Source organism: Macaca mulatta, chromosome 2 (genome assembly GCF_049350105.2).
Source record: "Macaca mulatta isolate MMU2019108-1 chromosome 2, T2T-MMU8v2.0, whole genome shotgun sequence".
NCBI classification, from domain to species: domain Eukaryota; kingdom Metazoa; phylum Chordata; class Mammalia; order Primates; family Cercopithecidae; genus Macaca; species Macaca mulatta.
In genome coordinates this window covers 106418794-106490882 of record NC_133407.1, presented here as the reverse complement: position 1 = coordinate 106490882, position 72089 = coordinate 106418794, and the positions used below count along the sequence as shown (strand labels likewise).

The 72089-nt window shown below is 43.5% G+C and overlaps 1 protein-coding gene across 5 annotated transcripts; it reads left to right on the top strand.

Moving 5' to 3' along the window:
• The first annotated feature begins 44405 nt into the window (after positions 1-44405).
• Positions 44406-71579, top strand: POMGNT2 (protein O-linked mannose N-acetylglucosaminyltransferase 2 (beta 1,4-)). 5 transcript variants are annotated; one of them, XM_077992266.1, is made up of 4 exons: positions 44406-44637; positions 45858-45971; positions 47099-47269; positions 69256-71579. In XM_077992266.1, the coding sequence occupies exon 4, from the start codon at positions 69361-69363 to the stop codon at positions 71101-71103; it is 1743 nt and encodes a 580-aa protein (XP_077848392.1). In that variant the 5' UTR covers positions 44406-44637; positions 45858-45971; positions 47099-47269; positions 69256-69360; the 3' UTR covers positions 71104-71579. The 5 variants fall into 5 exon arrangements, with proteins under 5 accessions (XP_077848392.1, XP_028699840.1, XP_014986699.1 ...); XM_028844007.2 differs by having other exon boundaries at positions 45773-45971; XM_015131213.3 differs by lacking the exon at positions 47099-47269.
• Positions 71580-72089: the final 510 nt, after the last annotated feature.

The window sequence follows — 72089 nt, the reverse complement described above, 5'->3', positions numbered from 1 at the left end:
CTAACCCCACCATTAGATGACAGCCTCCCTCTTGACCCTTGAATCTGATGGCTGACATTGTTCCTACTTGCTCTGGGGCCAGCCCATGTGGACAGTGCTCCATCTTATTTATACCTGTGCTTGGCAGAACACTTTTGGTTGTAAGTGGCAGGCATTCAACTTCAAAAGCTTAGGGGTTTTTGTTGTTGTTGTTGTTGTTTGTTTTTTGTTTTTTGAAACTATTTGGGAAGGATCTAGGACATTTCATGTACACATGGGAAAGGCAAAGGTGCTAATGGTTCTCAGAGATGCCTGAAACTAAAGACTGTTAGGCTCTCCTCTCTCTCTCTCTCTCTCTCTCATTTCTGTTTCTCTCTGAGTGTCAGCTTAATTCTTGCCTAGTACAGGCTGGCCTGCTACACATGGCTAGAAACAGCTGCCCCACTTTTCTCAGAACCAGCTAGAGAAATTCACAAAGGACTGTTTTGACCTTGCTTGCACCAGCTGTCCATCCTCAACCAATCTCAAGGCTGTCCCCAGAGAAGGTAGAGCCACCGTGAGCCAGGAAGCAGCTCTAACTGGAGTGTGTGAAGCCCCTTCCAGCCAACATGGATTCAGATGCTAGGGCTCCATCTTAAGAACCTCATAGCCCTTGAAACAGGGCTAAGCACATAGTATATGCTCAGTGAACATTGTGGCAGACTGGATTTCCTAAGATGTGTGCAGCAATATCTCTCAACCTACATTATCTTCTAAGTGATTTCTCTCAATGACACTGTTCTCATTGAGACATTGTGTTCATTCCATATTCCTTCCCCTCAATTTGGGGAGAACTTCTGACAGTAGTAAAAATGACACTTGGTTATTTCTGGGTCATAAAAGTCAATATAGCTTCTGCCTATATTGGGATGCTTAGTCCTGGAACCCAGCTACCATGCTATAAGGAGATCTAAGCAACCATATGGAAAGGACCCATGTAGATGCCATAGCTGGCAGCCCCAGCTTGGGATCCAGTCAGCAGCCAGCATCAACCAGCAGACATGTGAGTAAATGAGCCTTCAGTGGTTCCAAACCCCAGCTGTTGGGTCACTCCCAGCTTTCAAACCTTCCTTCCCAGCTGAGACTCCAGATATCATAAGGGCAGAGACAAGCTGTTTCTATTGTGTAATGATATGGCTAGGCTTTGTGTCCCCACCCAAATCCCCCCATGTTGAGAGAGAGCAGATGGAGGTTCTGCAGTCTGGGAAGTCCAACCTCGAGGCACCAGCACATTCAGTGTCTGGTGAGGGCCAATTCCTTGTAGTTGGCACCTTATATCTATGTGTCCTCACATGGCTGAAAGGGTGAACAAGCTCCCCTGGGTCTTTTTTATAAGGGCACTAATCCCATTCATGAGAGTTTTGCTCTCCTGAGCTAATAATCATCTCCTAAAGCCCCTACCTCTTAATACTATTGCACTGATGATTAAGTTTCAGCATATGAATTTTGGGGGACACAACTATTTAGACCATTAGCAGAAAGTGGTCTCAACAAAGCATGGTAAGAGAAGGGGAAAGAGAGTCCAAGAAGGGAGGAAAACCAATAGAGAATATAATGATGATCAGATTGACTGTGGGTACGGGTGCTGTAACTGGGATACAGTCCTACTGGGAACCCACTAAGCAACTGTGCAGATCACATCTCAGACGTGTCTTATCAAGGGGTCAGAAGCTGAGGTATTTATTCACCAACTCTTTCCCCTTATTAATTGAAGATTGCTTCTGGTCATGGACTCCCTGGAATTTCTGCCCAGCCTCTCATACATCAAGCACAGTTCTACAACCAGAGAACACCCTGGGCAGTAAGTCACAGGTACTGTGGTAAGAAACTGGCAGTCTGGAAGTCCTAGCCAGAGCAATCCGACAAGAGAAACAAATAAAAGACACCCATATTGGAAAAGAGTAAGTCATATTATCTCTGCCAATGATATGATCTTATACCTAGACAGCCCGAAAGACTCTTCAAAAAGACTCCTAGATCTGATAAATGAATTCAGTAAAGTCTCAGGTTACAAAATCAATGCACACAAATTAGTAGCACTGCCATACACCAACAATGACCAAACTGAGAATCAAATAAAAAACCCAATCCCTTTTACAATAGCTACAAAAAAAACTTCCACATATAATTAACCAAGAAGATCAAAGATCTGTACAAAGAGAACTACAAAACACTGCTGAAGGAAGTCAAAGATGGCACAAACAAATTGAAAATACATCCCATGCTGACGGATGGAAGAATTAATATTGTGAAAACAACAGTGATACCCAAAGCAATCTACAGATTCAGTGCAATTACTATCAAAAGACCAACATCATTTTTCACAGAATTAGTAAAAAGAATCCTAAAATTCATATGGAACTGAAAAAGAGCCCAAATAGCTGAAGCAATCTAAATGAAAAAGAACAAATCTGGAGGCATCACATTACCTGACTTCAAAGAATACTACGAGGCTATGGTAACCAAGACAACATGGCACTGGTATAAAATAGATACAGAGACCAATGGAATGGAATAGATAACCCATAGATAAAGTCAAATACTTACAACCAACTGATCTTCAACAAAGCATACAAGAACATACAGTGGGGAAAGGACACTCTATTCAATAAACGGTGCTGGAAAGTTGGATAACCACATGTAGAAGAATGAAACTGGATCCCTACCTCTTATCATATACGAAAATTAACTCAAGATGGATTAAAGACTTAAAGATAAAACCTGAAACCATAAAATTCTAGACGAAAACCTAGGAAAAACTCTTCTGGACATTGGCCCAGGCAAATAATTTACGATGAAAATCCCAAAAGCAAATGCAACAAGAACAAAAATAAATAAATGGGACCTGATTAAACTGAAAAGCTTCAGCACAGCAAAATAAATAATCATCAGAGTAAGCAGACCACCTACAGAATGGGAAGAAATATTTGCAGTTTATGCATCTGACTAAGGACTAATACCCAGCATCTACAAGGAACTGAAACAAATCAGCAAGAAAAAACAAATAATCCCATTAAAAAGTGGGCATATGATATGCATAGACATTATACTGCTCAACATTACTAGTCATCAAGGAAATGCAGATTAAAACCCCAATGAGATACCCCCTACCCTAGCCAGAATGTCCATTATTAAAAAGTTGAAAAACAATAGATGTCATAAGTCTACTTTTGTGGGCTTTGTTTCCAATGACAATTTAATTTTCAGAGCCTTTGCTGTGCAGTTTGGCCTGCGGGTGTGTCTAGTGCTACTGGGGCTCCCACTGATCCCTGGATGCTGCCTATCAGGCAGAAGGAGGTTTCCCAGATCTCAACCACCTGGTGCCTCTAGTGGGAGAAAGGAAGTCTCTGGCTCACACAAACAAAGATGGCTTTCTGGGCTGGGCACTTGTAGTGGGATACACCTGCCAGGGCCACCCAGTCACCAGGAGGAGGAAGGGAGTCTCCAGCCCACGGGGAAGAAGAGGCTTCTGGGGCTGGGCCACCTCTTGCAATGAGATCACTCTTGCCTGAGATGCCTGGCTGCCCAAGTGTCCTTGGAAGGGGAGGCTTAGGAAGTCTTAGGCCCAGTGGGGAAGGAGAGCGCTATTCTTGGCTGCTTATTGTTACCAGGGATCCTCATCCGTGGCGTGAGGGACTTAAGCTGCTCTGCTTCCATGTTGTTCCTTCAGTGGTGGGGTCCCCAACCCATTGGCTTCCCTCTTTCCACTGTCTAGAATTCTCCTTTGGTTGGCCATTTCAGAGTTTATCATTGAGGCATTTCCAGAGTTTATAGTTGTACTAACTGGGGAGAAGCAGGGAGAAATGACTGTACACCATCTCATCTCTGTCTTGTTTTGTTGGCACAAGACCCCAAAATAGCCATGTGGCAGTTCCAACTTCCAACTTAATGGGCCCACTGTTGAGTGCCCTGGTATAGGTCTTCTTCTCTCAAGGAATAAAACCTAGACCAACAGAGCCCAACCTTGTGAAGAGTAGAATAAAAAATTCTGCATGTGTGTTTTCAGGTACACGAATGAGAGGGACCACTGCCACTGCCACCCCTTGACTCCTGAATCTGTTCACTGTGGCTCTGGGAGGTGTGGTATACATAACAGTTGCCGGTTTCAAGCATATATCACACCCCAGAGGGCAGTGCCCCAGCTGCTCGTGGTCTCCCAGCTGGTGCCATGATGGAGTCTTCAGGAGGTCATGCTACTCTTCTCCCAGGGCAGGTGCTTCTGGGTGGTGGGGTACATGGCAAGGCAATGAAGTCCATGGTTATGAGCCCATTGCTGTGCTTCTCTTACTCTCAAACAAATTCCTTTGTTGGAAGAAATGAGAGATACCATGATGGTGATAAGGTATTTTACAAGTCCATAAATGGGGCAGTTGGCAGAAGCACCATGAGCAGGGAATGCAAATTCATGTGCAGGACTTATATCTCTTCTAATGAGGACAAATATCTGCCTCCTCTATGATGAAAGGGATCCAATGGACTCTACCCGCCACGAGGGAGCTAATTAATTCCTCAGGGAATGGTGGATACTGAAGAATGAGCATTGGCCTCTGCTGTTGGCAGGCACTTAGTGGTACCAGTAACCACAGCACCCACAGTGGAGAAGTCCAATTACTAAGTCTAGGTGAATCCTCTGTATCTGCCACCATGTTTTCTTCCTTCCATCTCTCCTCTAATCTCCTCCTCTTTCCTCATTATTTCCTTTTTCCTCTTTTTTGTTTTCTTCTTTCTCTTGACTAAATGTGATTGTTTTCCTTATATAATAACTAAAATGAATTGCTATCTCATGTCTCTGTACCACTTAATGATCTAGATCTTCGTTTTTGCTTAATTAAGGTTAACATGAGTTGATTCAGGTTTTTTTCCATTCAATTCATAATTTTTTTCTCCATTCAGCACTTTAAGTATCTCCCTTTACTTTCTGGCTGGTATCCACTTGGGGAGTTATGAAGCATAGAGGCATTGTGATTCAGCGAATCTGGCAATGGGTCCTTCCTACGCTGACTTTGCTGAACTTGCATTATCCCATCACCCATAGATGTCTTTATCTCCTCACACTGGGACCCTTTGAATCTTCTGCATTCCCATCTAGTTTTCTGTTAGGGTCTGCACACAGAGCTCTGCTATTACTTCTCCTTGAGGTACTTTTCAAAGCATCTTCAAGGCCACTAATATTTTCTGTTTGCTAGCATTTTCATGTCTCCTCCTTGGGGACATAGGAAATATCTGGCTGTGCTGCCTCACCTTCTGCGGACTTTGGGAAACTTCGTGAAACCATCAGAGCTCCCTGGCCACACTGTCATCCCTGGTCACTTCTGCTCCACTATGCGTGGCTTGATTTTCCAGCTCTCTCATTTTCCTTTCAGCTTTGTCCCTTCTTCTACGTAGTCCAGAGAGTGAATTTTTTCATTTTGGCAGAGAACACATTTTTCTCCATTTTCATTTTGTTTTTTGGCTTTAAGAACAAAACCTTGCAGATAGAACCACATCATCTGTGCCTTCCTCGCTGGTCTTCTTTCCCACTCCCTCTCCAAAGGGAAGCATTATCCTCTAGTTGATTTATATTTTTCCTTATGGAAATTTTTATACTTTTAAGACATTTATTTATCTACAATAAATTCTATCTACTGTGTTGCCTGTTCTAAATCCTTTTATTTGTGATATTGCATCACAATGCACATAGGATTTTTCTATCAGCTTTATTCATTTAACATTATGGTTTTAAGATTATATTTATACATGTAGCTCTAATTCATTAACTTTACCTACTGCTCTGTATGAATACTTTACAATTTGTCAATTCTTTCATTGATATGGACATTTACACTGTGTCCAATTTTTTCTTTTTGCAAGCATAAACTCTCCTTGTGCATGACTCCTTATGCACAGGTGTGAGTTTTTCAAGGCATATGCCTTTAACTAGAATTGCAGGAATTCTAGGACACAGGCTATCAACACCTTCAACTCTATGAAATATTGAAAGATTGCTTCGCAAAGTGTTGTAGCAATTTACATTTTCACCAGCAATGATTAAAAACCACCAAGCTCCAGGATCCTTGTCAATATTAATACTGTCATGTTGTTTTGTTTTGTTTTACATATTTGTCAATCCAAGGAATGGTATCTCATTTTTGTTTAAATTTGCGTTTCCCTGGTTAATAAGAAAGTTGAAAACTTGCCATATGTTTATTGGCTATTTGAGTATCTTTTGGAAACTGCCTTTTTATATCATTTGCTTACTTTTCGCTTGGGTTTTGGATCTTTTTGTTATTTGTGCAAGTACTACCTGAAATTTTGGGTAGTAATTCTTAATAACAATGTACAAATATCTTCTAACAGTCAGTAGCCTTATTTTTTCTACTTTATTTGTGATGTTGTTTGTTATACAGGTGGGCTGATAATTAAGCTCTCATCTCTCGGCTTCAAACTCACTTCACCAGCAACAGGAGATTTCACATTTAACATAACAAAAATGCCATTATTTTCCTGTGAGGCTTATATTTCTGTGACTTGTTTTTTAACATTTCCTATCCCAGTGTCATATTTTCTTACATTTTCTTTAAAAACTTTAAAGTTTTGTCCTTCACATTTAGTCTTTTTTTGAGCTCACCTAGAAATTATTTTTTGATATGGCATTAGGTAAGGATCTATTTTTTTCCCACATGCATTCTCTATATCTTCAGCATTATTTATTGGATAACCCGCCTTTCCTTTATTGATGTGTAATATCATCCCTGCCATGTTTCCTTTCCATGTATGTATAGTCTATTTCCGGGGCTCTCTGTTTTGTCCCTTTGGTTATTCTTTGTGTCATTAGACAAATATTATAGCATCTTATTACTGTAGCTTTATAATGGACTTTGACATATGGTAGGGTAAGTCCCCCCTCCTTAGTCTTCTTCAGAATTATCTTGAGCCTCCTTAGCCCTTTACTTTTCCATATTAATTTTAAGATCAGCTTATCTCAAATTAAAACATAAAAAGAAATGCTTTGAGAGTTTAATTAAATTTACGCTGCATTTATATTTCTCAGGGGACAAATGACATCGTTACAATATTATATTTTTCTATGCATGATCACAGTACATTTTCCCATTTTTTTCAATCTTTTCCTCCTATGTCTTTCAATAATATTTTGAATTTTGTTTATTAAAAATCTTGTTCATCTTTTTTGTTTTACTTCTAAATAGTTTTGTTGTTGTTGTTTTTCCAACTCAATTAGTATCTTTTAAAAATTATATTTTGTAATTTTTTGTTGCTGTATGTATAGAAGAAGCACTGCTGGGTTTTTTGTTTTTGTTTTTGTTTTTTGGTTTTTTTTTTTAGCTTATCTCCCGCAATCTGAGAAAAAGCATCAGTCTTCCCTGTTTACCTAAAGATTTCTTAGGTTTTCCAGGTGGACTGTGACTCTTCTGCTTTGAAAGCCCTTCAGCAGCTCCCCATTTCACCCAGAGAGAAAGCCAACATCCCTGCCATGGCCTGTGGTCTTTCCCTTCCCCGATCTCTCTGACCCTCTCTCTTGCTTCCCTGCCCCTCCCTTTCTGCACTTTAGCCACACTATTTACTATTCTTTGAAACACACCATGCTTGTGCCTGCCTAAGGCCTTTGTACTGACTGCTTCCTGTGCCTGAAATGCTCTTCCCCAGATTCCCACGTGGCCAATTCCCTCAGCCCCTTCAAATTTTCAATTAAACATCACTTTCTCAATAAGGTCTAATCTTGGCCACCGTATTTAAAATTTTAATCCCACCCTACTCTACCCTGGACACTGTTTATCCCTTTATTCTCTTCTACCCATAGCTTTATCATCATCTAAGACATGACATCATTTATCCATTTATTATGTTTCCTGTCTCCCCCACAACTTCATTAGAATACAGACTCTACAAGGTGAGAGAATTTTATCTGTTTGGCTCACTGACATATCCCAAGTACCCAAAAGAGGACCTAGCACATGTTATGGGCTAAATAAATTTTAAATAAATGGATAGATATAGCATATTAAAAGAACCAAGATGCTTTGCAGTAAAGAAACCTGTTTGTTTTTGTTTAACTCAGCATTTCATGGACTTATTTAACTATAGAACACTTTTTATTTTTTGCCTGACACCCACTATCATCCCATGGACATTTTAAATATGATGCTATAACATCTTCAGTCCAGTGGACCATCATTTTATGGGGCCTAATATTTGGAGTAAAACAAGGGCTTTGTGGCATTCCTGGAACACCCAGAGCTGAAAGATTCAACCTGCTCAGTGAGGTCACACAGTGAACCCAGACATTAGTTTCCTCATCTGTGAAATGGGATCTTAAGAATCAAATGCTCTTGATTAGAGTCTAATGACATGGGGTGTTCTAGGTAAATCAGAGTAGGTGGATCTCATACAACTTTCAGAAAGTTAGATAGTAGACTCAACTGTAGAGCCACACTGACCACAAGGAAACATGCTTTAATAACTTAGAAAGTACAATGGGATCTCACAGTGCCTCATAATGTGGTGACTGGTGCTTAGATGTCACTGGGATACCTGAGAAGGCCAACGCTTGGCTCACATGAAAGCTGGATGTCAGGAGATGTCAGTAAAACCAAAGGTGTCCTTCGCAGAGCCTCAGATGTCATTCAGGATGCAGTTATTCCTAGTTCATTGGCTAAACCCACTTGCGGCAGGTTGAGATTCCAGGAGACTCTGAAACTCTGAAATTTGTATGCTGGTGGTATATTGAGGTGTCTCATGGGAGCAACATCTGTGAAGGGTGAGGGAAGTAGAATTGGGCAGAGGGAGAACTTGAACTGCAATGTTGTTGCAAACTCAGCTGGTCTCACAGGGAACTTGCAACTGTGATGATCCTGTAGAGATATCTAACATTGAGGAAGAGGGCCGAGCCTTTGTATCCCCATATTAATAAGGAGCTGGGGGAATAAAACCACTGGCCTCACTCTCTTCCCATCCCCTGATCTCCTACTAGTGCTTCTCATTGGCCAAATTTCTTGCTAAGCTGCCACTTTCCCAGTCCTCTGATTAGAGAGAAGCCTTTGTGGGTACTTTTTCCCTCCGTTGGTATTTCTGTGTTGTTAGCTTCGTCAGTTCCAAGTCTTAGATATATAAGGCAAAAAGGAAGCCCAGAGAACTCACTGCCATGTTGTTCCTTAAGTCCTGAGGTCCCTATTTGGTCTGCATTCTTCTCTCTACTTTTCAGAGCATTTTCATGTTCATTTTATATGTAATATCCAGGGAATTTAGTTGTACTTAGCAGGAGGAATGGGGAGAAGTACATTTACTTCTACTTCATACTCCTGGAAATCCCTGATCACTTTTTTTGTTTTGTTTTGTTTTGTTTTTTGTTTTTTTTCGAGAGAGAGTCTTGCTTTGTTGCCCAGGTTGGAGTGCAGCGGCATGATCTTGGCTCATTGCAACCTCGCCTCCTGGGTTCCAGCAATTCTCCTGCCTCAGCCTCCCAGGTAACTGGGATTATAGGCACACACCACTGCACCTGGCTAATTTTTGTATCTTTAGTAGAGATGGGGTTTTACGATGTTGACCAGGTGGTCTCAAACTCTTAACCTCAAGTGATCTGCCTGCCGTGTACTCAGCTTTTTTTTTTTTTTTTACAGTCTCCTTCTGTCACCCAGGCTTGATCTTGGCCCACTGCAACCTCCGCCTCCCAGGTTCAAGTGCTTCTCCTGCATCAGCCTCCTGAGTAGCTGGGATTACAGGTGTGCGCCATCACACCCAGCCAATTTTTGTATTTTGAGTAGAGACAGCGTTTTGCCATATTGGCCAGGCTGGTCTCAGGTGATCTGCCCTGGCCTAGCCTCAGGTGTTCTGCCTGCCTCGGTCTTCCAAAGTGCTGGGATTACAGGCATAAGCCACTGCACCCAGCCCACGTTTTAAAATTAATATAAAAGAAGTATTTTTAGGAAGATGATATGGCTTATTACAGTGGTTTGTAATTGATAAAATGGATGCTGGCCTTCTCTACGGAAAAGTTCTGAGCTTATGTGACTTGATACTTTAAAGACTTGGCTTTCCCACAGATCTCTTGACTCTCTTGCAGAATAGGTGCATATAACTTCTGATTCCTTACTATAAGGTGGCCCATTAATTACGGATATCAGTTACCAATAATTCAGTAAGCCTCCAATGAGAACAGCTATAAAATTCAAAGTGGTCTCTTTTTATATGTTTTTAAACTCAAGCACATTTTCATCCACAGGCCAGGCCTAAGTCTATAATAAAATGCAAACAAGTTTAGTTAGAAAAAATAATTTGTCAACCTAAAAAAGAGGCTTAGAGAGACAGACAGGATCTCTAGAACAAAAGATTTTAATTGCAAATTGCAAAGGGTTGCAACTGGGGATATATGTGCTATGAAAATTATAGGCCCACACAAGGAAATTCAGGACAAAAGGAAGTTTTTAAAGACAAAGAGAAGCCCATGCAAACTGCTTTGAAAGAAAGCTCATTGGTTACAGGCACTCATTGCGGGAGCTGCTGTTTAGTCCATCAGGGAAGAAAGCCATTGCTGTGCAACTGTCCTGGTCCAAGGGCACTATCTGAAATACTGTAGGCCAGAGGAAATTCCTGTGATGAGCTCTGCTTGCTCTGTTTACAAGGTAGAGCAAGCAGGGCAGGCATTTCAGGAAATCACGTCTGACAGCTTCTTCTTCATGACCCTCTCTGACTTCATTTTGGTTAGGGTTTTCATTTAAATGACTCTATTTTATTACTGTTAACTTCCACATGTTGTAGGAGTGACATCAATGAAAATGGTGGAATAAGGACATCTAAAACTCTCTCATCTATAAATACCATGAGAAGGCCAGGAACAGTGGCTTACGCCTGTAATCCCAGCACTTTGGGAGGCCAAGGCAGGTGGATCACAAGGTCAGGAGATCAAGACCATCCTGGCTAACAGAGTGAAACCCCATCTCTACTAAAAATACAAAAAATTAGCCGGGTGTGGTGGCACGTGCCTGTAGCCCCAGCTACTTGGGAGCCTGAGGCAGAAGTATCACTTGAACTTGGGAGGCAGAGGTTGCAGTGAGCTGAGATTATACCACTACCCTCCAGTCTGGGTGACAGAGCGAGACTCTGTCTCAAAAAAAGAGAGAGAGGGAGAGAGAAACTGGCAAAAAATATTAGAATAAACTTTGTCAGAACTCTGGAAATTAACAAAAGACTTGTGGCAATACAGAAAGCATTTACTTAAGAAAAACGGCTGAATCTGCAAGAACAGTGAATTTGGTGATATTTAATTTGCTCCACATTAGTCCCCCCTTATCCTCACAGGACATGTTCCAAGACCCCCAGTGAATGCCTGAAGCTCAGATAGTCTCCAATCCTATATATACAATGTATTTTCCCTACATATATGTGCCTATGATAAAGTTTAACTTATAAATTAGGCACAGTAAGAGATTAACCATAACTAATAATAAAATAGAACACATGACAATATACTGTAACAAATGTTATGCAAATGTGCTCTCTGTCTTTATCTCTTCTCTGTCTTTCTCTGTGTCTCTCAAAAGATCTTATTGTATTGTACTTACCTATTTTCAGACTATAGTTGACCTTGGAAAGTGAAACCGTGGGTAAGCAGGGGACTCCTCCCATATCTAGGGGTTCAGTAGTCTTAAAAACTAGCATCCTACAATCATGGTAAAAAACACTAGGAGCTAGGCAGCCACTGAAGGGAACAGAACAGAACAAAACAGGGTTAGAGCTCCTTCAGAGTTTAGTATCAGAGTATTGTCGTTATTTGGTTTTTCTTTTTGTTCCCTGGAAGACATCACTTGCCAAGCTCTTTTTATTTCACCTGATTCAGAAGTCATTCAGTGGAATCCCCTTTTCTTCAGGGGCATTGATGGAAAAGATGAGAAGCAACTGTTAAACTCTGCAGCTGCCTAATGGATAACAGTAGGGCAAACAACAGGTTAACCAAAAACATAAAAGGAAAATTGAGGAAAGAGATGTCCACATAGAGGATTTGAAAAGCTCTGACCTATTCCCGGAAATCTAGAGGCTGTGCTCTAAAGCTGCGTGCATGGCCAGGGCTGTGCACATGTTAGAGGAAGACCTGTGAAAGCCCTAAGCTCTCACCTCTGTCTGACCTTGAGGCTCTGCATGAAGAAAGTGAAAGGTAAGGGAAAATTGTCAATTGTCAGTCTGAGTGTTGAAGAGGTACTCCACCCTTGGCAAAGTCTGGGAGACTATCAGTTCCACGCATTTGAGGAAATATCTTTCCAACCCATACCTAACAATTAAACTAACAGAGCAGGGACACCAGTGGCCACACACAACAAAGAATTTAGACTAATGCAGATTCGTTGAAAAAAGTCATAAACAACCAACAACAACAATGACAAATAGCAACAATAAAAGAAAAAACCTGGGAGGGGAAATCTGATTTTCAGAGTTGCCAAATTGTATTATCTAAAATGTCCACATTTCAACAAAACATTGTAAGAAACAAAAAGTATGACTTATACACTGGAAAAATGGGCAATAGGTAGAAACTGTCCCTAAGGAAGCCCAGGCATTGTACTTACTAGAAAATACTTTAAATCAGTTATTTAAAATATGTTCTAAGAACTAGTTTGAGACAAGCCTGGGCAATATAATGTGACTTTGTCTCTACCAAAAAATGTTAAAAATTAGCTGGCATGGTGGCACATGTCAGTAGTCCTAGCTACTTGGGAGGCTGAGGCAGGAGGATCCCTTGAGCCTGGGAGGCAGGGGGTTACAGTGAGATGAGATTGCACCACTGCACTCCAGTCTGGATGACAGAGTGAGATCTCTCTCAAAAATAAATAAATAAATAAATTATATTCTAAGAACTAAAGGAAACCAGGCCTATAGAAATAAAGTGTGAGAATAATGTTTCAATAAAGAGAAAATATAAAGAAAAAGGTAGAAATTACAAAAACAAACCAAATAGAAATTCTGGATTTGAAAAGTACCATCACTGAACTGAAAAATTCATAAGAGGTTCCCAACAGCAGATTTGAACTGGCAGAAGTACATAAGCAACAAACTCAGAGACAGGCCCATTGATATTATTCAATCTGAGGAACAGAAAAAGGAACTAAGAAAAATGAACAGAGTCTCAGAGACATGTGTGACACTGTTATGAACTGAATGTTTGTCCCCCTCAAATTTTTATGTTGAAACCCTGCAATGCCCAAGTGGTGGTGTTAGGAGGTAGGGCCTTTAGGAGGTAATTAGGATTAGATGAAGTCATAAGGGTGGAGCTGTCGTATTGCCCTTACAAGAGTTATGAGAGAGCCTTCTCTCTCTCTCTGCCCTTCTGCCATGTGAGCATATAATGAGTACATGGTTGTCTATAAGCCAGGAAGTAGGCCCTCACCAGACATCATATTTACTGGCAGCTTGATCTTGGACTTCCCAGACTCCAGAACTTTGAGAAAGAAATGTTTGCTGTTCAAGCCACCCAGTCTATGGTTTTTTTGTTATAGTAGCTCAAACGGACTAAGACAGACACACCATCAGGTGTATCAACATACATATAATGGGAGTCACAGCCACAGAGAAGGAAAAAAAGGGGCATAAGAATCTTTGAAGGAATGATAGCTGAAAACTTCCCAAATTTGATTAAAAACTACACATCCAAGAAGCGCAACAAATTCCAAGTAAGGTAAACTCAAAAACATCCACACCTATATACATCATACTCAAACTATCAAAGCCAAAGATAAAGACAGAATAACTACCCAGAAAGTGAAAAAACGACCCACAGAATGAAAGTTTTTGCAAATTGTGTGTCTGATAAGGGTCGTGTATCCAGAATATTTAAAGAATTCTTACAACTGAATGATAAAAAGACAAAGAATCCAATTAAAAATGGCGAAGGAGTTGTATACATATCTAAAGAAGATATGCATATAGCCAATAGGCACACAAAAAGGTGCTTGACATCATTAGTCATTGGGGAAATGCAAATCAAACCATGAGATACCACTTCATACCTACTTGCATGACTATAATAAAAAGGATAGAAAATAACAAGTTTTGGAGAGGATGTGGAGAAATTATATTTTATATATTATATGCATTAGAATATTATATATTATATGTATCATCATATATATTTTAATTACATATTATATATCACACATTATATCTTCATTTTATATGTCAACAAAAAATGAAAAAAAAAGGCCAGACACAGTGGCTCACACCTGTAATCCCAACACTTTGGGAGGCTGAGGTGGGCGGATCACGAGGTCAGGAGGTTGAGACCATCCTGGCCAACATGGTGAAACCCCATCTCTACTAAAAATACAAAAATTAGCTGGGCGTTGTGGCATGTGACTATAATCCCAGCTACTTGGGAGACTGAGGCAGGAGAATTGCATGAACCCGGGAGGCGGAGGCTGCAATGAGCCAAGATCGTGCCACTGCACTCCAGCCTGGCGACACAGCTAGACTCAATCTCAAAAAAAAAAAAAAAGAAAGAAAAAAAATGCTGTAGTTGCCAATAGAACGATAAACATACCTGCGATATAAACTTAAGCAAAAGGAGAAAGGCCTAAATCTGCAAGTTCACTGTGAATATTGCGGTGTATGTGGTGATTAAAACACAGCAATAGTTTTATGCTGGAGAAATTAAAGATTTTTCTGAGGTATTACTTTTTAAATAGGTGAAAATTGAAAAAGGAAATATAAGCACTGCTCTAATTAGTTATTTTGACTTTCCTTGAATATTGCCACATCATGGCATAGATGCATGATAGTCTTGTATGTATCTAATATTCAGTGGGATTAATAGCCGACATAACCTAATTATTGGCTAAGTTTGGATATCCAATATTAACTTATCATATTGTCAGAAAACAAAAACAAAATTGTGAAGTAAATCACTTGAAAATGGTGTATTTTAAAACTTTTGATTACCCAGCACATCAGACATTTTCTTTCATATTGGACATCAGTCTTGTAATGAGCCTGAGCTACAACGGATACACACACACTGAGAAAACAGAAGGAGAAAAGAAAGAGATGGAAAAAGAGTGTAAGTGGGAAGGCGGGAATAACTAAGAAAAGCTTGAGACAATGTGCAGGAGCTACTTACGTGCTTGATGAGAGTTAAATTCTGAGTAAGGGCTGTGATGAGAACCTGCCAATGGCTCTCTGTGGGTTGGGCTAGAGTTTTGATGCCAGGATGATGGACAGCTCTCAAATCCTACATAAAATGCAACTGCTTTTCATTCATTTTGGAGCAAAAATAATTTGCTTCCTCCCTTCTAGAACTGTGTAGCCCAGATTTCCTTTGATTATAAAAATTTTCAAATATTCTTAAAAGCACAATAATACAATAGGCCTCTATCTACCCAATTTCAGTTAACAACATGTTGTCAGTCTCATTTCATCTACCCATTCTTTTGTATATTTGTTTTACGCTGGGGCGATTTAGTGCAAATCCTAACATCATGGTGTTTCCCCCCAGATTACTTCAGTATGCATTTCTAGCTGATATAGACATTAAAAAATATGACCACCACGCCATTATCGCACCTAAAAAAATTAATAAAAAATTCTTCATATAAATGTTCAATAAGAGTGTAGTCAGTATTTTGGCCAAGAATGCCTCAGAGTTGGTGCTTTACACTTTACATTGCATCACATGGGTAGGCACATAATGCTTGGTTATTCCACTTTTAGTAGTGCCGAGATGGAACAGTGGATCCAGGTGTTATCACCCTGATTTATTCTTATAAAGTTCTCCACCAACATTTCACCCAGTGGTTTCAGCATCCATTGAGGATTTTTGCCTAAAATTACTCTAAAATATTTACTAATTGTATCCTTCCATCTGCCTTTATTAGTTGGAATTGTCTACACAGAAAACTTGCATCACCTATTTGGTTACACTGAAGAGCAGTTCATGCAGGAGGGACAGGACAAATGCTTGAATCTTTCCCTTTCTTTGTCAGGATCCCTGGTAACATTGAAGATTGACCAGTAAATGTCTATTTTTTAAAAGTATCATTATAAACATGGATTTTGATTCAGTCGATGGCAATTTCAGTCTACTGTGTTAATTTTTTATGCTTAAATTGTTTCATTTTTAGCCAGTGGGAGACCCTTCAAGTTGACCCCTGGGTGCCTTTGATATGACCCACTAAAATGGACAGTTACCTCCTTTTGTGGCACAGCCAGGACCATCTTGTACATTTCCTGCCCTGGGTGTGAAATCAGCCATTCCTCAGGGAACTCTGATTTCTTTTAGTGGGAAATGATATTTAGAGACCACAATTCAGGCATAAAGGTCATTGCTCCTAGGTCCTTTCAGCAAACAGATCTAAGATACACACATGTCTTTTTAGAAACAAAGAAATAACGAGGTATTGATATGTCCTATTTATTCATGAGATTACAGGGTTTTCCCATTATTTCTTTGGTTGTACAGTATCTTTTTTTCTTATAGCCTGCCAGCTTTTTCTGCCTTCCTGAATTTGGTTGGATAGGCTCAAGACCTAACCCCACAGTGGCTTCAGATCCACCCTTTAGTCCCCTCCCCACTTTTCCATCCGAGCACCTCCCAGCTCTGAAATGTAATGAAATGTCTGATAGTTTCCTCATTAGAACTAACGTAGTGGAAATGAAATGAACTTGAGGGCATGCGCTGAAAATCTTCCTATTCCAGGCCAGCCCAAGGTCGTGTGAGCCATTGGATCCCGTAACACTAACATTTCCATACAAATACCTCACAGCTTTCCCAGGAAATTACTCCTGGCAGAAATGCCTCCCCAGCGAAATCACAAGCAAAAGTAATTAAATGAGCTTGGTAGTCAAGAGCATATCGCCAGAGAGCCCATCTCCGATAGTCCTCTGAGACAAAGCTGAGTGTTTTTCCATTCTTTCTTTCTTAAAAAAATTGGAGTCAGGTTGAATTATGTTCCATAGCAACTTCTGCCAATGAAGTTGTCATGGTTACAGGTGAACTGGAAAGTGAGCAGTGACAAGCTGGGCTTGGAGTCCCTGAGCTACATGTCTTAAAGATATATCCATTTGTCTTCTGGTCCTGGCCAGAAAAGTAATGAGAATTAATAGCATTTCCCAGCAAGGTGTAACCTGTGGACAGATGCAGACCAGGGGAAGACAGAGCCATGGGCCACTTCAAATAAACATTCTCCTCCAGAACCCAGGGTCACGTTATTCCCCCATGCCTTCATCTGCCCACACACGGGGGATGCGGCTGAATCAGTGTGTGATTGCAGCTTCCCAAATGCAGAAACGGTGAGCCACACCCAGGAATTCTCCTTAGATTAAAAATGGAGAAATAATATCTCCCTCTCATCTATGGTAGTGCTCTCCAATAGAAATAGAATGCCAACCACAAATGCAAACCATGTATGTGATTTTACATTTTCTTTTCTTTTTTTTTTTTTTTTGAGACAGAGTCTCGCTCTGTCGCCCAGGCTGGAGTGCAGTGGTGCGATATCGGCTCACTGCAAGCTCCGCCTCCCGGGTTCACGCCATTCTCCTGCCTCAGCCTGCCGAGTAGCTGGGACTACAGGCGCCCGCCACCATGACTGGCTAATTTTTTTTTTTTTTTTTTTTTTTTGTATTTTAGTAGAGACGGGGTTTCACCCTGTTAGCCAGGATGGTCTCGATCTCCTGACCTCGTGATCCGCCTGTCTTGGTCTCCCAAAGTGCTGGGATTACAGGTGTGAGCCAGTGATTTTACATTTTCTAATAGCCGCATTTTAAAAAGTTAAAAGAAACAGGTGAATTTTAATAATTTATGTTTAACCCAATATATCCAAAATGCCATTTCAATATGTAATTAATATTAAAATGAGAAATTTTACATTCTTTTTTCATACAAAATTTTTGAACTTTGGTGTACACTTTTCACTTACGGCACTTCTCAATTCATTATAAACTCTCTTTGGAAATACTTGACCTATACTGAGATCTCATAAATCTTACAGTTGAAAAAGTTGATTCACATACTCAAATTAATCCAAACATACTTAAGGGTTTTAAAATAACAAACTGAGTATGCTCTAAATATTAAATTTAAATGAATTAAACTGAAATAAAATTTAAAATCTAACTCCTCCATCTCACTAGCCACATTTCAAGGGCAAAACAGCCACATGTGGCTGATGACTACTATATTGGACAGCATGAGTCTAAGGCTTTGCTACTCAAAGTGTGGTCCCAGATCAGCAGCATCAGTATCATGTGGGAGCTTATTGGAAATGTGTTCTTGGGCTCTACCTCTGACCTGCTGATTTAGAATCTGCATTTTAACATGATCCCCAGATGATCCTCATGCACATTACAGTTTAAGAAGCTCTGCTTTAAGGGAAAAAAATCTGAAACTCTTAATGTGGCTTTTAAGGCCCTTGATGAGCTGACCACTGCCCCAATTTCCACTCTAATCTCTCATACTCCAAATCCATTTTCTATCTCTTTCTTCCACAGTTCAGTATCTCTGTTCCTGCTGTTCTCCACTTACATGGAAGGCTCTGTTTCGACCTTCCTTCCAGACCCATTCAGATGTCACTTTCTCTGAAACCTTTTCTGATCCTTGCATTCTGGCAGTGTTAAACATCATTTCTCTGCATTTCGTATCACTCTGTACCTTTGCTACAGAGTCCTGTTTTCGCAGCCTGGCTTTAGCACCTATTTACTGTGAAGTCTTGGGAAAGTTACTCAACATCTCTGAGTTTCACTTTTTCATTTGGGGAAATGGAAATTATAATACTTCCTTCATGCACTTGCAGGGACTATAGATGCAATAATATTTCCATGTAAAGGTATCAGTAGTTTCTAAGTCATGGGGCATCTTTGGCCACCTACCACTTATGCAACATCTTGGACAGTCACTTAAGCCTCTCAGGCCTCAGTTTCCTCATCTGCAAATAAAGGAATGTGACTAAGAATTAGGATTTGAATGTCTGTTCCTCCAAAACTCATGTTGAAATTTAATTGCTACTATGGCAGTATTGGTGAGTGGGACTTTTTGTTTTGGTTTTTGAGACAGAGTCTCACTCTGTCGCCAGGCCGGACAGAGTGGCACAATCTCAGCTCACTGCAACCTCCGCTTCCTGGGTTCAAGTGATTCTCCTGCCTCAGCCTCCCGAGTAGCAGAGATTACAGGTGCCCACCACCATACCCAGCTGATTTTCATATTTTTAGTAGAGACAGGGTTTCACCATGTTGGCCAGGCTGGTCTAGAACTCCTGACCTTGTGATCCGCCTGCCTCGGCCTCCCAAAGTGCTGGGATTACAGGAGTGAGCCACCGCACCTGGCTCAGTAAGTGGGACTTTTAAGAGGTGTTTAGGTCATGGTATTAATTAATGTCATTATTGCAGGAGAGGGTTCACCTGCTCTTGCTCTTGTTCTCTCTCTCTTTGCTCTTCTGTCATTTGATGCCTTCTGCCATGGTATAGCACAGCAAGAAAACCCTCACTGGATGCCAGCACCTTGATCTTGGAAGTCCCAACCACCAGAGCTGTGAGCCATACCTTTCCTGTTCTTTATAAATTACCCAGTCTGTGGCATTCTGTTATAGCTGCACAAAATAGACTAAGACACTGGAGCTCTAATATTACGTTTCTGAATTACATTGTTCAGTGTGAAATTTCCTTAAAGACATTAAATGATGCTGAAATTTTTGTTCCTTTCAGCTCACAGTCTTTAATTTCCCAGAGTTTGCTTTTCACCCATCTCTTTGGCTCCTCTCTAAGCCCTTCACCTGGTTTTAATTGGTTGGATCTGCTTGTGGTTTGATTGACCGGTTAGAACATTAGTCTGTAACACCTATCCCCAAGAGCATAGTTGGGATGAGCAATCTTGGTGAGAAGCCATACTCTATGCATTTTACATAGTCTGAAACCATTCTTATTCATTCTTAGTGCATATTTGACATGTCCAATCCAATGGATATTGAAGAAGAAACATCCAAAACACAAACTAACACACCTAAATTATGATTGAAAACATATGCACGTCCATCTGCTAGAGCAGAAGAATGCAGGGATCTATGCATGTATGATGGCATCAAGTGCTCAAATTAGGCCAAGAGGTGGTTTGCTGTGATTTTTCATGAGGCCCATGGGCTAGTGAGGTCCTTTGGTGGATTCCATCACCACCGCCTTCTTCGGGGGTTTCTCCCTCCAGCCCCAACTGTCATGCGCATGTTGTTGCCCAGCAGCTGCCATTTTTTGATATGATCCTGACCCTGCCTACTTGAAGCAGTTGCTTGCTCCTGGAGAGGCACTTAATCTCTTCCTTGGGACTTTTTAGGAATTGGGAAATAGAGTAAGCTCCTCTTTGTTGTCCTGGCATTTCCAATATAAATGTTAAGAATTATGGTTTCTCCCATATGGTAGAAGCTGATCTATGGTGAAGGGAAGAAAATGAAGCCAATATGTAGACTGAAGCTGAGACAAAAGATGGAGCACACCCATATGGCCTCACTCCTGCTCTTTCAGGATTTCATGAGCAAATAAATTCCATTTCGATCTATGGTATTTCCAATTGGATTTCATTTACTTACAACCCATAAACTCTGAATTCTTTTTCACTTGAGGTCCTAGTGGGGTTGGCTGGTTAGCCTTCTGCCAGTGCCACAGATATTGGGAGTGCTGACCAGGCAGTCCGGGGAGGATGCTCTAGACCTAGATCATGACCTGGCATCCCAATGGCAGCAGCATCCCTATCATGCAGGTGTTACTTCAAATCATTAGAACACAAAGCTCGTAAGCATCCAGGTCACAAAAGTAGCTCACCTTGTTCCAACTCATTCTAAGGCTGACTATGTGGGGAGAGAACATCAAGCCAGGGGACACTAGTGTCCAGGCCCCCAGTTTCTACATTTCTCCATGTGAATTGAAATTCAGATTCATGGCTTGTGGATATCAGCCTTCTGTGAGGATAATCAGTTTGAATCAATTCTCTCCAATTGATCATTTCTGGGGCAAGTGCACGACAGTTTCTGGACTGTAAGTTTTTGTGGCACACTGAGTACTGACAGCTTCCCAGTACAGCAGCACCCTGAGGCCTTTTGCTATTGCTCAGCCTTCTTCTCCTGGCACCCACAGCCCCCCCACATGTCTGACTTCAAAGTTCCTGCAAGCTCCTGAGCCTTGTTTGTTTATTGTTTTTAGAAGTTCATACAGTTTTGGGGTTTTTTTTTTTTTTTTTTTTTTGAGGTAGGGTCTGGCTCTGTCATCAAGGCTGGAATGCAGTGGTGCGATCTCAGCTCACTGCAACCTCTGCCTCCTGGGCTCAAGCAATCCTCCAACCTCAGCCTCACAAGTAGCTGAGACTACAGGCACGTGCCACCATGCCTGGGATTTTGTTTTTTTGTTTTGTTTGTAGAGACAGGGTTTCACCATGTTGTCCAGGATGCCTTGAACTCCTGAGCTCAAGCAATTCACCTGCCTACGCTTTCCAAAATGCTGGGATTACAGGCATGAGCCGCTGCACCCAGCAGAAAAGCTCTTATAGTTTTCATATATCAAAAAGTAGGACTTCATGAAAGAATCTGATAATATTAACATTTTTAAACACAGAAAGAAAAATGTTTAGGTGAAGAGGTTATTTCCGAGTCACAAACCTACATTATGTGTTAGGGCAACTCAAAATACTACAGCTCTGGAACGATTGGGCAGACAATGCAAGATTCTAGGGGGTAATTTGATAAAATATACAATGGAATTTTGTTTTGTTTTTTTAACTTCTCATCTCCTCCAAAATTCTTTTAGGTTGACCCCAGACAAGTAGAGGATCTGAAGGTGAGGTTTAGAGGCTCTCTTGCTATTAGGAAGAAAGCAATGCAAGGGAAGGGTGTGGAAAATGGATGAGAATTGTTAACAGGCAAACGTTTCCCAGTATCTGTACTGTCCATGTGAATTAATTATAAACAAGAGCAGGGCGATAGCCTGTCTCTAAAATGGCCCCTATAGTCTCCCTGGCCTGGTAATTCACACTTTTGTGTAATCTCCTTCCATTGAGTGCATTCTGGACCTAGTGAATCGCTTCTAACATGTAGAATATAGCAGAAGTTATAAGATATCACTTCCAAAATTAGATTGCAAAACGACTGTGACTCTGTCTTCCTGGCCCTCTCTCACTGTCTCTCAAAGCCTTTGCCCTGGAAAGCCAGCTGCCATCTTGTAAGCTGCTCTATGGAGAGGCCCATGAGGCAAGGAACTGATGTCTTTGGACAACAGCTGGAGGATCCGAGGCCTCCCATCAGCCACATGAGCGAGCATGGAAGCGAATCCTCACTGAGTCGAGCCTTCACATGTAATCAGTGGACCTTGGTCCAAACACCTTGATTACAGCCTTGTAGACACCCTGAGTCAGAGAAGCTGCATCCAGAGTACTGACCTATAGAAATTGTGAGATAATGAATGTTTGTTGTTTTAAGCTGATAAGTTTTGAGGTACTCTGTTATAATACAGATTACTAATACAAATGACAATGTGAGAGCCAAGAGAGACCCCGCCTACTTCTCCAGCCTTATTGTTCACCACTTTTATCCTGTGCTCCAACCGTAACAATTTAATTTTTTTTGTTGTTGTTTACCATTTCCTAACACTCTATTTGCTCTGGCTCATTGGTAGGTTTCTGCATACTCCATTCCTACTTCCTAATATACTAATCTTTACCACCATCCCCCCAACTTCTTTGTCTGTCTAATTCCTACTTCTTTTTCAACTCTTAGCTTAAATATCATTTCCTTTGGGAACCCCTCCCTGAACCTCCAGGTCTGGGTTAGTGCCCGTGATAGTGCCCCCATCACATCCTGTGTTGTATTAATGTTTACTCAAAAAATGGGCTGTCCACCAACCCTAATAGGCAGTGATTGCCACCATGGCAGAGATTGTGTCTGTCTTGCTTATCACTGCCTTGTGTCTCCTGAAGCAGGCACAGAGCCTGGCATATAATAAACAATCAATAAATATTTGTTGAACATTGTTGAGAACTAGGAAAAGAGGATTGTAAGGAAGGAGGATGGACTGCAAGCTAGAGTAATTAGCCCCCACAAAAGTAATCAAAGCAACAACAAAGGAGACCCAAGCTTGGGATATTTCTGAAAGTAGAGCTCATGGGATAGGAGTTAGGTGGCTTAGCTGTGTGTAGGGCAGTTGAAACTGTTCTCTGAGGTTCATGTGTAAAAGCGGGGTGCTTTCCACGCATGCCCAGAAGTGAATTTAGGTGGGGTGTTGTGATCAAATCTAGGGGTGGGAAAGGAGGGAGGCTGTATGGAAGAACATGTCGGGGGCGGGGGACTTTAATTGGATGTTCACACCGGAAGTACCTGTCTTGTCACAATGTTAAAACACTTTCAAATCTTCTGGTTATGATACTCTCACAAGGCAGAGGCATTTGGAAAATGTGCAAAGCATTTCTGGGATCTTAAAATGTGTCATTTGTCAGCTTTACCATCCAAGTCCAGTTCCATCATCTATCTTGGACCTCAATTTTCTGGCCCATAAAATAAGAGGTTCATCTAAATCATTGCTAAAGTCCCTTTAACCTTTGTAAAATAAATAATTCCTCTATGATCTGAAAGAGTGAGCAATTGGCTCATGTTACTGGTATAAGTCGATTCTCCTCAATGGAATAAAATATAATAATCACAAACAAAGTAAAAACATGCACTATAGCAACAAAGAAAATTAAGGGCTTATTAAAAATAGAAAATGATAATTTTACAACATCTGCGTTCATCTCTAAGGCACTTAAAGGAAAGTGGTTTGGGCGAAGGCAGATGAGTCAGTTCCCTCATTCCAATCTATTTGTGATTCCCATGAGAATTGCTGTCACTTCTTAAAGACTCCTTTTGCAAGACACTTGTGATCTATGGGTAAATGAAAAAGGCAGGTTACAAAACAAAGCATACAGTATGACTTCTCTTGGCATGTTGATGTACTCACACAAAGAAAGCCTTTTAGGAGGTGGTATACCAAAAGGCTAACTGCAGTGCTCTCTGGATGGTTAAATTAAGGGTAATTTTAAATTATGTTGTTTTAGCTTCTGTGGCTTTTGCTTTTGCCCATTAGAAACATATTATTACGTCTTCAATAAGTCAAGCACAAAAGCTTTGTCAAAACTCCTTTTATGTCCAAACTTGCACATCTGGAGTAGTATAAGCCTTGCAGAGAGAAGACTGTTGCCACAGACATCATTTTATCAACAGAGCTCCAGCAATCTGCAATGTGAGCAGGCTGGGCTGCCCGGGGCCTGCGTCCAGTCCTCTCTACACCTACAAGCACGTCTCTGATGTGCCCTTTGGAAAACAGAGGGATTATTTCCTCATGTTTTCAGAATTTTGTGTAGTAGAAACTTTGATTAGGAAAATGAGGCCTCTTCCAGCTTTTAATTATTATGGCATCCATAATTCTTTTTAAATAACATTTTCCAAGATTCAAATAAAATGCACTATAAGTTGATTGTAGACACTTTGGAGAATATAAAAAAGTAAAAGTAAAATAAAAATCACCTATAATCTTACCACTCACAGAAACATGTTTCATCCATTGAAACATGTTGGAATATGTTCTATTTTTTTTTCTTTGCTCCCTCCCAAGCTTACATATGTGAATGTCTTGATGTGAACCAGTCATGTCCTATTTTTTCCATATAAAATTATATCTGAAGCATTCTTCCATACAGTTGCTTTTCAAAAGCATGGGTTTAAGTGGATTCATGAGATGCTCTCATATAGATGTGTCGTAAGATACTTACTGTCCTATTGTTGGACAGTTGGGTTGAAGTCTTGCTTTCTTTCTTTTTTGGCTACTGTGAAAATACAGTTATTATATTTTCCTGGATTGATATTTTTGTCATGACAAAATGTACCTCTTTCTCCCAGCAATATACTCCTTGGCCCTTTAACTCACTTTATCTTCAGTTTCTATTTGGTTAATGCTTGCAGTGTTTGTAGTGTTTTCAATCCTTGTGCTTTCTAGTAAGCAGCATATAATTGAATTTTATTTTCCTTGATCTAGTCCAACCTTGTTTGTCTTTTGATAGAATATTTAGTTCATTTATATATAAATGTGGTTGCTGATATCTTAGGGTTTAAATCTACAATATTATTATTTTCTTTACCTCTGCTGTGTTCCCTTTTTCTCTTTCCCTGTCTCTAATTTAATCATCTTTGTTGTTATTTCATTTTCTCTCCTGTTAAGGTTTGTTAGTTATCTATCTTTTCAGTGGTTACCCAAGGGATTTCAACATGTGTCCTTGACTTTTGAGAGCCCAATATAAATTAGTACTCTTACCATTCTTCTTCAATTTTGTAAGGTTCTTAGATCATGTAACTCAACTTACTCCTCTTTTTTGTATAATTGTTGTCATATATTTTAATTCCATATGTACTTTAAACCCCACAAGACACTATCATTAAAATGGTGTTCTACAGTCAATAATCCTTTATATTTATTCACATATTTACCTCTACATTTTTTCTTCATTCTTTTGTGAGTTTCCATACTTCCATCTGGGATCATATCCTTCTGCCTGAAAAACAGCTTCACTATTGCTTTTATTACAGATCTGATAGTGGTAAATTATCTCAGTTATTGTTTGTCTGAAAATGTCTTTATTATCCCTCTAGTTTTGAAGGCTATTTTTGCTTAGGATAGAATTCTATATTTGTAGTTATTTTCTTTCAGCATTTAAAAAAACACTTAAATTTTTAAATTAACATTTAATTTAATCTGAATTTTATTTTTTATTTTTTATTTTTTTAAGAGACAGGGTCTCCTTCTGTCACCCAGGCTGGAGTGCAGTGGTGTGGTCACAGCTCTCTGCAGCCTCAAACCCCTGGGCTCAAGTGATTCTCTTGCCTCAGACTTCCAAGTAGCTAGGACTACAGGTGTGCACCACTATGCCTGGCCAATTTTTTACATTTTTTGTAGAGAAGAGGTCTCATTTTGTTGCCCAGACCACTTAAAATTTTAACAACATTTAAAAAGTTTTTTTATTTTAAAAATGTTTAAATGTTTAAAGATGCCTTTTTATTTCCATTATTTGTTTTAAGAAGTCAATTGTCATCCTTACTATGACTTTTTAAAATGCAATGTGTCTCTCTTTTTTTCTGCCTTTTAAGATTTTTTTTCTTTAGTTTTGTTTTATAGCAGTTTTACTATGATTTGCCTAAGTATGATTTTCTTTTTTTTTTTTAATTATTTTTTATTATTATACTTTAAGTTCTAGGGTACATGTGCATAACGTGCAGGTTTGTTACATATGTATACTTGTGCCATGTTGCTGTGCTGCACCCATCAACTCGTCAGCACCCATCAACTCGTCATTTACATCAGGTATAACTCCCAATGCAATCCCTCCCCCCTCCCCCCTCCCTATGATAGGCCCCGGTGTGTGATGTTCCCCTTCCCGAGTCCAAGTGACCTCATTGTTCAGTTCCCACCTATGAGTGAGAGCATGCGGTGTTTGGTTTTCTGTTCTTGTGATAGTTTGCTAAGAATGATGGTTTCCAGCTGCATCCATGTCCCTACAAAGGACACAAACTCATCCTTTTTTATGGCTGCATAGTATTCCATGGTGTATATGTGCCACATTTTCTTAATCCAGTCTGTCACTGATGGACGTTTGGGTTGATTCCAAGTCTTTGCTATTGTGAATAGTGCCACAATAAACATACGTGTGCATGTGTCTTTATAGCAGCATGATTTATAATCCTTTGGGTATATACCCAGTAATGGGATGGCTGGGTCATATGGTACATCTAGTTCTAGATCCTTGAGGAATTGCCATACTGTTTTCCATAATGGTTGAACTAGTTTACAATCCCACCAACAGTGTAAAAGTGTTCCTATTTCTCCACATCCTCTCCAGCACCTGTTGTTTCCTGACTTTTTAATGATTGCCATTCTAACTGGTGTGAGATGGTATCTCATTGTGGTTTTGATTTGCATTTCTCTGATGGCCAGTGATGATGAGCATTTTTTCATGTGTCTGTTGGCTGTATGAATGTCTTCTTTTGAGAAATGTCTGTTCATATCCTTTGCCCACTTTTTGATGGGGTTGTTTGTTTTTTTCTTGTAAATTTGTTTGAGTTCTTTGTAGGTTCTGGATATTAGCCCTTTGTCAGATGAGTAGATTGCAAAAATTTTCTCCCATTCTGTAGGTTGCCTGTTCACTCTGTTGGTAGTTTCTTTTGCTGTGCAGAAGCTCTTTAGTTTAATGAGATCCCATTTGTCAATTTTGGCTTTTGCTGCCGTTGCTTTTGGTGTTTTAGACATGAAGTCTTTGCCCATGCCTATGTCCTGAATGTTACTACCTAGGTTTTCCTCTAGGGTTTTTATGGTATTAGGTCTAACATTTAAGTCTCTAATCCATCTTGAATTAATTTTCGTATAAAGAGTAAGGAAAGGATCCAGTTTCAGCTTTCTACTTATGGCTAGCCAATTTTCCCAGCACCATTGATTAAATAGGGAATCCTTTCCCCATTTCTTGTTTCTCTCAGGTTTGTCAAAGATCAGATGGCTGTAGATGTGTGGTATTATTTCTGAGGACTCTGTTCTGTTCCATTGGTCTATATCTCTGTTTTGGTACCAGTACCATGCTGTTTTGGTTACTGTAGCCTTGTAGTATAGTTTGAAGTCAGGTAGCGTGATGCCTCCAGCTTTGTTCTTTTGACTTAGGATTGTCTTGGAGATGCGGGCTCTTTTGTGGTTCCATATGAACTTTAAAGCAGTTTTTTCCAATTCTGTGAAGAAACTCGTTGGTAGCTTGATGGGGATGGCATTGAATCTATAAATAACCTTGGGCAGTATGGCCATTTTCACAATATTGATTCTTCCTATCCATGAGCATGGTACGTTCTTCCATTTGTTTGTGTCCTCTTTTATTTCACTGAGCAGTGGTTTGTAGTTCTCCTTGAAGAGGTCCTTTACATCCCTTGTAAGTTGGATTCCTAGGTATTTTATTCTCTTTGAAGCAATTGTGAATGGAAGTTCATTCATGATTTGGCTCTCTGTTTGTCTGTTACTGGTGTATATGAATGCTTGTGATTTTTGCACATTAATTTTGTATCCTGAGACTTTGCTGAAGTTGCTTATCAGCTTAAGGAGATTTGGGGCTGAGACAATGGGATTTTCTAAATATACAATCAAGTCATCTGCAAAGAGGGACAATTTGACTTCTTCTTTTCCTAACTGAATACCCTTGATTTCTTTCTCTTGCCTAATTGCCCTAGCCAGAACTTCCAACACTATGTTGAATAGGAGTGGTGAGAGAGGGCATCCCTGTCTTGTACCAGTTTTCAAAGGGAATTTTTCCAGTTTTTGCCCATTCAGTATGATATTGGCTGTGGGTTTGTCATAAATAGCTCTTATTATTTTGAGGTACGTTCCATCAATACCGAATTTATTGAGTGTTTTTAGCATGAAGGGCTGTTGAATTTTGTCAAAAGCCTTTTCTGCATCTATTGAGATAATCATGTGGTTCTTGTCTTTGGTTCTGTTTATATGCTGGATTATGTTTATTGATTTGCGAATGTTGAACCAGCCTTGCATCCCAGGGATGAAGCCCACTTGATCATGGTGGATAAGCTTTTTGATGTGCTAAGTATGATTTTCTTTGTAGTTACCTTACTTGGATTTCACTGTGTTTCCTAATATCTTTAATCAAGTTTTATGTCTTTCATCAGTTTGGGAAAATATTTTGCTATTTTCTCTTCAAATATTACTTCTGTACCATTTCCTCTTTCCTTTACAGAGTTCTAATTATATGCTTATTAGATTTTATTTTTACTATCTCCCATTTGTCTCTTAAATCTTTTCTATATTTTTTTTCTTTTTTCTCTTCATGTGTCATATGGATACTTTCTATTAACTTAACTTCCATATTACTAATTCTCTCTTTAGATACATCATCTAATCAGCTATTAAACCTATCTAATGTGTTCTTAATTTTGTTTACTATATTTTCCAATTCTTGGATTTTCTTTAAATATGTTTAAAAATATATTCCAATTCTCTGGCAAAATTTTTCATTTTGTCATCTGCTTTCTTAAGCATATTAATAATAATTATTTGAAAGACTATGTTTAATAATTCTAATATCTGGATCAACTCTGGTTCTGTTTTTATTGTCTGATTTTTTTCTTTCTGCTGTCTCTTGATATCCTGGGAATTTTAGTTGAACGTGAAATATCATGTATTAAGTATTGTAGAAACCCTAAATGAGTTTTTAGCTTATGGCAGGCAGTTAGAGTTAGGACAGATCATGTTAATCCAATTGCAGATTGAGGGTGAGTATCAGTTTTTTTGAGGTCTAATTTATTTTTAGCTAAACTTTACTCCCAGGGTGTAGGTCTCCAGGGGTTCCATCTGAAAGCCTGAGTTATTTACCAGAGTCTCTCTTTTTTAGTGGGACTTCAAAACCAATTTTTATCCCCCATCTCTCTGAGGCTGCAAAATCTGTTAATCTCTTCAACCTCTTAGCTGACACTATCTGCTCAGTTTCTCGAAGCCTACACTATTAGTGATTTTGTGATTCTGTATCACATAAAAGTCTCTTTTTGTTGCTTAGCATCTCTGGCTACACCACTCATGAATCCACAGATCTTTTGTTTGTTTTTGTTTTTTGAGGCAGAGTCTTGCTATATCACCCAGACTGGAGTGCAGCGGCACAGTCTTGGCTCACTGCAACCTCTGCCTCCTAGGTTCAAGCGATTCTTCTGCCTCTGCCTACCAAGTAGCTAGGACTACAGGCACGTGCCACCACGCCTGGCTATTTTTTGTATTTTTGTAGAGATGGGGTTTTGCCATCTCTACAAGACTAGCCTGGGTTGGCCAGGCTGCTCTCAAACTCCTGACGTCAGGTGATCCACCCACCTCAGCCTCCCAAAGTGCTGGGATTACAGGCATGAGCCACCATGCCCAGGCTGATCCACAAATCTTTTGAGGGGAAAACAGCACAGAATGTCAGGTCACCTTATTTGATTTCCCGTGTATCCTGAATCTTGGATCCTCAAGTTATGGCTGTCTTGGTAACTTTCCAATCCCTAAACAGATTTGCTTGAGTCTGAGCTTTCTAGCAGTTTTCAGTATGAGGTTTTTTCCTGCAACAAGCTAATCTAGCATTATCCTCTTTTTTTGCTACTCTAAATATTACTTCAATTAGCATCCTTATACATAAACCTTTATCTATATATCTCCAAATTCTGTGGATAGATTTGCCATAATGGAAATTTCTGAGTCAAAGAGTACACATTTTTAAGGCTTTTGATACATACTGTCAAATTTCTTTCTAGAAAGATCTTATCAACTTACATTGCCGGCAGCACTGTGTGAGGGTGTCCAACCCAAACTGTTAATTGATTGCTATATCATATAGTATGCCAAGCTTTATAATAAGCAAAGATAGCCTCAAATGCTTGGAACCAATTTATTTTTACTCTTAAAATCAGAGTCAATTACCCAACATTTGTTGAAGAGGAAAGCAGATGTAGGTATTAAAAACCTACAACATGATTGGCATGTTACATATGCTACCTTAAAAAGTTCTGTTTTATAGGTATAGTCCATTACATCAGTGCCGCAATTCCTGACCTGTCTCTGCATACATGTTCTTTTCACTTCTAAGACTCATTGATTCAGAGTTCAGCAATGTGACTTTCTTTGGCCAACGGGATTGCTGACTGACATGATACAAACAGAGGCGTGAAAAAGCATTTATACCATTGGGCCAGTGCTGTTGCAGTTTTGCCACATCCATTAAAAGGGCATGCTTCCCCTAGCTTGTTGGCACCAGGACAAGGGGAAGAGATATGTGGAACAGAGCCATGCGAGGTAAAGTTCTCCAGCCAACCCACAGATGCATGAGGAAGCCCAGCCAGGATCAACAGAGCCAGCCCCTGCTGACACACAGACATGTGAGTTATAATCATAAATGATTGTTATTTTAAACCCCTGAATTTTGGGGTAGTTTGTGGGGCAGTGATAGCTAACTGATAAGAAGGTATCATTGTATACATTTTACGAAGGAGAAAACTGAGGCTTAGATAGATTCAAGTTTATAGCCAACCTCTGTTACATACTTACTTATTTTATGCTAGGCGCCTTTCTAAATGCAAAGCTTATGTTATCATGTTAAGTCTCCTCATAACCTACGAAATAGATTCTATTACTATTATTGCCATGTTACAGATGAGGAAACAAGTAACTTGCCCAAGGTTATACAATTAGTAAGTGGTGAGTCTGGCATTGAAGCCAGGCCTCTCTTATTCCAAATTCCATATTTTATCCACCTCATTATGCTGCTTCTACTAAACTAGATATAAGGGTGTGGAGGTCTGGCAAAGATAGGCGTAAAGGCCCTGAACCCACAGAGCTTACAACCTGTATGGGAAGACAAGGTGTACACACAAAGCATTCAATATGAGTATAAGGTAATGTTACAATATATCAGTATCAAAGGCTTTTAAGGTCATGTCTCCAGTTCAGCACACTTCATCTGAGCTCCACACGTGGTGATCTGCAACTCTGTGCCTAACATCAATCACTATTTCCCACTCTGATCCATTCTCTGCTTGACAGCTATCTTTTTTCTTTTTTTTTTTTTTACATCTATCTTTTAAAATTCAAAATCTAATCATATTGAATCTTGAGGAATCTATGCTAAATGAAATAAGCCAATCACAAAAGGACAAATACTGTACAATCCCCCTTATGTGAGGTACTTAGAATAGGCAAACTCACACAGACAAAGTAGAAGGGTGGTTTCTGGGGGTTTGGGGGAGAGGATAATGGAAAGGTACTGCCTAATGGGTATAGAGTTTCAGTTTTACAACTTAAAAAGGGTTATGGGCATGGATGGTGGTGATGGTTGCACAACATTATGAATGCATTTAGTGCCACCAAACTGTACACTTACAAATCTCTAAGATGGTAAATTTTGTTATGAGTATTTTACCACAATAAAAAAATTTGGAAGAAAAAAGTGTAATCACTTCCTAGCTTAACACCCGTCAATGGCTTTCACTGCTCTGAGAATAGAGACCAAAACCATGAGTATGGCTTACACAGCACTGCATACTCTGTTCCGTGCTCACCTCTTTAGTCTTATTCAGCTCCAATTCTCCCACTTGCTGTTTCCCTCTTGATCTCCAGCTTCACCACCAGGGTTCCTGGTGCCGAGGGCCTTTGCACATGTCATTCTTCCAGCATGAACTGCTTTCCAGAGCGCTCCCACCTCTATTTAGATAGCTCACATCTTCAAAGTAGCCCTCCATGATTTCTCAAACAGGGGCACGTTTTCCTGCCATCCTCTTTTAGAGCTCTTGGTTCTGTTCTTTCACTTCACTTTGTCACTGGTTTTATTATATACTTGTGTGCTTATTTGATTAATTTTGGTCTTTCCTGCTAGATTTTGATCTTCAGGAGATCATGGACAGTGTCTGTCTTGTTATTCATTGCAGCTACAGCATCTGGCACAGGACTTCATATGAAGTGATAAATTAATGGCTCAATGAGACAAAATACAGGAGATGCTGTTGGCTCCTGCTCCTACCACATCCCCTCAGCCCTCCTCATTCCCTTATATATTGAAGGCTTTCTAAGGAAAGTACCTGGGATTCTCCATCTGAGGGCTTTCTCTGGAATGTTCAGTCCACAGCTGTGGGGCACAAGGAAGTGCTGAGACTCCTGAAAACAGCTCCTGCCAAGATGGATGGTAAAGCCTCCCCACTACCCTAGGGTGGCTCTAAGGAGCACTCTACACAGCCTGCAGAGTTTCCCTCGGGAGTGAGCTACCACTTCCTGCAGTGATGGCTTTAGTTCACCCTGTGTTTGGCTTCCTTCCCTTCCTTGTCTCACTTCTCACTCTCTGGTTAGCTTCCTGGTACCACCTCTCAAATAAACCAACTGAAGAGAATGTCACAACGAATGAAAGTCATGGGAAGGGAGAAGACATCCCCATAGAGGGGTGATTTGGACAGTTTCTATGCAGCACCTGGGATGTTAATTGGACTTTGCAAGCCTGGAACTGGAGCATGGATGCAGCTCTATTTGCAAAGTTGCAAAGGAGAGGTGTAGAAAAATGAGCAGGATGTATTGGATCTCCTTCCCTGCCCGCAGAATGAACGACTTTTCTGCTCTAACAAGCTGTCTTTGGGTTGTGTTAAGAATTCTTTTCCATCGCCTTCAGGAACCTTCCTTTTCCTAACTGGCGAATTTTAATGTGACAGTGAGATCATTTGTTCTTTAGGTCACATTGCCAAATCAGCCCCATTACTATTTGTGCTTTTACAAAATGTCTCTTTCACAGTACAGGATCAAATACTTGACAGAATAACAAAATATGGGACAGAGAAAATTAAAGAGCCTGGTCTCCAACCCTCAAAGTCAGGCCAAGGGCTGGCGATTTCTCTGGTGAACTAAGGAGGAAAGGGGTGACAGAAATCTGATCAGAGTAGCACAAACAGAAGGTTTCTTCTCCTTCACCCCACAGTCGTTTAAAATGTCTGTCAAATGATTGCCCCATCCAGCTTGGCTGTGAACCAGTAGATTCAACCAGTCTAGAAGAGGGTTTTTGGTTTGTATTTCTTTTTCTTTTTTTTTAATAAAGGAAGCGAAGCCAGCAAGCTTACAGCCTTCTCTTTGATGGATGTAATTCAGTCCAAATGCCCAAATGTACATTGCAGATTCTCCAAAACACTGATAAATATTCCAAATGATATATTGCCTACTGAAGGAAACTGTTGAAGAATGGTGTTCCCCATGCAGAACTAGGGACCCAAGGCTCCCTCTCGATTTGGTGCAAGAGTTCCAGCAGTGGCAAGACTGTTTACACAGCATCTGGGTAAAAGTCAACTCACTCATAGCTGGGCCTCCACAAGCTCATCTGCAGATGTTTTCTGGATAGAATTTGTGTATGATATACAGCAGATCATTTAGGTTGTTTGAAAAAAAAATAAAGCAGACTCTCAGTGAGAAACTCAATAACTGAACATTCATTACTATCTTCTAAGCTTTCTGAGGTATTATTCAAGGCAGAGACCTTATCTATCTCGTTATTTTCAGAGTTTTTACCTGGATATAATAGTATCCTCCAATCCTGCACCTGTTGACAATAAACCAAAAATTTGTGCAGGCTGATGGAGATGCACAGTGGAAACTAAGTCAGGGACTACGGATGACTCTGGAGTCTTGTGAAGAGCTGACTTGTTCAGTGTTTCAACAGGTGGAGTCAATGTTAAGTGAAGCTGGTCATTCTAGTAGAATGAAAAGACATTCAGGGAGAATTGAAATGAACCATAGAGAGAAAATTAAAGGTCAATACTTTTTAAATGAGTCTCTCTCTCTCTCTCTCTCTCTCTCTCTCTCTCTCTCTCTCTCTCTCTCTCTCTGTCTGTCTCTCTCTTCTCCTTCTCTCTCTGCTCTCCTTAAGCACCTAGCTTGGAAATCCTCTCCAACCTTGAAGGGCCAACTGACAAGGTACCTCCCTACTGCCTTACTAGTTAATAGCTAATATGTACTGAACCATCACTATGTGATAGATATTATCTCAATAGCTTCCTGGACTTATTCTATTTAATTTTACACTGCCATATACTAAGATAGAGAAAAAAGTCTTAAAACGTGGCAATAGAATTTCTGTTATGAAAAAACCTGTCTTTTGAAAGCATGAAGTATTTGATGAGTATAAGGAGATCGCACAAACTGGTTCACTGAGTGCTCTCTCCAATGCCCTTCCACCGTGCCCTCCATGCTGGAGATAGAGAACTACAATCTCCATCTCCAGACTTCATGCAGGTTGGGTTCACCTTAGACCCAGGCTCCACCAAGAAGATGCAAGCAGACATAACTTGGAAGAAGGAAAGGAATTCCACAAGGTGGTATCCTACATGGGGATATGGCAGAGATGAGTTTGGCTTCTCTATGGCTGGCAGGGACAGGTCACTTCCTGCTCATAGGAGGGACAGCATGATCCTGGGGCCAAGATGGCAGCTGTTCCCTTGGCAGTTTGATTCTCAGACATCGTGGTTGTAGGACTTGTTCCTAGAAGCCCATCTAGAGTCTGTTTCTTCTTCATCCCAGTGAATCTGTGGGTCACCTAACATACCTTAATAAACCATTTTCTGCTTAAGCCAGCCAGTGTGGATTTTGTTGTCTGCAACTAAGATCATTTCTGACACACAAAGCAGAAGATGAATCCTCAAGGGCCTGGGTCCAGCTGGTCCTGAGGCTTCAGAGAGCAGCAGTGACTGCCTTGCATAAGGCAAAGAGAAGCAACTGTGTTGAAAAAAGCAAGGGCAGGAGGAGAGGAGAGGAAAGCAGACAGTACACGCATGGCATGGAGTACAGGAAGCGGCAACAGAAGCCTCCATTGTGGTTGCAGACGAAGAGCCACTAACTTGGATATTGTTTGTTATGTGTTGCATGGGACATGACACATCCTCAACTTTGTCAGTTCTTTGGTAAAGTCTATTACTCTTTGAGTCTCACAAATGCTTTATATAAGTGCGGGTTTGTTGTAGGACCTAGCAAAACAGTAATATTTCTTTGGACTGATTCATAATAGCAGCCATGATGGAAGTTCACTGAAGCCATGGGGTGGCCTTGCAACCAACCAGGCCAAGAAGCCGGGAGGATCCAAGTGCCTTTCCCTGATTCTCAAGGAGCAGGAAGCCCCCAGCTGACATCTGTGCATCATGCCTGCACAGCATCGTTTCCATTTTCTGAATGAAAAATTTGAGGCTTAAAAGGGTCACACAGTGACTCAGGTGTTCATAGTTAGGTCTGCCTGATTTCAAAGCCTGAGCTCCCACTCATAGTAAGCTGCCGGCTTAGCCATAAAGCCAAATTAAAGTACCAGGAAAAAGCATATGATAAATACCAAGCCAGCAAGTAGAATATGCAAAAGGGACAAGTCCCTGTGCTACCCAGTCACAGTCTGGGGATCTCTTACTGTCCACATGGACATTGCAGAGTTGAGGGTTCTCTATGAGCTGCCTTCCCCTGGCCTTTGCTCTATGTGGCTTTCTGATGATCTCACCTTCTCTTGGGTCTCAGCTGTGAGCTCCCTCCTGGTTCTCTCAGAGATCACTAGCATTGTTGTGGCCCTGGTCATACCCTTGTCTGTGTTCTTTGCTCCCTAGAGTCCTTCAAAGGCAACATTTTATCCCTCAAGAGCTTGAAAGAGGGGAAAGACAGAAAGTGCCTTTCTGTGCTTTTTCAATGCCCTATCTTTATCACTTTGCTGCATGCCTAACACTGATGGAAACCTTACTCAAATTGGATTAAGCAAAAAGGAAAAAAAAAGGAGAGAAGGGAATTGATTGGCTCATGTTTCTGAAAATCCCAGGGATTTTAGCTTCAGGTCTGGTTGGATCCAGGGGCTCAGAGGGTCTCTCATTCTCTTACTTTGTTTCCTTTTCCCCTCCATCTCTTTACTCCATTTCTTTTATTCTCCAGTAGAGTCTCACCTTAGGTGCCTCTTGGCATATTCCAGGCTCACATTCTTAATGACTCCCAAAGAAAGGGGCTTCGCTTTCCCAGGAGATACAACTCAAGTCCTAGAACTGACTCTCATTGTCCACTTCTGAACCAAATCCTGTGATCAGGGGTAGAACTGCTGTAATGGCCAAGACTGGGTTATGTCCCACCCCTGGCACTGGGACGAGAGCAGCCTACTCAAACCACAGGGACAGAGATAGAGAAGGAATGGCTTTCCATGAGAACTCCAGGGAGCGTCCCCACAAGGAGAACAGATGCTGGCTGAGCTAAAACAAGAAACATCCACTGTTCTGCCTTTACTGCCTTCTCTACACCCAGTCTTCCCTTCTCCTTCACCATATAGTCTGTTCAGAGCATCACTCCTGGGGTCTGTTGGAATCTATCTGAATGCATTTCCTCCCTTTCTCAGTGGAACTTTCCAGATTGTGGCTCTGCAAGGGACACACCCCTTGCTTGCTGGCCATGTCTGCCCAGCCTTGCCTCATTTTATTCCCAATGTTCGGCACAGTGACTGGCACAGATACAGTGTTTGGACAATGTCTGTGGCCTGACTGGATGAGGCCAGGGGAGCAGAGAGGCCACCGAGCTCTTTTTCATTGCTGGGGTGGACCCAGAACAACTCCATGGTGCTGTCTCAAGACTGCAAGGGAAAGACCCAAGATTCCAGACTGACGGAGCTGTCATGTTGGGATTTCACTTGGCTCTGCTTCTTCTTTCACATTGCTAAATTTTTTACAATAATATATGCCAAAGGGCTCACCATACATGAAATTTCCCTTAGTTGAAAAGAGCCCCAGATCCAGGGTCTGGGGTTGGAGAGAGAGAAGCCAGGATAGGTGCTGCTTGGGAGTGAGGTACAGAAGAAAGATGTCCCAGGGATGATGCTCTCTTCCTACCTGCTGAGGCCTGTGATGTTGTCGTGGGAAGAGGGGAGGATGGAGGAGGCACCAGCTGTACTCGCACACATGTTCCTGCCATGAACGTACAGCATGGGATGAATTGACAATGCTTCACTGGGATGACCCTCAAATGAAAATCTCCACTCCACTGTGGCTGTTTGAACAGTCAGGGCAGTAAAAATGGTCATTTCTCCCCGTCTTGATCATATCAGAACTTTGAGTCCTTCTTTTCCATATGCCTCATGAATTTGAAGAAAGTACAAAGCCATGTTGGATGATAACCCAGGGCTTTCTTCTCCCCATAGATGGGGCTGTTCCCATATGAATTCCAACAATGCCCTTCCAGAGACCCTTTCGGGATTTCATTTAGCAGGAGCAGTTGGTAAATGGAGGCACCAGGGACCTGGAGAGCCATTTGCTTTGAGCTACTATATTAGTGCTGTGTCCTTATAGCCAGCCAGGCAGGGGGCCCACAGCACACAGACCCAGTGAGAAGACTGGGCAGCCCCCACGCATGAATTGCCAACTTAGTGCTTCTGGCACTCCTCTGAGTATGGAAGAAAATGACTGCTGTCAACGGGGTAACAGTGATGACCTTAGAGTGTCTGAGAATCTAGTTTAAGACAGACAATCTCCAATAAGTTGACCTAGAAAATTCCTGTCACCACTGCCCCTTCACCTCTCTAGGTCTCAGTTTCTTCCCCAGAAGATGAAGGGTAGACTCCATTGTCTCCAAGAGTCTTGAGTGTTAACAGCCGCACACTGAGCTTTGCCTTACCTGCTTCCTCTACCTGGAAAAGGACAAAAGGAGAACAATTATTTACAGACCATTGAGCAGCCCTCTTCAATCTTGGAGATGGTCTGCCTGTCCTCTGACTTCCTGTTGAATGTTTACTTTGGGGGCACTGCAGCTACAGGGGAAGTGTTTGTGTCATCTCCCTACTTTTGTGCTTTGGTTCAGAGAAGGGAGCCTCCACCCATACTTCTGCTCCCTGTCTCTTCCCACCTCCCTCTTGGGAAAAGGAGTTGATAATCCAATGGATCCAAGCCTGACATTCACTGGGGCTTTACACTTAGTACAAATGCATTTCCATGAGCCCTTTCCCGCTGCAAGTAACAGCTTGTAGTGTGTAAGTGCACACACATATGTTAGAACACATCTCCAGGATAAATTCCCAGTGGAGGAATTTCCGAGTCAAGAGCAAATGCATTGAAATTTTTAAACTTCCGATTGTCCTCCAAAAAGGCTGTACCTCGTGGCAGAGAGTGCTAGTAATGTACCCAATATCCATTCTCCCTTGGCAATCAAAAAGCTACATATCTGGGCCTCTCTTGTAAATGGGGTGGCCAATGAGACGTAAGCAGACGTTTTGAGTAATACTTTTAAGAAGGCTCCTTGGCTTCTGGACCTTCCTCCACTTTCTGTGTGGATCTCTGTCTTGACGGCAGGAACTATAGCAACCTTGTTATAACCTCAAGGATGGAAGCTGTATGCTAAGTACAGGGATAAGAAAGGCCAAATGAGCCTGGGTCCCTGAAAGTCCTTGTAGAGGCTTCAAACAGTTCTGAGCTGTTTCTCGTTAAGTAGGCAAAAAAAAGTCCTAATTGTTCTAAGCTATCTCAGTCAGGCCTCTACTGCTAACAGCTCAGTGTAGTCCCTAACTGATTCACACTGACTTTCTCATTAATAGCCAATAGTGTATGTCTACTGTGTGTGTGTATGTGTGTATATGTGACACACACACATATATATATGGAGAGAGAGAGAGAGAGAGAGATGGAGTCTCACTCTCGTCCAGGCTGAGTGCAGTGGCATGATCTCAGCTCACTGCAGCCTCCGCCTCCCGTTTTCAAGCAATTCTCATTGCCTCAGCCTCTTGAGTAGCTGAGATTACAGGGGTCTGGCACCACACTGGATAATTTTTTATTTTCAGTAGAGATAGGGTTTCACCATCTCTGGTCTCTAACTTCTGACCTCAAGTGAGGACAGGCCTGGCTCACTTGGCTAGACTGGTCTCAAACTCCTGACCTCAAGTGATCTGCCTGCCTTGGCCTCCCAATATGTACACTATTTTTGACCATTACATTTCTGGTGGAATTATCCTCCAAGAAATCCAAGATGTGGGGCAAGAAAGACTGAAGTAAATTACTGAGTTGTAGATTTCAGAAGCAGCTATATTCAGGGGGTAACTGTATCTATTTGCATAAATGAGCCACTAAACAGATCCAAGCAAGTGACCCACGATTGTCCTGTAGGGTGTGTGGAGGCCAGTTCACAGGGTTCTCAGTCATGTATTTCCCAGGATATGTACCAAATGGACTTTTTTTCAATGAAACCCAGAGTATTTACCACTAGAGGATGTATCTTCCTTCCCTCACTCATTCAGAAAAAAAAGAAAAGAGGCCCGATTGACTCACAGTTCTGCAGGCCATACAGGAAGCATGGCTGGGGAGGCCTCATGAAACTTACAATCGTAATGGAAAGTGAAGGGGGAGTAAGCATATATTCACATGGTGACAGGAGAGAAAGCTTGCAAAGCAGGAAGTGCCACACACTTTTAAACCATCAGGTCTCGTGAGATCTCACTAACTATCATTAGAACAGCAAGGGGGAAACCTGCCCCCATGATCCAATGACCTCCTACCTGGTCCTTCCCACACATTGGGGACTGCAATTCACCATGAGATTTAGGTGGGGACACACAGCCAAACCATATCAGGGCTGGAGTCATCTGAGGGCTCACTCGCTCGTACGTCTGGCAATTTATATTGGTTGTCAGTTGAAAGCCTAGCTGGGGCTGCTGGCTGGTATACCCATTGTTATGGACTGAATGATATCCCCCTGCCCTCGAATTCATATGTGGAAGCCCAAACCTTCAATACCTCAGAACGTGACTGTACTTGGATATACAGCCTTTGAGAGGTAATTGAGTTAACATGAGGTGAATAGGCTCATTTTAGGGTTAGGCCATAATCCAATCTGACTGGTATCCTCATAAGAAGAGGAGACTGGGACACAAAAGAGACACAAGGATGGGCATCCACAGGGAAAAGGCATGTGGGGGCTCAGTAAGAAGGCGGTCATCCTCAAGCCATGGAGAGAGGCCTCGGAAGAAACCAACCCTGCTGACACCTCGATCTTGGACTTCCAAGCTCCAGAACTGTGAGAAGTAAATCTCTGTTTTTTAAGCTTCCCAGTGTGTGAAATTTTGGTATGGCAGTTCTAGCATATTAATACACTCATGCACGTCCTTTCCATGTAACCTGAGCTTCCTCACAACATGGTGAATCTGTTCCCAGGGAAACCAGAGAGACAGCAAAAGAGAGAGAGAGAGAGGGAAAGAGAGAGAGAGAGAGAGAGAGAGAGAGAGAAGCTGTACCACTTTTATGACCCAGTTTCAGAAGTCACATAGCATCACTTCTGACATTTTCTGTTCATTAGAAGTACGTCACTAAGTTATGACCGTACTTGAGGAAAAGGGAACTAGACTCCCCCTTTCAAAGGAAAAACAGTCAAATAATTTGTAGACATATTGAAAAACCATCCCAGTCTTTACCATCACCACCATGTTCATCATGCAGATTTTAAGATGCTGGCAGGCCAGGCAGGTGGAGGTGTGTATGCCCCAAGCAACTTGGATTGGGAATGTGGATCTGGAACTCAGGGCTAGAGATGTGGGCTTGGAAGGCATCCACACAGAGAAATAGAAAGGGAACGTGACCCTAGAGAAAGGGAGAGGGCTTGGCCTTGAGGAATGCCAAACTCAGCTTGGTGCACATGAATATGGATTTAAAATGCTGGGAAAGACCTCAAAAAGCCAGCTACCTAACCCAACTTGGATATTTAATAAAAAGAAATGTACTAGTTTTTTCCAGTCTACTAAAGCTTCCTACAAGCAATGCTCCACAGCCAGAATAGTTTTCAAAAAATGATGGACTCAAAGATGATCAGTGTGTGCAAACTGGGTCCTAGGTGACCTGCAGGCCATCCTGTTAGATCCTATCCAGGAGATTCGGCTTTGGCCAGAACCCAATCCCTGTCCACCTCCAGCAAGGGGCTGCTCTCTTGGGCTGTTAGGTGCCTCTTTCCATCAGTGACTATGACTGGCTATCTTGTGGAGACTCATAAACTCAACATAGGAGCTTTTTAAAACGTAGAAGTTTTTAAAACAACTTGTATTTAAAATAACAAAACAATATATGTTCATTTCAGAAATAAATTCATACAGGTAACCAGCAAGATGGCAATAAAAACACCCATAATCTTACCACACTGGGTCATGGCTCATTGAAATTTTGTTGATATCCTTCTGTGCTCTGTGCTCTTACTGTGCACAAATATGTTCTTTTTAAAAATGGGATCATATGGAATGTTCGATACTTTTTTCATTAAATATGATACAATGTGAAATATCTTCCACTGCATTAAGTAAATATTATTTTGCAGCATCCTTTTAATGATTTCTGAGATGATTTGTGATTTTACTTAAACCTGTATGACTGAGGAATTAAGCAATTTCCAAATTTGTTTGGTTTCTTTTTTCCTACTTTTTATCTTGAAATAATTACAGATTTGTGAAAATCTATAATAAGATAGCACAGAGAGGAATCTCTTCATCCAGTTTCCCCCAATGGTTACATTGTACATAATTATAATACAATATAAAAATCAGGAATTTAACCTTGGTAGAAAGTTTGTGTGTAGTTTTAGTCATTTTATCACATGTGTAAATTTGTGTAACCACTACCACAATCAAGACAAATAACTATTTCATCAGTACAAAGATTTCCCTCCTGTTACCCTTATATATTTACACCTACACCCTGTCTTCAACCTCTGACAACCACTAATATTTTCTCCATCTCTATAGTTTTGACATTTCAAGAATGTTATACAAATGGGAACCATGCAGTATGTAACCTTTTGAGACTGAATTTTTTCACCCAGCATAATGCCCAAGTTGTGGCATGTGTCAATTGTTCCTTTTTATTGTTGAATGATATTCCTTATATAGATGTAATAACAGTTTATTTAACCATTCACCTATTGAGGGGCATTTTGTTTCCTGACAGTTTTTGACAATTACAAATAAAGAAAGTAGGAACAACTGTGTACAAGTTTGTGTGTTGACATAAGTTTCCATTTCTCTGTGATAAATGCCCAAGAGTGTGACTGACGAGTCATATGGGAGGTATATGCTTAGTTTTTTAAAAGAAACTACCAAGCTATTCCCACCAGTCAGTAATATATGAGAGATCCAGTTCTTTGCATACTCACAGCATTTGTTATTTTATTTTTTAAGCTGTCTTTTGTTGTTGTTGTTGTTGTTGTTTGTTTGTTTTTGAGATGGAATCTTGCTCTGTTGCCCAGGCTGGAGTACAATGGTGTGATCTCGGCTCACTGCAACCTCCGCCTCCTGGGTTTAAGTGATTCTCCCCTGCCTCAGCCTCCTGAGTAGCTGGGTTTACAGACACGCGCAACTATGTCCAGCTATTTTTTGTATTTTCAGTAGAGACGAGGTTTCACTATGTTGGCCAGGCTGGTCTTGAACTCCTGACCTCGTGACCCACCCGCTACGGCCTCCCAAAGTCCTAGGATTACAGGCATAAGCCATCACGTTATGTCTTTTTAAGTTGTTTTAATAGATGTATGGTGATACCTCAGCATAGTCTTAATTTGCATTTCCTTAATGGCTAGTGATGTTGAACATTTGTCCATATTTGCCATCTGTATATCTACTTTGGTAAAATATATGTTAATGTCTTCTGTATTTTTTAAAATTTATGACCCAGGATAAAGTTTATCTTAATATATATACCTTGGTTGCTTGAAAAGAATGTGTATTCTGTTGGTGGGTGAAGTATTATGTAAATGTCAATTGTATCAGGTTGGTTTTAGTGTTGAGCTTTTCTATATCCTTGCTGACTTTCTGTCTAATGTTCTATCAGTTGTTGAGAGAGGGATGTTGAAATCTCCAATTACAATTGCAGAGTTGTCTATTTCTAATTATAGTTCTATCATTTGATTTATTTACGTTGAGGCTATGTTGTTAGGTGCATCCACATTTAGAATTATGGCTTCTTGGTGAATTGACCCTTTTATCATTATATAATTATCCCTTTTTTATTCCTGGTAATTTTCCTCGCTCTCGATTCTACTCTCTGTGAAAGTAGTATCACCACTTCAGCCTTTCAGTTTATTATCATCTAAACAACCCTATTCAGCCTTTGCAGTCATCCACAATTATTAGAAATTCTTGGTTAGAGGCTTTTGACTACATGTTTTTAAAGGCTTTGGGCTGAACTGACAAATTGCCCTGCATAAATTTACCAACTTAATACCTAAACATTTGGGCTAATTTAAAATCATCATAAACTAAAGGCATGGCTTTCCCAATTTGATAAGCAGAAATCTTATAACTCTATGGAGGTGGAGTTGGTGGTGATAGGTGCATCTCTAGATGACTTAAATTCAAAAAAAGTCAAGAGATCTAAGAAAGAAGTCAATAGATCTAAAATTCATAAATTGAGAAAGAGGGGCATATGTATATTCTTAGAATCCGCGGGAATGCCAGATGCCACAGCCATAAGTAGCTGCCCTTGAGGACTGGACAGCCAGGACTGGACAGTGGGATAAGGTGACAGCTGGTTAATGAAATGGTGCCGCAGAGGACTGGTACTTTTGTATTTAAGTTCTCTGTAGCATTACAATTTTTAAAAGCATGTAAACCTATTACTCTGACTTTACAAATGACATTTGGTTGTTCGTTAAGCTTGCATTTAAATTTATTATCAGAACTCCCATAACTGTGTAATCCTAACACTAAATAAAACTCAGCCTCTCTGGGAGCAAATTGTCACTCTCAACATTCCGCAGGCTGGTGGCGGCGCGGGCTGTCCTCGGACGCAAACTACACCTCCCAGGATTCCGCGAGCCAAGGGGGTGGTTCTGGCCGGGACCGGAGCGACTGAACTCGCGGCTTTGCGCACGCGCACAGGCTCCGCGCTGGGCTCGCCAGCCGGGCAGGCGCACGAGGGACACCTGCGAACCTGGAGGTGGCGGAGGCTGCGAACCCGGCGGCGCGGCCAAACCTGCGTTGGCTGCCTGGGCCTCCTGGGCCAGGAGCTGGCACTGGGGGCGGCGGCGGTGTGGGAAAGTGGCGCCGCAGTGGGGCCTCCTGGACGTGTTGGCGGAGGTGGCTTCAGTCCCGCGGAGCCCAGGCTTCAGGTAAGACGCGCGCGCTCGGGGCTGGCGCGGACTCTGACACCCGTCTGGGACTTGGAGTGGAGGGGCCGAACCCTCGACCCCCTGGAGGAGACGATGCGGTGCCGGGCCCCAGAGTGAGGGGGAGGTTCTAGGACGCCTTCCGGAGATAGGAGAGTTTGCAGAACTGAGGGGTGTCGTGTGAAGCGAGCTGAGCTAGGCGCGGGAGGTGGGCGGGGCGGGGGTGGACCCTCAGGGTCGGGGGCTGAGGACCGGGGCAGCTCCCTGGGGCTTGCCAGTTGGAGGCCTCAGCTCGTGGCAGGCACTGGCGTTGGGTCCTCAGGCCCTTTTGCTTTGGGAGGTGATGGGTGGTGCGCATTTGACGCGGGCGGTGGGGAGCCACGCGAGGTGCGCGGAGCGGGCCTGGGCCTCCCGAACTGCCAACCCGGGCAGGCCTGCAGCTGATCCCTAGGCGCCTTGGGGGCGAGTGGGGCACGTACCATGTGTGTCCGGTGTAAGAGCTTGCCACGGCCTGCTTGGCAGTGCCGGGGTAGCCTCTGAAGTAGGAACCCAGTGGACTCCTGACTCCGTGTGTGTGTAGGAACCCGTCTCCCGCTCACTGATGGGAACTCTGCTAAAGTATGTGACCCTCAGGCTGGAGTCTTGCACCAGGTGCAGAGCGACCAGTGTCCGCCTACTTTATGCCAGCCAACACTTAGAGCCTGCTCTTGGGAGAAACAAGGATCCGCGTGGAAAGGGATGACTTCGGGGTTATGGGGCGAGCTTGGTAGGACTTAGTAGCTAAGAGCATAGACAGAGGAGGTTTCATTCACCAAATGTTTACTATAGTAAGCGCCCGGCCTTCAAATCCTGGTTCTCCGCCACTAGCGGTGTGCGCTTAAGCAAGTCATTTATCGTCTCTGAGCCTCTGTTTCTTTCTCTGTGAAGTGGAGATGAAAGTACAATGCCTTTATCACGGGGCTGCAGTGAGGATGAAATAATGCCAGGCAAGTCCGCAGCCCAGTATGTCTAAACAGTGAGTGTGCAGCAAATATCAGCAGTCGTGGTGACTAACGATAGAAACTGTTTGAGGTGCTTGGAGTCCAGGTTCATCTTTACTGGGACTAGCTGCCCTCTCTGGCTCTCGTGAATCTTGCAGATCTTCCAGCTCATCCTTTCATATTAGTCATGAGGAATCTCAGTCCCGCAGAGCTAGGAAAGAGCATAGGTCCCCTCATCCCCAGGGATGGTCAGCACGTTCCTTCCTGAGCCTTGGGCCCCTGCGAGAAGAAGAGGAGAGTGGAGATCTTCAGCAGAAAGGAAGACATGGTGCTGGTGGCTGGACCCTCCGTGGCCATGTAAGTATGCTGGTTGGCAAGTTCTTGCTCTGAGCCTTGCTTTAGAAAATATTTAGCAATAAACAAAGCCTTCTAGTAAACATTGCACTAACTAGAAAATTAGATTACCAAATCCCCCATTCCCCAATGGTCCTTGTCAATCTCAGCTTGGTTGTCAGTGGAATACTTTCCCCTGGGACCTGCTAATCACGTGATTCCCAAGGTTTCTTAAATTGAATGAAATAATAAATGTGAAAGGTGGAACCTACAAATGTCATCATGGGCTTTGGAGTCAGTCTTGGTTTTGAATCCTAACCCCTCCACTTAATCGCTGTGTGACGTTGGGCAATTCACTTAATGCCTTTAAGCATACTTCCTTAAATGTGAAATTGAATTAATAGCATTTACTTCAGGTTTGTAGTGGGGAATAAATGAGATAATAATGTAAAGCAGTTAGCACTGTGCCTGGCTGAGAGTGAAAGCCAGTGAACAGGAGTTATTTTACCATTATGATTAATAATAATATTAGAAAAATAATTGTCAGGCATGGTGCTTTGCCTTTGCTGTCTCTTTGAATTCACAAAACCACCCTGTGAAGTAGGCATAATTTTGTTTTTCAAATCAGGAAATGAAGGCTTGGAGAGGTTAAGAATTGGCCTAGGGTCACATAGCGGCTAAGTGACAGGGATGGGAACTCATATCCTGACATCTCCAGCTCCAGAACTGGTGCCATGTAATTCTCCTTCTCTGCTGCCCATCATCCTTGCTGTTGTTGCATTCTTGAAGCCTAGTTATGACCTGGGGCAGCCTCCAGTCTTGCAGCAGGGAGTCTTCTCACACCAAGTGGGTGGGAGGCAGGACCCTGCAGCCTGGCTGTGTGCTTCCTCTCTGTGGCTGGTGTTGGATGTGTGGTGAAGCTGTAGGGGACAGTCCCTGAGTGAGTTCAGGGGAGGAGGTGTTAGGAAGAGGCAGCCCAGGCAAGGCCTGTGACCTCTTTAGGGTCTCATCACCGGACGGCAGGGCCGGGTGAGGGTGCAGGCTGGGTGGGACCTGGGAAGCTTGTGTATGAGAAGAAATGCCTTCGTTTAGCTCCTGGGAAATGTTCTGGGGCTGCACAATTATCTGAGCCTGATCTCTGCTTTGCGAAGGAGAGCAGACCTTGAGCTGTGGATGTGAGGAGAAGGAGCCCCGGACTGAGAGCCAATATGCTGCCATTTTAATCCTGGCTGCCTGTGAGAGCTCACACTGCCTCTCAAGATCTCTTTTATGAAATAAAGAGTTGGAAGAAATCATTTCTAAGGGTTCTTGTAGCTCTAAAGGTCAGTGGTTTTGTAATTCTAAATTGATGGCTTAACCCTCTCAGCACAGTACTAGGGCACATGGGATAATTATCACACTAATATGTTACCTAGACTCCTTAGGGTGAGAGAATGTTCACAGCTCCCTAAGCCACCTGTCATAGCCGGGTACTCTCTGCCTGGCTGGGTGGGGAGGAATTACAGCAAGAAGCCTTGGGTTGCTAAGTTACAGTCTAGGGCCTGTGGTTCTACATTTCCAGGGCCACCACACCTGCTGTGCCCTTGACTAATAAAAACTCACAGCTCTACAGTTTACTCTGCTTCTCTGCCATTGAGTGTTCCTCCAAGTCTGATGACAGATGAGCACAGTACTAAGAACAAGACCTCTGGAGTGAGAGACAGGTTCAAATCCTGGTGCCCCTTCTTGAGCTTTAGGAACTTAAGCAAGGTACTTAACTCCACTAAAACTTGGTTTTCTCATGTTAAAAGAAAGTGGGGATAATACTGGTACTGCATTGGAGGGTGAGGCTTAAATGAAATAGGTCAGAAAAAGGGCTTAAGACAGCACCTCTCACATAGTAGGTGCTCAGTAAAGTAAGATGGTGAGACTGTTCATCTCTTTCCCCTACCCAGAGGCCAACATCCTCTTTCTTAGCTAACCTGGACAAGGATCAATCCTTTTGTTTTCTCTGACTTCCCATGTCCTCACTGGTACATACTCCAGCACCTGTAAGAGAATCAGATCTTTCACTCTGCCAGTAGTGACTGCCATTGGTACAATCTTATGCTACAAATTTCTCTGTTTTCTCCATTCTGAAAAGGCTAAGAGAGGGCCCCTTCTTTGCTGTGTAGTTGCTCCTCAGCTCTGAGCTAAGCCTCAGGAAGGGGTTGGGGATCTAGTCTGCTGTATTGCCACACCCAGTGATGAAACAGACCCCGGGGTCCTTTGACAGTGGAGGTTTGTGGCAGGAATCATGGCACATCCTGGAGTGGCATCTGGAGTTGCCACAGTTGTGCTGGGTCGCAGAGCTTCCAAGAGAGTCACACAGTAGCCATTGTAAGGAACTGGAGATGCTGTCCAAATTTGCTCTGTTCAGGGGCTCCTTTCTCAGGGGACCTACCTCCTCTCTGCTGGCTTGCAGGGATGGCCATCTCCCTATGTCCCCAGCTGGTGGCTGCTTTAGACCCAGGCTCCATCCTTAGTCCATTTAGCTGTGGCCAAGAGGTCTGGTCTCACTTCTTGCCACTCCCATACCACAAGTGGTGCACTTTGTGTGGGAAGGAATGGGTTGGGGCAACTTGTTTCAAAAGAGAGCTTAGAGTCTGGCAGGCTTCTCAGATTTCCCCAGAGCTTAGGCTTATGCATCATCTTAGCAAAAGCTGGGAACAGAATTTATTTAGCCTTTACTGATACTGATGGGGAGAGTTATTCTCAATTGAATCAGTTGTTTAACCTGGGCTAGCTAGAAATGCCTTGCTGAGTATCGCAAAATTGTGAAATGTTAGAAGAACCTTAGAGCAGTTCTCTCAGTATTGTGCACACATTAAGAATCACCTGGAAGCTTTATTAAGACACAGTTCCTAGGTCGTCCTCTCAGAGAGATTCTGGTTCTGCAGGTCTGAAGTGGGGCCCAGGATTCTGCATTTCTCGGATCCCAGGTGATGCTGCTACAACAGGTCCATGGATCCACTGAGTCCTGCTTTGGAGGACACCATGGCCAGCCCTACTCCCCGCTATGGAGTAGCCCACATGGGTTGTTCTTGTTTTTTGCTAGACCACTTCCAGGCAGGGGGTTCACTGCCCTACAAAGTAGCTGATTCCTCCATGCTCAAACAGTTATAGTCTTTAGAGAAGTCTTCCTCCAGCCGATCATGCTGAGCTCCACCTCCCCGTGACTTCTTTTTGCAGTTCTTACTCTAGGTCCCTGGAGCAGCTGGCACACCTGTGCTGGGCAGGACAGAATGGGAATCATATGTGCCACAGTCCACACTTGTGCCTGGGGCTTGGGTTGCACGTGTCACCATCATCCACGTGTGTCCAGTCAGGTAGAAGGGATTGTATCCACTCCTCAGGAGCGGCCTCACTCTTGTTGGGCAGCAACTCAGGTATTTGAAGACGCATGGGTGCACGGGCTTCTTTTCTCCAGGAAAGTGTCCCTACTCCTTCTAGCATCCTACACAGTATAGGGGTTCTCAGTCCTTCCTCATCCTGGCTGCTCCAAGGTGAGTGTCCCAGAAAGATTCACATAGGGTGGGGTCATATTAATGACTAATTGTACAGACTCTAATTCCTGACAAAAATGCGTAACCTGAACCTAATCATGAGAAAACATCAGACATTGAGGAATATACTAGAAAATAGCTGGCCCTGACTCTTAAAGGTTGTCAAGATCATAAGTCGAAGATAGACTGAGAAGCTGCCCCAGATTGGAAAGGAGTAGAGAGATGTGATAACTGGATGCCATGCTTCATCCCAGACTGGATTCTGGACCAGAAAATAGAAATCATATGTTAATAGTATTATCATTATAGTATCAATATTCATTTCATGAATTTTTGTTGTGTAACAGAAGGTTTTCATTCTTAGAAAATACATGCTAAAGTATTGAGGGCTAAAAGGGCCAGATTTCTCCATCTTATTTTAAAATGATTCAGAAAAGAGAGAGAATTTGTATACAGTTGCCCTCCTCAGGGAGACTTGTTCCAGGACCCCCCACAGATAACAAAATCCAAGGATGCTCAAGTCCCTGTTATAAAATGGCGCCATTATTTGCATATAACCTACGCAGTCCTCCTGTATACTTTAAATCATCTCTAAATTCTTTATAATACCTAATACAATGTAAATGCTATGTGAATAGTTGTTATACTATATTGTTTTTAAATTGATACTTTTTTATTGTATTTTTTTTTTGAATATTTTTGATCCACAGTTAGTTGAAGTCACATATGCAGAACCTGTAGATATAGAGGGCTGACTGTATATAGAGAGAATGATAAAACAAAGATGTCAAATTAGCAGTTGGTGAATCTGGGTAAGAGTGTAGAAGAGTTCTTTGTCCTATACATGCCACTATTTTGTAAGTTTAAAATTATTTCCAGATAAAAAGAAGGAGATCGCAGACCCTGCACCCAGCCTACCTGGGTTAGTCTTATCATTGCTTCCTCTGTAAACCTGGCTTTCTAACCTCCCTGAGCTTTGATTTTTACCATCTATAAAATAAAGATCATCATTGCAGAGTGAAGAACCTGGCACCTAGTGATTGGCCAGTGGATCTTAGCTATGATAATATCATTATTATTAGGAAAGGGAGGAGTTCAGGGTGACACAGTGGTAATGAGACCAAAGGAAAACTCAGCCTTATCCTGTCACCTCCTTCTGCTTGCTGATGTGGGATCTCAGGCTCCCTGGGTGTCTGGCAGGGACCTGGCTGCTGTAAAGCGTCACCCTGCAGAAGGCTTTGCAGGTAGTCACCTGAGCCCATAGGGTTCCAATGTTGAAACCCAGGTCTCCTGGCAGCTTTATCCCCTGCCTTCCCTGGCACTTCTGTGCCTGCCCCACAGCCTGGGCTCCCCAGGCTCTACCTGTCTGGGTATGCAGTGCCCACTGAACTGCACATGGCTTTGGACCTGGCCATCACTGCCCATGGCTTGGAGGCCTCATGGTTTGCTGGACATATGTGAGAACTAGACAGTGATGCTTATCTTACTGTGGACAGATTATAGCAGTCATGAGTAATTGGGACATGTAGACACATAACAGAGATGCTCATCTTATCCTCCATCACCACCAAAACACCTCCAAAAACTTGCTCAAAACTCACCCACCCTCCAGCCAGCTTCCCTGGACGATTTCCTGTTGTGCACACTGCCTCCTGTTTCTTTGTGAATATTTTATGCTTCATATACAGGTTGTCTTCGGACTCTCTTGATCAGTTCAACCCTCTCAACTTGGGCCTGAGGGTCCATCTGGATGTGTGTACACACTGGCATCTGAGCATTCCCTGTAAGAATTGTTTTCATTTGATTTTGCAGTTCCACCTAGAAAACCTGGTGTAGGCGTGTTCTCCGTTACCTTTGTGAGCCACACAACAGAGGTTCCCACCATTCTGTTCCCTGTTTGCGTCCCTGTTTATAACCACATTGGTACACAGTGATGCCAGAGAGGACCAATACAGGCACATGTCACTTCCAAGTGACCATTTGCGCTAAGCAAAAGCCAGATGACACGGCAGGCTATGTGGCAAGCAAAGGTTTCTGCGTTATTTGGAGGCTGAACACCGGTGAGAGGGTTGCAAATGAGCTGGTGGAAAGCCGAATGTCCTGCCCCATACTCAAACCTTGGTTTATCCTCAACAAAGACTGACATCACCCTTCTCACCAAAGTAGTACTTTGTAGTAGTACACAGATGACTGTGACTTAATTCTGTTGGAGGTTTTCCTGCTTTGAAGGGGTTCCTTTTCTATTGATAAGGCAATATAGTCACAGTCATCAGCTATTGATGGTGGATTAATGTCTCCAGCTTTGACTTTGCTTTGCTCTTTATTCTAAAGCAAGAAGATACTACCCATGTCAAAGTTTTAATCTAAAAAAGTGAGCCCTTAACTAAATGTTAAATATGCCTTGATAATTAAACTTACTAAGTTTTACAAGAACCACTCAGGCTGCCAGGATTTTGCCAAAGGATAAATAACCTTGGTCAGAAAACCTGATCTATAAATGCCTGAATTTATCAATAGCATTAGGTTAATATTTAGGAGCAAATGTAAGCATTATATTATTAATACCAGTTCCATGTACTACTTCTGATAACCAAAAAAAAAAAAAGAAAAAAGAAGGGGGAAAGAGATTATTCCGAGGATAAGGTTGAGTTAATGAAACATGTTTACTCCTTACTAATTCACAACATATAAGACCACAAATCAATACAGGACTGAAGGCTTCCACAATCTAGCACTAGTACTTCAGGCTGCATTTAGGACAAAGACGCTTTTCAGTGACAAAATAAGAATTCTGTAATTTTCAATTGAAAGTGTGAACAATCCTTAAAAGTCAAATTGCTGTAAAAGTAATATAAACCCTTCTGCACCATTGCTGACCCCCTCCTGGCTGGGGCCCTGCCTGATCTTCTGCAGCCTGGGTCTGGCAGGTGCTGGCTGTCTGGTCCCTCCACCTCTGTAACCCTTCTGATGGAGGAGTGACCGGTGAGCAGCTGGTTCTGGCAGTCACACAGCTGGGAACCTGGGCACAGGCCATGGTGAGGCCAGCAGGACAGGGGATTTGCTTTAGACCAGAGCTAGCAAACCAGCGTCCATTTTTACCCGGCAGCAGTGAGGCGAGCAGCCCCAGGCCTTGGTGCATGTTGTCTTCACTCAATCTGAATAATTGTGAGAAGTTACAAATTAGGACATTTCCCATTTTCAATAGATTTATTGCTTCTCTGGGAAGATCAGAAGAGGGTTGCTATGGACTGAATCATGTTCCCCCCATTTATATGTTGAAGACCTAACCCCCATGTGATTATGTTTAGAGATAGGTTGTCCTAATAATAAAGCTTAAATGAGGTCATAAGGGTAGGGTCCTAATCTGATAGAACTGGTGTCCTTATATGAAGAGGAAAAGAGATCAGAGTGTTTCTCTCTGTCTCTCTCCCCACCTCCCTCCCTCCCCTTGCTTTCTCTCTCCCTTTCCCCCTCCCTCACCTGACCCTCTCCTCCCTCCCCGCCACACAGAGAAGAGGCCATCTACAAGCCAGGAAGAGAGGCCTTACCAGAAACCAACCCTGACAGACCTGTGAGAAAATTCTGTCATTTAAAGCACCCAGTCTGGTGTTCTGTTATGGCAGCCCAAGCAGACTGATACAGATAGGTACCACCAGACTGCTTTCGTGCCATTTTCTCATCAGCTGGCATTAGGTGTTCAGTCTCCAGGTCACACAGCCCACCTTCAGCTTTACTTTCTCCATTGGCTCCAGCCCTAGCAGGCATGTGAGTGTGCACCTCCTACTCTGGGCCCAGAATTTCTGGGGCTTTTACTCCTTATCAAACCTCAAGGCCCTTGTGGGCTTTTCTGTGCCCATGTCTGGGGCTGGCCAGGTCCCCCAGAATGGAGCCTGCACCCAGCACCAATGACCAGCCTCACATGGTGAGCCCCCCGCCCCAGGCAAGTGGCCCCACCCCAGCTGCTCAGCTGTTACTGGGGTCTGCAGATGTGACAACATTATCGACGCTATCCTCTGATGCTCACAACAGCTGGGATCCTAGAAAGGAAGATTCACTAAGTCTGGGAATCTGATAACATTTAGCTGCTCTTGGGAGCTTAGTAAAGTGGTTTGGGGGAGTGAATTGATAGCTTGCTCCTGCCTCCCTCAGTTTCTAAAGGGATTTTCTAGGCATGTTTTTAATCTCTTGTTGATTTCTTTTTTCCCTGTCTTTTGAAAAAAATTTTGTTTTATCATGCTTTGTCCTGGCTGAGTCACTAAGCTCTTTGTTCCCCACTCCAGGTGGTCTCTAAATTTGGTGCCCAGTGTAGAGGCAGAAGCAGATAAACATGGTGGTGTTGGAGTACCCTGGTCTGTGTGACCCTGGAATGCCGAGAAGGCGAGGTCCAAATGGTGCCTGGGCTGTTAGCATAAGACAGTGCTTAGAATCCATGTTCAAATCCTGCCTCCATTCCATACATGCTCAGGGACTTGGACACATTTACTTAGCTTCTCCCAGCCTCTGTGTCCCGATCTATAAATGGGTAATAGAAATAGTGGTGTTAGCCTCTTAATATTGGTTTGAAGATTGAATGAGAAAATATACCTACAGTGTTCAGTATACTGCCTGGAACATAAAGTGTTGGAGGCTGGTGGTTCTGAGTGTGTGTTTCAAGGTAAGAGTGGGTTCATATTTAATAGTTGCTGGTAATCTGGGAATCAATTTTAGGTGCTGATTGGATCCTTGGTAGCAGGATGGGACGGGAGGTACAGCACAGAATCAGTTGCTCGTCCTGGAGCAGTGGAGGGGCCAAAACTCTGCTTAGGGCACGAGTAAGAGGAGTGATGGGAAGAGGCAGCTTTTCCTAGTTTGATTACCTCTGCTTTTCTAAAGGAAAGCAAACAAATAAGGATCAAGGTTGTCATGTCCCCCTTGAAGCCCTTTTGTCTTCTTCAAGAGTTTCACCGCTGAGCATGGTGATCACATCCACCCAGCATTCACTCATCTTCCCTTCTCCCTGCCCCACAGCCTGATGACTCTCAGCTAGTCAGCCAGTGGCATTCTCTGGTCATTGTCATGGGTCCAGGAGGGGACTGGGCTGCAAAGTTGGGTGGGATGTGTGTGCCCTTATTTGGGCTCGCTCCTCCCTTATTGAGTCCTCTGAATGTCTGAGGTGTTTCTTTCTCTTCTCTGCGCCTTGCCCCACTTAAATGAAGACTGGATCTTCTGTATCTTGAGGGTGGTTTTCAACACAGTCTTTAGAGTTCGAGAACACTGGGTTAAGACCTAAGCTTCACACCTGTTGTAACCTTGGACAAGTCACTGAAACTCTCCAACCTCCGATTCCTCATCTAAAAATAGGGAATAATGATACTTCATAGGCTTGCGGTAAGTACATAGAGGAACGCTTTAGGGCGAGACAGCCAGGAAGCACTGAGCACACAGCTGTCCTGGCTTGGAGCAGGGGCAAGACTGGAGAACCCTTTGTTAGGGCACCTGCCATGTCCTTGCCCAAGCAGGAAAAGGGCTGATCTGTTTTTTTTTCTCTGTGTGGAATGGCTCATGTCAGATACCATCTGTCCTGTACCGATCCCATCTCATTGGAGGCTCTGTAAGCCCAGAGGGTGGTGGGGTGCTTTGCATCAGTGACCATTGGACCTTCATGCCCACCCGCACATCCTAAAGAATCAGCCTCTGTTTTCAGGAAGGCACTAAGTAGAGACAAAATGTATTATCCTGGGTGGCCCATGCCTCCAAGTACCACCTCTCACCTCCTCATGACAAGACTCTGTCTGGGCAGCCCTTGTCTCTTGAGAGGCAGCACAGGTGGAGATGCTTGGGGTTGAATCCTGGACTGTCAACACATGGCTCAGCCTCTGAGCCTGTCTCTGAATGGAAAATGGAGACAAAGTGCACCACCCTGCTGAGCAGGGGTAAGGAAGGATTTAGCGAGGCTGTGTGTGCGTGTGTGAGGGACCTAGCATAGCACTGGGACATAGCAGGAGCTCAACAGGTTGGGGTGCTAGCCAGATCTGACTGCAGACAGGGTGACCTTGCATGACTGCTCAGAAGTGGGTTCACTGGGGGACAGAATTAAGGACAGCAGGTGCAGGAGAGGCACATTCCAGCTCTGCTTTTGTGCTCTCAGAGTAAGTGCACAAAGGAGGGTGGGCTGCTTAGGACTGAGAGGGAGTTACTCGTCACTGCACAGTCAGATTTCTTGTGATGCTGGGATCCTGGCCCCTGCCCATTTCAGCAGAGCCAGGAGACAGATGAAGTGGGGAATGGAGGTCTTCAGTCTGAAAGAGTTCTTATCCCTTTGTCGCCAGTGCTCTGGGGAGGCAGTTGGTGCACAGAGGTGCCCTGAACGATCAGACATTAGGACCAAGCAGACAGTGTCTGTCAGACCAGGCTGCAGTCCTGTGGAAGACAGTGGCTTAGCTTCAAGTCTCTTCAGGCTCCAAGGCCAAGGAGGGCCACCTGGGCTCTCTCATGCCCTGAACCTCGTTGCTGCTGTTCTGTTGTCAGTGAGACTGGCAGCTCCAGGCTGTGATAGCCCCACAGCAGTGTAAATTGGCCCAGAGAAAGGGGAAATCACTGGGTCTGTTGCCCAGTAAGCACCTTGGCCCAGTTATTCTTCACCATTGTGAATTTTCCTCCTAGAGAAGTATGCGTTTATTATCCAGGAACATTTCGATGTGGTGAAGAGGAAAGGCCTCTTTATCTTCTTTGGGGCTGGAGATCCGATTAATGTACTCCTTGCCTCCATCTGTTGTCTTTTGAAAACCTTCCTGAAGATTTTGCATGATCCTTCAGTTCAGCTGGCTTATGCAGGCTGTTGGGAGGAGGGGCAGGTGCCACCTGGGTGTGGGAAACAGGCTGACAGTGTTTTGTAGTGACACTGACTGCTCAAGTACTTGTTGGCTTCCTACTACCACACTGTGGCTACCTACTTCACAGTAGGTAGAAGTGCAAGGGTGGCTTTCCATGTCTCCACAGTGACAAAATACAGTAATATCTGTTTATTAAGGTTCCCCTCTGGATTCAGGACTAGATCTATTATTTTTTTTAAGTCTCCCAGGAGCAGATCCTGAGATCCTAAGACAAGGATTCTTTAGCAAGTAGATGATTTGTATTCAGTCCCAATGGACATGTAAACATGAATGGGGAGTGAGAAAGTGAGAGAGGGAAGGGAAGGCAGCCAAAAAGGGTGTGTGTCACGCTTGTTACCATTGTGGACAGCTGGGGCTTAATCCCATTGGGGACCCCTGGGAGCCAGTGTAGAACATGTCTCAAAGCTAACCTGCCTGCGGAGTATGGGAGTGGGGTATTCATCCAACAGTGGTGTAGGCTACCTGCTTGTAAGTGGTAAAGTTGGTAGAAACTCCCAGGCAATCAGAACTCCAGGACCTGATTGTTGCTCTGTCCGTCTCCAGCAAACCTTTCTTCCCATTTTCCCCTTGGAAGGGTAACTCGGAAACCTGAAATGCCCAGTGCAGGTCCATGCAGGCCAGTCTGTCCTGCCTTCCATCAACACTATTCTGGCAGGGCCTGAGAGTGGGGATAGGAGGATGGGAGTTGGGAGGGATTAGGGACTGGGGGATTGGGAAGACTTAGCAGCTAATTAGAAGCAGCCCCCGTGTCCCCCAGTCTCGAAGGCTGGTCTCTGCTTAGTTGCCAATTTGCCTCACAAGGCCCCCACCCATGTTTCCTAGTTTATGAGCTTTGCCCTAAGGCCCTGATATCAGTGCTTTGCTGGGATTGTCCACTGCATGTACACAGTCAGTCAGGTCCAGATGTGGACCCTAGACTCCTGCCTGCCTGTGGCCACTGCCCCATATCCCCACCTGCTGCCAAGCCTGCCTTAGAGAGGGGCAGGTGGCAGAATGATCACTAGAGAGATGATGAATACCTGGAATACCTGGGGGCTGAGATGCCCACTCACGTTGGAGGTAAGTCTTTCCTCTCTTCTTTCCGTATCTCCGTGAGGGTCTAGCTATTTGATATTCCCTGGGTTTGTCTGTTTTGGCTTTGGCTTCTATTGGAAGCTATTCTTTGATCAGGGCAAAATGTGTATCAGCTCATAGGACATGAATCTGCCTCCCGTCTCTCCAGAGAGGACTTAGTTTTATTTTTTCTGAATATCAATTTATTTCTTGTTTACTCTTCAGAATTCTCTTATTTATAAATAGTGATTTATTTAATTCTTTATTGTTTCCTTTTTAATGTATTTATTATGTCAAGTAAACACAAAAGAGTACAAACATATAAAGAACCCCACCATCCCCCACCATCTTCCACAGTGATCAGTATTCCCTTGTCGGGTTCTGTCTGTCTACTTTGTTTGCTGGAGCAAACCACATTCATGTCATTTTACATGTCATTACCATTTATAAAGACTCATGTTCTCAGCTGGGTGCGGTGGTTCACACCTGTAATTCCAACATTTTGGGAGGTTGAGGCAGGAGGATTGCTTGAGGACAAGAGTTTAATACCAGCCTAGGCAACATGGCCAGACCCCTTTCTCTACAAAAAATTTAAAAATTAGCCAGGCTGGTGGCCCGTGCCCATAGTCCTACCTACTTGGGAGGCTGAGATGGGAGGATCACCTGAGCCCAGGAATTCGAAGTTGCAGTGAGCTGGTATCATGCCACTGTGCTGTAGCCTGGGCAAAGCAACAGTGAGATGCTGTCTCAAAAATAAAAAATAAAAAAATAAAAATTCACGTTTCTTATGTAATTTATTTTAAAAATAAATAACTTTTTTATTTTGAATACATTTTAGACTTACAAAAAAGTTGCATAAACCACTTCTCCCCACTTCCCCTACTATTAACATCTTACAGAGCATAGTATAATGATCAAAACCAGGAAATTCACACAACACATTAAACCACAGACCTTATTCAAATTCTGCCTGTTGTCCCATTAATGTTCCTTTTCTGGTCCAGGATGAAAGCTAGAATCCCACACTGCATTAAGTTGCTGTGTCTCCTTAGTCTCCTCCAATCTGAGGCAGCTCCTCCATCTTCCCTTGTCTTTTATGACTTTAGCCCTGTCAAGTACTGGCCAGGTATTTGGTAGAACATCCCTTAATTTGAGTTTAAGGTTTTCTCTATTAGCTAACCTACAGACCTTATTCAGAGCCAGAACTGGAGCTAGAACCATGGATCCCCATTTAGAAATATAGATTGAAGTTACACATTTTGGGCAGGAAAACCATAGAAGTGAGGTCCTGTCTCAGTGCATCATATAAAGGGGTACATGATGTCAGTGTTATTACAGGTGATGTTAATTTTGATTACTTGGTTCGGGGCATGTCTGGCAGGCTTCTCTACAGTAGTTTCCATTTTTAGTTTTGTAATTAATATGCACCTCATGGGGAGATACTTTGAGACTATGCAAATATCCTCTCATCATACTTTTTCACCCACTAATTTTAGCATCTATCAGCAGATCTTGCCTGCAACAGTTATCACTGTGATGTTTGCCAAATGGTGATCTTCTTTTTCCATGATTGCCTCTATATTTTTTAATTGAAATTCTCTAAGGAAGATCTGTCCGTTCTCTCCTAATTATTTATTCATATCAATATTGACTCATGGATATTTTATTCTATGGGTTATAATTCATTACTATTACTTTTTAATTTTGGTACTAAAATTATACAAGATTTAGCTGTTGGGAGCTCTTTGATGCTGGCTCCTGTGCCTTTTCACTGTCTCCTCATCTTTTTTTTTTTTTTTTTTTTAATACTTTTACATTCTGGCACTACAAAATGTTCCAAGCTCGTCTTGTACTTTCCCTGCCCTAGCCCTGGAATAAACCATTTCTCCAAGGAGCTCTGGTTCCTTTTGTAGAGAAAGATTTTTAGAAAGCTAGTTCTGGGTGCTGGGTATACTGATTGCTGCTGCACTGTCACTGCTTCCAGGCCCTCTTGGTGAACTGAAGTAGGACACCTATAATTCCAGCCTTTTCCTTAGCTATGACAGTTATCACTAGACACTTTGTGGGAGGAGAATCAGTGTCTGAAATTAGCACCTTGATCTTTTGTATATACAAAAAGTGTTTGAGCTGTGCTTGACATAGTTCCTCTTACAAATGTCAGTCCAGTCATTCGTTTAGGGTAAACACTCACAAATATTGCCACTGCTCCCCCTGCTTATGTTCCTCCCTGGTGCCTTCCTCCCTGCCACCCCAGCATGAGCTCCTCTTCAGTTCCCTGGTTTAGATCTGAGCTGAGGACCTCGGGGTGATCTCCCTTCCACCCCCTGGTAAGACAGTCTCTCCCTGTCTTTCCAGTCTCTTTTGAAACCTTTTTGTCCCTTTTCTAATTTTATCCTTTATTTTTTTTCTTCTCCTAACCTCAAATGTTAATGAACTCTCCCTCTTCCTGGTCTCTTTCTAGCTCCTGGCTTCTCCTCTTTCCTCGTAGAGATCAGATGTCAGAACTCCAGCTGAGGGCATGTCTTACTGATCACATAGGTGTTCTCTCTCTCTCTCTCTTTTTTTTTTTTTTTTTTTTTTTTTTTTTTTTTTTGAGACGGAGTCTCGCTCTGCCGCCCAGGCTGGAGTGCAGTGGCCGGATCTCAGCTCACTGCAAGCTCCACCTCCCGGGTTCCCGCCATTCTCCTGCCTCGGCCTCCCCAGTAGCTGGGACTACAGGCACCTGCCACCTCGCCCGGCTAGTTTTTTGTATTTTTTTAGTAGAGACGGGGTTTCACCATGTTAGCCAGGATGGTCTCGATCTCCCGACCTCGTGATCCGCCCGTCTCGGCCTCCCAAAGTGCTGGGATTACAGGCTTGAGCCACCGCGCCCGGCCAGGTGTTCTCTCTTGAGAAGAACTGTCCATACCTTGGTGGTGGTAAGGATACCTGGTTCTTAATGGCAGGACCACGGGACACTGGTCAAAAATAATCATATCAGCACTTTAATGTGGTTCAGCACAGTGGTTCTTAGCTGGTGGGGTTGTATGGAGAATGTCCACTTGGGGGCATGCCTATTTGAAAGAGCATATCCAGTGATATAATTTTACATTGAAAAGTAAAATAAGGCCGGGTGCGGTGGCTCAAGCCTGTAATCCCAGCACTTTGGGAGGCCGAGACGGGCGAATCACGAGGTCAGGAGATCAAGACCATCCTGGCTAACACGGTGAAACCCCGTCTCTACTAAAAAATACAAAAATCTAGCTGGGTGAGGTGGCGGGCGCCTGTAGTCCCAGCTACTCAGGAGGCTGAGGCAGGAGAATGGCGTAAACCTGGGAGGCAGAGCTTGCAGTGAGCTGAGATCCGGCCACTGCACTCCAGCCTGGGCGACAGAGCGAGACTCTGCCTCAAAAAAAAAAAAAAAAAAAAAAAAAGAAAAGTAAAATATATAGATAGATGTTGATATAAAATACCAACATCAGAAAGTAAAGGTTGATGGAATTCACTGGTCTTGAGGAGCAGACGTTGCAGAAGAGAGTCTTATGAATGAGGGAGAAGGGGATGTTGAACTTTACAGGTCAGTTTGGGGCATGAGAGAATTTCTCTTTATTATCAATGGGTGAATGGGTTGAAAAGACTGAGGAAACACTGAGTTTAATTAGATTTCTCAGCTTCAGGGTTTCTAGGCTCACAGAGACACGCCCCTAGAGATGAACAAGGCTGACGGGAGGTGCTGTTAAAACCCAGCTAAGAAGGCAGCCACAGAGCTCTGGCCTCTCACCTGTGGCTGGCCCAGAAGTTCTCAGCCCGTGTTCCACAAGAGCCTTGAAGACCTGAATGAAGGACATGAAGTCAGGGCCCCACTATATTCTCCTTTCTGCAGGGCCCTCAAGATAGCTGTGACTTTATCCTCTTCTCTTACCACCAAGAAGGCCCATTAAGATGTGAAAGAGTGGAAGTTTTATTAAAGGATGAGCTTTGAGGTTGTGAGAATTTATTTAAATTTAAATCATCTGCAGACTTTGGGACTTGAATTGCCATCAGGAACATGCTGCTGTGCCCCCTTCATGCAGAGTGTGACCCACCAGCTTCCTCTGTGTGCTCCCTTCTGGGTGCCCCCATTCTAACACTCAGGCTCTCCTCTCCTGTATTAAATGGGGAGACACTGAGCTTGGGAGCTCCTAATTGGCTTTTTTCTACCTCTGTTCTCCCAGAGAACCTCCAAGCTGCTCTGTTCCAAGACTTATAATAGCTCCCCATTGCCTATAGGATATAATTCAAACTCCTTGATCTGGCATCACACCCTCGGCTGATTCTTCTAAGTTTCTCTCTACTTCTTCTCCTTGTGAACCATCCATTCCAACCAGACCGGACTGTGGGGTGGCCTTGGGTCACATTCCCTGGACTGCCTCCTACCCCCTGCCTTTGTACTGTTCAGATATCACATCTCTGTCCCTCTGAAAGCTCCAGGAAACAGCCACACCAGAGGACTTGTTTGCTCCTCAGGAGGGGTCTGGCACTTCCTGCCTGCAGGGCTCACTGAAGCCTACCTTCTGCCCGTGCTGTGACACTTTGGTGGCCTTAGTTCTCATTCCCTACTGGCAGATGGCACCTGTGTAGAAAATTGTCACAGATCCTCTATTTGATTGTTTTCATGTCTCATGAAAAGGTTTCTTAGGGAGAAGGCTTCATTTACCCAAGTTATAGAAGAGTCCAGGGGAAACTGATGCGAAATAATCCCCCTAGGCTGGAGCACAGAGCTCAGAAACAGGAGACACAGCCAGACCCTGCATGTTTACCTCACGCATGGCACTTTGCAAACAGGTTCTCCTTCCATACCAGTTGGAATGTTCTGGCTGTGGGAAGCCAAAATCCCAACCCAGCCTAGCTTCAGCAATGAGGAAAGTTACCATTTCTCACAGCAGATGTCCGAGATGGGGCTCGGAGATGTCACCAGGGTCCTCTATATCTCTTTGGCCATACCATCCTAGGCATTGTCTTTGCCTCAAGCTGGTTCCCTCATGGTCAGCAGATGGCAGCCAGCAGCCCTGGGACAACATCTTCTTTTTCTGTCTAGTGAGTGGGAACATGACATGTGACACCTCATTCCTCAGCTGAATTGGTCCCACTCGGGTAACCTGCCATGGCTGGACCAGTACCTGGCCCCAGAAGTAGGCTCTGCTGACAGTCCATCCACCTGAGGTGCAAGGTCTGAGCTTCTCTGAACCTCATGGGTATCAGCCGGAGGGTGGCTCTCTGGACACACTGGGGATGTTATTAGGAAGAGGAAGAGGGCAGTGGCTGCTGGGGGAAGCAACAGTGTCCATTATGTCATCTGTCAGTACACTCGACCTGGATGCCCAAGACGCAGAGGGTTGGCGACTGACCAGGCCCAAGGTACCACCAGTGACACAGTGACAGCGTTCACTGTCTGCTCTGTCTCCATCTTCTTTGGAAGGAATCTTCTCCTGCTTAGCTTTAAAATCCTTTGTTTCAAATGACTGTGATGAAAAGTGACAGTTCCTGCCTCACCACTGATGAGTTTTTGCTTTGAGTCAGATGAAGGTAGCCAAGTGTGTCCAAACTGTTTTAAAATGCCAGTGTTTTGTCTATATCCCAGTGGCCCTTTATTAGCTACCTGGTGCCTTAAAACCTTTTTATTTTCCTCTCCGCTATATACCGCACCTGTTAGGTTGAACCTGATGGAATGAAATTGTGATTTTTATAAGATAAAAGTGGTTATCACCATTCACGAAATTCAACTAATACATCATTTCTGACTTCCACTTTCCTGTGAGGTGGGTGCTGTATCCCCATTTTTGTTGATGAGGAGCCTGAGTGTAGAAAGGACATGCAGTAGGTCGAGGAGCTGGGGTTTGAACCCGAGTCTTTCTGTCTTTATCCTCATACTTATCCAGACAGTGCATATCCTCTTCTGGGAGCTACCTGCAGCCAGTAGTGCATTGGAAGCTGAGAGCCAGGCTGGTTTGGGAGACGATGTGATAGCTACTGATTGATCAGTGATACCTTCAAAGGTGTCTCCAGAAGAGCAAACCCACAAGTTAAACTAATGTATGGAGTTGGCTTCCCAAGACTGAGGTGTTCTGACTGTTCTAGATCCAAGTAAGTTCCGCACCCCTCAAGAGGTTTTGAGCAGCTCATCCGTATCAGACTGGCCCAGGCCCTGGAGCTAGGCAGGTAGATGGTGAAGCGGAGACTTAATTTCATGAGAACCTGAACACAGAAGCTGCACCAGCTGGGCCTGCTGGTGACCTGCTGGTCTCCCCAGTTGTCCCCACTGGGAGGCAGCACTGCAGCAGGTGTGTTTTAGAACACTTCTGTTCTTATTCCTGATTTGCTGTGTGATGTTGGGCAAATTGCTTTTGTGGGCAAAATGAGGACTTGCTTAGTGGTTGTTAACCTTTATAGCAATGGAATTCCTTCTTAAGAGCACAGAACCCCTTTTTCAAATGAATTATTATGGTCCCTATATTAGTTTTCTAGAGCTGCTGCAACAAATTACCACACATTTGGTGGCTTAAAATGAAAGAAATTTATTCTCTCCCAGTTCTGGAAGCCAGAAGTCCAAGATTGAGGTGTCAGCAGGGCCATGCTCCCTCTGAAGGCTCTAGGGGAGAATCCTTCCTTGCTTCTATTTTGCTTCTAATGGTTTTGGTCATCCGGGCTGGTTCTTTGGCTTATAACAACATCACTCCAGTCTCTGTCTTCCGTCGTCACATGGCCTCTGTTTCTCTGTATGTCCTTTTCTGTCTCTTTTAAGGGTAGTCACATTGGATTTATGACCCATCCTCATCCAGTATGATCTCATTTCAAGATTCTTATCTAATTGTCTGTGCAAAGAGCCTTTTTCCAAATAAGGTCATCTTCTAAGGTTAGACATGATTGCCTGAGTGGGAGTCACCTCTCCTTTCTGCCTTGTGAGAACAAAAAATGAAGCCACTCCTTTGTATCCTGGCTTAGCTGGGCTTATGTTTATTGCTTGCATCCTGCTTCATAGTTGATTGCTAAGCAGGTGAGAAGCCAAGGTCAGCCTGATGCTTTATCTGATCATCCAGGCACCCAGGAGCCAGAGAGGCATAGCAACATGTCGAGTGTCATGCAGCAAAGTGATAGACCTGATCTGAAGTTCTGCAGGGTTCTGGCTGCAACATTTGGCCCTTTGTCTTTCCCCCATAGTATGTGATAGGGAAGAGTCACATGCATAGCATACTCCTGTGGGCATACAGGTGTTGTTGAAACCCAAAAGATATTTTGCAGTGAAGCAGAGCAGAACAGTAACTCATACTAGCTGTTGCTATTAATAAGGCATAACTAACACATAGGCTGCTCACTGCTGCCCACAGCTTAGGCAGTGGGGTTGTGGGTTCTTGTGCCAGCTAAACAGTGATCCTCATCTTCCTGATTCAAGATGTATCAGAAAGCAATTGAGTGACGGTGATGTGATTATAAGGATAACATTGAGCCTACTTTAATTTATATATAAAAGAAATAGGAAAACATTTCCAAGCTTTTAAACTGATAAGTGGTAATGTGTTTCATGGCCTGCTTCTTTGATTAAGAACTACTTGGTTTTCCTCAAATCTGTTTGTACCCCAGCATCACCTGGGAGCTTGGTTAAAAAAAAAAAGTAGATGCCAAGGATACCTCAGGTTCTGGTCAAAATGGAGTAGACAAAATTATCCGTATCCCTCTTACTAATATAGCTAAAAATACTGGACATTATATATAAAACACTGGAAGACTGAAAGGTGGAGAAAGGAGTGAACCAACTAGGGACTCTGGAACTCACAGAACAATGTAATGGTGAGTCCTCTGGGTTTTCTTCTTGCCTCCTACATATTCTACCGTGGGTGCTAGAGAAGCCCACAGTCCAGGAATGCCAGTGAGCACAGAACAAAACAAAGCCCCAAGGAAGCTTGGTCTCTTTTGTCAAAGGACTGGAAGAAGGAACAGTATAGTACAACTGTTTTGTTTTTTTGTTTTTTTTTCTATAAATACTCCATTCCTGCAAAACACCAGAGAAAATTGCCTCCCCCTCCAGTCCTCAGTTTTAGTAAAGGCCAAATGGATAGCGTATTAGTCTGTTTTCATGCCAATAAAGACATACCCGAGACTGGGCAATTCACAAAAGAAAGGTTTATTGGACTTACAGTTCCACATGGCTGGGGAGGCCTCACAATCATGGCAGAGGGCAAGAAGGAACAAGGCACATCTTACGTGAATGGCAGCAGGCAAAGAGAGAGCTTGTGCAGAGAAACTCCTGTTTTTAAAACCATCAGATCTAGTGAGACCCATTCACTATCATGAGAACAGCACAGGAAAGAACCCCCCCGACCCAAGATTCAGTCATCTCACACCAGGTCCCTCCCACAACATGTGGGAACTGCGGGAGCTACAAGATGAGATTTGGGTGGGGACACAGAGCCAAACGGTATCAGATAGCCTAGACTTCCACCTTTGCCTAGTGGTAACCAGCTGCCCCACACCCTCCCCACTTGATGGGAAGCCTAGACTTCCACCACCGCCTAGTAGTAGTGTACATCCTTCACTGTGATAGTCCTCTTGGGGCCTAGACTTCCATCCACACCCCAGGGTGTCATTGGAGGCCAACTGCAGAGCCTGGGTTTTGACCCCCTGACATACACTCTGTGCTGAGTATCCCTCACCCTCCCAGCCACAATGGTGTTGGTGGAGGCTGAGTAGGGAACCTGGACGCCCACCCCCAACCAACAGTAAGAGTCAATGCTCTCCCTCCTTTCCCCGACCAGTACGGTTTTAACAGAAGCTACTAAAACAAGATTTAAGTAAGATCCAGAGTATCATAACATTATAACCAAAATGTCCAGGATAAGTTTTAGCAAAAAAAAAAAGTTATAAAAACTAAATGGAAATTTTAGATATGAAAAATAGAGTAACCAAAATTTTAAAATTACTGGATGGGCTCAATCGAGAATGGAGAGGACACAGGAAAGAATCAGTGAACATGAAGCCAGAATGATAGAAATCATCCAGTCTGAACAACAGGGAGAAAAAATACTGGAAAAAAGTTAACAGAGCTTCAGAGATATGTGGGACAATACAGTTTTTTTTTTTTTTTAATCTACGATTGGTGTAATTGGAGTCCTAGTAGAGCAGTGTGGGGCTGCAGAAGTTTTCAAGGAACTAATGGCTATGTCCCACATTTGGGGGAAGGCAAGAGCCTACAGATTCAGGAATCTGAGCAAACCCCAAAGAGGATAAACCCAAAGAAATACATGCCAAGGCACCTCAGAGTCAAACTTTTGAGAACTCAACAAGATCTTAAGAGCAGCAGGAGACGATGCATTTCCCTCCAGGGAAAAACAATTCGAAGGGTAGCAGTTCCTCATCAGCAGTCACAGAGGCCAGATCACACAGCATCATTTTTCACATACTGAAAGAAGGAAAATCTATACCCCAAATTCTATACCCAGTGAAGATATCCTTTAGGAATGAAGCTAAAACCAGACATTTTGACATGAAGGAAAACTAAGATAATTTGTTGCCAAGAAATTAACCCTTAAAAAATAGCAAACTAACAGAAGTTCTTCAAAGAAGGGATGTAGGAATGGAAGGAAACCTGGAACATCAGGAATGAGGAACGAACATAAAGAGTAAAAATATGGGTGAATATAATAGATGATCCTTTCCCTCTTGAGGAAATCATACTCGACAGTTGAAGCGAAAATTACTGTCTGATGTGGGTCTCATTATATGTAGAGGAAACATGTAAGACAATTATATTATAAAAGAACCTAGGTGGAGGTAAAGTTTCTACACTTATTTGAAAAGTAAAATGTCAATACCAGTAGACTGTGATAAGTTACAGGTTATAATATGATGCCTAGAGCAACCACTAGAAAATCTATATCAAGAGATGTACTCAAAAACACTGCTGATAAATCAAAGTGGAATTCAAGCAATTCACAAGAAGGCAGGAAATAAAAGAAACAAATAATGCAGATGCTTGAGCCATACTCCAGACCTACTGAATCAGAACCTCCAGGACTGGTGCCTGGGAATATGGATTTTTATTTAACTGAGGATTCCAGTAATCAGCCAGGCTTGAGAACATCTGGAGTAGACAAGTATTTTTTAAACAGCAAGTTGCCAACCTGATGAGTTAATTAAGATGATTATGGGCAGGTTTTTTTTGTTGTTGTTGTTAATGAGCTTAGACTAAAGTGTGCTAGAAAAAACTAGAATGTATGATACTTGTTCAGGGTAATTCTCATTTCCTGATATTTGGGGGTGGGGAGTATATAATATATTCATATGTGTGGGCTCAACCTTTGGATAAGAGTAGGCCAGAAGAGATCTCATGCCTCCAGGAATGGCCTTCAACTAAGTAATGCCCAACAGGATTTGATAGACATGTATCCCAGCTTCCATACTATATCCAGCATATGATCATGGGAGGAAGGCTACACAGGGCATTAACTGCTCATTAAGGTACCCTGTATGTGTTGGCTTTGGTCCCTTCTGTGTCTCACTTTCCCACTCTCCTACAGGTGTTTCATGGGATAATTTCTCAAACTGTTTGGATTCAAATCCTTGCCCCTGACTCTGCTTCTTAGGGAACCTAGCTGAAGACACCTTCTCTTTCTAGGCAAGATGCACTTGGATTCTTTTCATCACAGGGAGGTAGGAATTGCATCAGGACCTAGCCACAAGAGAATAAAGGAACAGCTACTCCCTCCCGGTGCAGTGCCAGGCAGGTGTCAGGTGTTACCTGTGCTGCTCCTGTGTCACAAAGGATGAGCTTCTTCACTGTCTGAATAATCCTGGGTCCCAGAGCAGGCATGATACCCTTCACAATATCACAAGAAGAGGGAGTAAATGCTCACCCCTAGCCAGGCCTCTCTGTCAGTGTGTGTATGTGGGAGAGGGCATTTAAAACCCTGTTGGGTTTTTTTTGGCTCAGTATACAAAACATTTTTCAATGATGACACCCAGATACAATTATCTTACCACCGAGGGGACGAGTTTCTACCCTTCTCTTAAGGGATTCTAAAGCCAGCAGGCATGATTTCTAAAGGAACTTTAAGCAGGAGCAAAGCTTAGCTGACCATACATGTGTGTGTCTCAGGTGGCATACCGGGGTCTTGTACAACCTGGGGACAGTGTTCACAGATCTCCAATGCCAGTTGTTCTCATTTAACGGAAAGTCATTACCCAGAGTCCAGGAATGTCAGGCCCCTGCAAGGGATTTTCCTATGGCCTGTCATCACAGATACCTCTCTTCGTTGGCTTTTGCTGCAGCAGTGCTTCATCACGAACAGCCCCAGAATTTCAGGGATGTTTAATCAGCTGTTGTTCAGCCCCGATGTCTATGTGTTAGCTGATCTTGGCTGGGTTTGGCTGATGGCACTGCTGCTCTTGGCTGGGCCCACTCAGTCATGAGGGATCAGCTGAACTAGAACAGGGTATGGCCGGAGCGGTTGTGCTTCGTGCGTAACTCGCTCCTCTTGGGGCCAGCAAGTTAGCCTGAATACATTCTTCTTATGCCAGTGTCATAAAGAGGGCAAGGCCAGGCCAAACACTTTCCAAACCTTTGATTATGTTCTGTCTGCTGACATCTCACTGGCCAAAGCAAGTTAAATGGCTAAGCCCAAAGTCAGGTATGGGGATGCACTCTCCAACATGGAGGCGATGGGGAGGGAGTAAATATTTTAAACAATGGTCTAATCTACTATGCCTACCAATGAGCACAATGGCTGCAAGGATCCAGTGCTGTAGTGGGCACACAGAGCCTAGCACAGCGCCTGGCATATAGCAGGAGCTTGTAATGATGCCAGGCAGACTGTGCCAACTCCTTTTTCTTTTCCTTCTCTCCTGCAGGCTTTCACCAGTTCTCGGGATGCCCATAGGGATGGGTGAAGCCCGCCTGGCCTGTGGTGCTTCCCAGTGGCTGTCATCTCACTAGGGCCCCACAGTGGCATTAGGATGCACCTCTCTGCGGTGTTCAACGCCCTCCTGGTGTCGGTGCTGGCGGCGGTCCTGTGGAAGCATGTGCGACTGCGTGAGCATGCAGCTACACTGGAGGAGGAGCTGGCCCTCGGCCGACAGGCCACAGAGCCAGCCCCAGCACTGAGGATCGACTACCCGAAGGCACTGCAGATCCTGATGGAGGGTGGCACACACATGGTGTGCACAGGCCGCACACACACAGACCGCATCTGCCGCTTCAAGTGGCTCTGCTACTCCAACGAGGCCGAGGAGTTCATCTTCTTCCATGGCAACACCTCTGTCATGCTACCCAACCTGGGTTCCCGGCGCTTCCAGCCAGCCCTGCTCGACCTGTCCACCGTGGAGGACCACAACACCCAGTACTTCAACTTCGTGGAGCTGCCTGCTGCTGCCCTGCGCTTCATGCCCAAGCCGGTGTTCGTGCCAGATGTGGCCCTCATCGCCAACCGCTTCAACCCCGACAACCTCATGCATGTCTTTCACGACGACCTGCTGCCACTCTTCTACACCCTGCGGCAGTTTCCCGGCCTGGCCCACGAGGCACGGCTCTTCTTCATGGAGGGCTGGGGCGAGGGTGCACACTTCGACCTCTACAAGCTGCTCAGCCCCAAGCAGCCTCTCCTGCGGGCACAGCTGAAGACGCTGGGCCGGCTGCTGTGCTTCTCCCATGCTTTTGTGGGCCTCTCCAAGATCACTACCTGGTACCAGTATGGCTTTGTCCAGCCCCAGGGCCCGAAAGCCAACATTCTGGTCTCGGGCAATGAGATCCGGCAGTTTGCACGGTTCATGACGGAAAAGCTGAACGTAAGTCACACAGGAGCCCCTCTCGGCGAGGAGTACATTCTGGTCTTTAGCCGAACCCAGAACAGACTCATCCTGAATGAGGCAGAGCTGCTGCTGGCACTGGCCCAGGAGTTCCAGATGAAGACAGTGACAGTGTCCCTGGAGGACCACGCCTTTGCTGATGTCGTGCGACTGGTCAGCAACGCCTCCATGCTGGTCAGCATGCATGGGGCCCAGCTGGTCACCACCCTCTTCCTGCCCCGTGGGGCAACTGTGGTAGAGCTCTTCCCATATGCTGTCAATCCCGACCACTACACTCCCTATAAGACGCTGGCCATGCTGCCTGGCATGGACCTCCAGTATGTAGCCTGGAGGAACATGATGCCAGAGAACACAGTCACACACCCTGAGCGGCCCTGGGACCAGGGGGGCATCACCCATCTGGACCGGGCTGAGCAAGCCCGTATCCTGCAAAGCCGTGAGGTCCCACGGCATCTCTGTTGCCGGAACCCCGAGTGGCTCTTCCGAATCTACCAGGACACCAAGGTGGACATCCCATCCCTCATTCAAACCATACGGCGCGTGGTGAAGGGCCGGCCAGGACCACGGAAGCAGAAGTGGACAGTCGGCCTATATCCAGGCAAGGTGCGGGAAGCACAGTGCCAGGCGTCAGTGCATGGCGCCTCCGAGGCCCGCCTCACTGTCTCCTGGCAGATCCCATGGAACCTTAAGTACCTGAAGGTGAGGGAGGTGAAGTATGAGGTGTGGCTGCAGGAGCAGGGGGAGAACACCTATGTGCCTTACATCCTGGCCCTGCAGAACCACACCTTCACTGAGAACATCAAGCCCTTCACCACCTACCTGGTGTGGGTCCGCTGCATCTTCAACAAGATCCTCCTGGGACCCTTTGCAGATGTGCTGGTGTGCAGCACGTAGCGAGCGGGCCACAGCCCGGCCTCGGGAGGGTGGCTTCTGCAGTTCAGCATCCCTGGGCCCGTTAATCCCACTGTGGAGACTTCTGGGAACTGTCTATTTATTGAGCAGACCTGCCCCAGGCCTGTACCTCCACGTCATCTTGTTGCCCCGGGGGTGTGGTGTCACAGCACTCCTCTTTGTCCTAGAGATATGGGAGCCGACTTCCCCTTCTCCCATCCTGAACATTTGTACCCCTGGAGAAGTTCCTTAGCAGGGCGGAGGAAGAGGAGAGGAGGAAGGAAAGAAAGAATCACAAGGAACCTCTGGCTACGTGATCCTGATGTTTCCTACTGAGTTTTTCTGGTATCCAGATTTCTGGAAACCGAGTAATCATGTACTGTTTGATTGGGTGGTTCATCTGCTTCCATCCCAGTGAAATTTACCTGTAGCCCAGTTAAGGGTGTGTTTGGAACAGTCATTAAATGATTCTAAGCATCTTGGTCAAGTCTTCTTATTGGATGGGAGGAAGGGGAGCCGGTCTTCAAAACCCAGGTGCCCTTTAATCTTGATTGTTAACTAGGGAGACGTGGCAATGGGAAAGCGTCCAGGATGGCGAAGTGAGCAAGCTGGTTGGATTTCATCTTGACTAGCTGAGCTAATATCACAGTTCCACCTACATGGGATAAAAGCCTAGAAGTAGGTAGCAGAGGGCAGAGGGGAGAAAGAGCTGTATCTACCATGAGTTTTTCTTAGGCTCAACTAGACATTCAGACTTGCAAGACCTGGACAGACCACACCTGGCATCAGAGTTTCGTAGAAGGGTGGAGATAGATGCTCAGCATGCCAGCAGGGCCATGTCAGCAGTTCCCTTCCACACGAGCAGTCCTCACATCAGTAGTTCTGAGGGCCATCTTGATTCAGAAGCCCATGTCCCATAGGAGTTAACGTGTTTTCAACAACCCACAATCAGAGTTCCTAGGGTACCTCAAGGGACATGCTCAGTTACG

Excerpts from the sequence above, each read along its gene's own strand:
- POMGNT2 (XM_015131211.3), top strand. The coding sequence starts at position 69,361 with ATGCACCTCTCTGCGGTGTTCAACGCCCTCCTGGTGTCGGTGCTGGCG.